Here is a 70965-nt window from a genome sequence, read left to right as displayed (position 1 = left end):
GCATTTTTTTACTTAGTCGTCACCTTTTGACAATGTCTTCTTTCTTTTTTTAATGGTAAAGGAGTTGTAAAACATCATTTAATTATTTCTTTGGTGCATCATTTTTATTACTTCTTAACCATCCATGTTTGGGATTTATTAGTACTTCGAAAAAAAAGTAGCAAAAATGTGATGAACCAACGGGAAGCAGAAAAAACTTTATCGATTGTTTAACCTAAACTTTAACAATGCATTTCATTTGTATGCATTTGAATCGATAGATATTAGAAGATGTGGTATTAGTGCCAATGAGGTAACTCTTCATTCAAGTTACAATTTGTAAAAAGGTAATCATTATCAGTAAAAGAATGTCCTTAAACATGGAGGATTGACTCACACCGAACAGCAAGCTATAAAGGGACCTTGGTCTATGTGCATATTCAACAAATGACACTCTCCAACATTGTAGACAAGAATAGAATTAAAAAAAAACAGAAATATGTCTTGTCGATCTTGTATTGCTGATTATTTACCGTTTAGTTTCCCCCCATTTCGTACCCTTGCAAAATCCATTTCGTACACTCACCAGTTCGTACGCTCACCATTTCGTACCTTGACCATTTCGTAATTCAGTGTTTTTCGTTTGCTAATGTGTTACCTAATCGTGTTTTATTCATTTGTTTGTACATAAATTAGGCCGTTAGATTTGTCATTTTGTACCTTATTGAATATTAACATGTATGCCATTTCGTACTTCATGGAAGGTTTATATATGTAATACCATTTCGTACTTCATAGAAGATTTATATTAAATTGAGAATGGAATTGGGGAATGTGTCAAAAAGACAACAACCCGACCATAGAAAAAACAACAGCAGAAGGTTACCATTTCGTACCTCATGGAAGATTAATATGTAAGACATCCTTAGTGTTTACCCAAAACACAAAACAGGGTAAAAAAATTCTTATTTAAGGGGCTTGACAATCGCTCCAATAAAGAAGGACAGCAAAAACATAAAACCAGAAGATGTGGTATGATTGCAAATGAGATAACTCTTCAAAAGAGAACAAATTTATTCGTATTGATTCAACTTTAAAAGGCTCCAAAATGACAAATGTAAAACAGATCAAACGAAAAATCTAACGGCCTAATTTATGTACAAACAAAAGAACAAAAAAACAAATAGGTAACACATTAGCCAACGAAAAAAACTGAATTACAAGCTCTGACTTGAGACAGGCACATATAATGTACATACAGAATGTGGCGGGGTTAAACATGTTAGCGGGGTAGCAACCCTGCCCCTAACATAAAACAGTTGTGTAACGTTACAACATATGAACCTTCTATAAAAATCAGATCAAAAATATCAGATCAATACATAAAGAAATAAGTTAACAAAAAAACAGAGAAGACGTGGCCAAGTACTTGTAAATCTCAGCAACAAAAAGACACAAAATACAGAGAGTACTCGCAGTTACTGACAGCTAGTTCAAAGCCATTTTATTAATTATTACATATCTAACATCCTAAGGACTTAGTGTAAATACCTCATAAACAGTTACAGAAAAAAACATGACCTTTTATTACTAATAAAACAATCTTTAAAGAACTAATTACTGTATCAACGAAATAACATTTTTGAAGAAGTTTATTTAAGGATCGATAAGCTTACCAGGACAGTTTCTAGATTTCTAGGCAAGGTAAACAACATTATATAAATGAGGATGTACTATGCCGTTGAAAATTGGTTTTCTACAGGAACAACCTAACTTCAAAATCACAAACTTACAAATCTTCATATCTTTGGAAGAATTTAGTAATGATTTTAAATAATTTGTGGTAACGAACTCCCTGAGCTTTTGATTTTGCCTTTTAATAAGGAACTTTCCGTTTGAATTTTCCTCGGAGTTCAGTATTTTTGTGATGCTAATGTTTAATACTTTACCAGTTATACATAGATTATGTTCATTGAACTACATAACGTCACTACAGACATGGGCATAGGGACGACCTTTAATATATAAAAACGGTAAATTGGTACCAAAGGAGTATATCATCATCATCATCATCCAAAAATGAAAAATTAACAATAGGGACCGAAAAATTGTCCCTTTTGTCGTAAATTTTAGCGTGGAGGTGTCCGTGTAGAACTGAAATATATATGAATCTAGGAAATGACAGTTATAACCGTTTACATTTAATCTATAAAAAGTAAATTACTTTGGATAAATTTTGGCATAATATTTAGACAAGAGTGCACACGCTGAAATGTCTCGCCTTCTTTACTAATCATTGCTATTATATTGATAGTCCTAAATCTTATTTTTAATGGGTCAAAGAGATAACAATAGCAATCCGACCAAAGAGCAGAATTTTTTTACACTCCCAAAAATAGTTAATTCTATTATTTTCATATATTTTTTAACAAAAGTTAATGATAAGTTATTTGGTATATGTTAAGGAACCATGTTAAAGCACTGAAAATTTTGTTTCAGAACACTAGAGAACGAGATGAAACGATATTAAATGACAATAACGCCTATTAGACGTTGTCTAACAATTTTGTCGTAAATGGACAATTGGTAGAGCTCAACATTCTGAAAATGTTCTCTTTATTCATTATGGTTTTTAAAGTAATAGACACAACTTGAATTTTTACCTGTGTTCCGTTTTTATCCACCGGACATATATTTTAAACTAGATATTAAAATTATGAGGGTTGCCAAATTCCAAATGTGTTTACATTTTGCCTAGTAGTTTCACAGAAGATTTTTGTTAAAGTTAACAGATGCCGACGGACGTGAGACGCCAAGTGATGAGAAAGCTCACTTGGCTAAATGGGCCAGGTGATGAGCAGAGATCACTTGGCTAATCGGGCCAGGTGATGAGCAAAGATCACTTGGCTAATCGGGCCAGGTGAGCTAAAAAGGGGGAGATGTGAAACATTATCAAAAAGCCAACTATTACCCTGAACAAAATGATGTTTGATAAATTAAAGTACACAGGTTTTTGTATTTTGTTGTTAGGAATACATGGAGTCAATGCATTTGGGAGTGTCGGTTTGGATATATATTTTGTACTAACTAGTTCCTCGGTATTGCCTTAGACAGATTTTTCCAAGGCATTTGTTGGGCATCCTGGATGACCTTGTCCCATTTTATTTATATAGTTGTGCAGGTTTTAGACTTTGAGGACTGTGCGAAGTGCAAAACTGTACATAAAATGGAACTAGGTCACCCCCGATGCCCAACAAATGCCTTGGCAAAATACGTATGAGGTAATAACGAGGAATCGGTCAGGACAAAATACTGTAATATTTCACAACCGACACTTCCAAATGCCTTGCTGTATCAATGTGGAGGAAAAGGGTCTCGGATAGAAACTACCAATCCATTAGGAGAACAGCTCTTAGACTCCAAAAGATAGTTCTGATAGTTGTTGATAAAATGCATCCAAGACAACCATAAAGACAACTAACTTGGATGATGTTGAGGGATTCGTCCATTCTCATCGACATCCGCAAACGAAACATACAAATTAAATAAATTTGTTGTTCATATATATAATATTTGATGCGTTTCCCTCATATTTAGTTTGTAGCCCGGATTTGGCTTTTTTCAATCGATTTATAAATTTATGAACAGGGGTATACTACTGTTGCCTTTATTCATAATACAAGAACAGATTGGAATGAAAATTTATCGTCATGCTAAAAAGAATATTTTCTGTATTTATTATTTGAATAACATTCCGCTAAACTGCTTAAATGTAAATTACAACATTATACAAACATGCGTAAAAAAAAAGAAGGAACATCACAAAAATACTGAGCTCAGAGGGTAATCCAATCGGAAAGTCCATAATCACATGGCAAAATCAAACGACAAAACACATCAAATGTAACCATTGATACAGTACCATTTCTTCTTTCAGTCCTGCAGGACTGAAAGAAGAAAAAGCTTAATTAGATTTTCCATGGAAATTTAAATATTCAAATATAAGAAATGTATGCAAGTTGTTAAGCAATCTCCAGCTGATTGTTTCAAATGTCACATAATCATCATTGGTAATGTTGGAAAAATTAATTTCCAACAGTATATTGTGTCCTCACGTTTTAACTGATTCCAGTAGTGTAGGATAGAAATATATGATTAATAAGCCCTCTAAATAAGCATAGTTAATGGTAGAAGTTGAAATATTGAAGGAGGTATAAAAATCAAAATAAAGTACAATGGCTCTGCAGAAATTCTTTCAAGAGAATACATTATGCTTTATAGAGTAGCTTAAAATTAACTAATAAAACTAGAGGCTCTCAAGAGCCTGTGTCGCTCACCTTGGTCTATGTGCATATGAGACAATGGACACAGATAAGTTCATGACAAAATTGTGTTTTGGTGATGGTGATGTGTTTGTAGATCTTGTTTTACTGAACGGTCTTGTTGCTACAATTATCTCTATCTATAATGAACTTGGCCCAGTAATTACAGTCGAAAATATTTTGTAAAAATTTACAAAAATTTATTAAAACTGTTAACACTTAACTATAAAGGGTAATAACTCCTTAAGGGGTCAATTGACAATTTTGGTAATGATAACTTATTTGTATATCTCACTTTTCTGAACATAATTGCTGTTTACAGTTTATCTCTATCTATAATAATAATCAAGATAATAACCAAAATCTGCAAAATTTCCTTAAAACTTCTTATTCGGGGTAGCAACCGAACAACAGGTTGTCCGATTTGTCTGAAAATTTCTGGGCAGATTGATTTAAACATTTTAAACAATTTTACCTTTTCAGATTTGCTCTAAATGCTTGGGTTTCAGAGATATAAGCCAAAATCTATATTTCACCCCTATGTACTATTTTTAGCCATGACGGCCGACTTGGTTGGTTGGCCGGGTCATCGGACACATTTTTAAAACTAGATACATAAAGGCAACAGTAGTATACCGCTGTTCAAAACTCATAAATCCATGGACAAAAAACAAAATCGGGGTAACAAACTAAAACCGAGGGAAACGCATTAAATATAAGAGGAGAACAACGACACAACACCGAAACGCAACACACACAGAAACGGACCAAGCAACAGACAAAACACCACGAGAATAACAAATATAACATCAAAACCAAATACATGAATTTGGGATAGACAAGTACCGTGCCACGTCTTATCTCAAAAATAAGAGAAAACACAAACGACTCAACGTTAAAATGCAACACACACAGAAACGAACAATATTATAACAATGGCCATCTTCCTGACTTGGTACAGGACACTTTTAAAGGGGAATAAAAGTGGTGGGTTGAACCTGGTTTTATGGCATGCCAAACCTCGCACTTTAATGGCAAAGTTAAATATAACATTGAAATGACAACATAATATTACAGGACTACAATACAAATAAAAAGGAGACCATATTAGACAAAGAAAAGCATGATTAATAGATAACAAAAAGCATCAGGTTTAAAATTCAATACGCCAAAAACGCGTCTTGTCCACACAAGACTCACTAGTGACGCCCAGATATAAAAGATCGAAAGTGAAAAAAGTACAAAGTTGTACAGCACTGAAGATCAAAAGTTGAAAAGGTTTTGCCAAATACGGCATTGTTTGTATGCCCGGGATAAGAACATTCTTATTTTATAGAACAATTCATGCTATTGCAAACAGTAAATTTTAACAAATGAATATGAAAGAGATATACATAATGAAACTGAAGTATTAACTAATTACAGAAAACTAAACCCGAATACATAACGCCCAGATATAAAAGATCGAAAGTGAAAAAAGTACAAAGTTGTACAGCACTGAAGATCAAAAGTTGAAAAGGTTTTGCCAAGTACGGCATTATTTTTATGCCCGGGATAAGAACACTTTTATATAGAACGATTCATGCTATTGCAAACAGTAAATTTTAACAAATGAATGTGAAAGATATATTCATAATGAAACTGAAGTATTAACTTATTACAGAAAACTAAACCCGAATACATGATGCCAAGTTCAATACAGCATAGACACACCCGAATCAGTCCAGGCGTCAACGCAATTAAAAAAATTTTTTATGACGTCACATACGATGGCGAAAAGGCAAACGTTATGCCACATTTGAATTTATGAAATTTAGAAACAGCATGACGTCACACATGAAAAACTATAATTCAAAAGTGAGATAGAATTAGGATTGCTCTAAGATTATATTAGAACTAAATACTGATAATTTATTAAAACAAAATGCATATTGCAATACTTATTAATAGCAATTAACTGTAATATATATATGTCCAGTTTGTTATGAATCCAACTTCAAACGTAATTAATCGTACAAAATTAAATATAATAAATAAAGGCGGTGATTAATTTTTCCATCCGTAACACCTAAATATAATAAAAAGACGTCAACACATTTGACAAAATGAGAATTACAAATATAACATTAAACATGTAAACTAAATACATGAATTTGGGATAAACAAGTACAGAAACACGTCTTATAGTAATACGAATTCACATTCAGCAAAACAGTCACAATCGGGAATAAGTCACGTTTGGTAATTAAAAGATTAGACGACATAATGACAAACCACAATCTACCATGTGGTAAAAATGTCCTTAGCTAGTTTGGTTAAAGAGACATCATATGGATCCACCAATTCGTGATGGTGTCCATAAAATTTACGGAGTGTCAATTTTAATCTGTCCTCCTCATAACTTTGTTGGAGCAGTTTCTGCGTAAGGAGCACACTCCTGTATATGAAGTCCGTATAGTGTGAACAAGCACGTGAATAACGTATCAATTGTGATATGTAAACACCATACGAAGGGGCAGAGGGTATGTTACTGCTAAGAAATGGAAAATTGATAATTGGGAAGTTGAAATCGTCCCGTTTATCATAGATTTTCGTGTGAAGTCGTCCATCTACGTCAATATTGAGGAAAGGATCAAGGTATGAAGCAGTCCTTCTAGTATCAGTAGTATCCTTAATTTCAAGTTCACTAGGATATATGAGATGTAAGTATTGGCTGAAGTATGGGTTGTTCAATGATAAAACATCATCAATATATCGGAAAGTAAAATTAAAGAATTTCGCAAGGTGCTTTTTCTTTTTGTCTTTTAGAAGGTTCTGAATAAATTCTGCTTCATACGAATACAAAAACAAATCAGCCAGCAGGGGTGCACAATTAGTACCCATTGGAATACCGACTGTCTGTTGAAATATAAATCCTCCAAACTCAACAAATATATTGTCGATCAAAAAGTCCAGCATTTTAATAATATCATCTTCAGTATATTTTCTGGAAGAAATCTATATTTCACCCCTATGTACTATTTTTAGCCATGACGGCCGACTTGGTTGGTTGGCCGGGTCATCGGACACATTTTTAAAACTAGATACCCTTATGATGAGTGTGGCCAAGTTTAGTTAAATTTGGCCCAGAAGTTTCAGAGGAGAAGACTTTTGTAAAAGCCGGACGACGACGGACGACGGACGCCAAGTAATGAGAAAAGTTCACTTGACCTTTCAGGTCAGGTTAGCTAAAAAAATTTGAAGAGAAGCTTTTTTGGCAAACTTACTTCAACTATTCATAAAAATAGTGTAAAAAAGGGACGAAAGATACCAAAGGGACAGTCAAACTCATAAATCTAAAACAAACTGACAACGCCATGGCTAAAAATAAAAAAGACAAACAGAAAAACAATAGTACACATGACACAACATAGAAAACTAAAGAATAAACAACACGAACCCCACCAAAAACTAGGGGTGATCTCAGGTGCTCCGGAAGGGTAAGCAGATCCTGCTCCACATGTGGCACCCGTCGTGTTGCTTATGTGATTACAAATCCGGTAAATAGTCTAATTCGGTAGGTCACATTCATGAAAGGGAAGGGGATTGTAGTTACGACGTAAGGAACATATCCGATATCATTTCTGAAACGGTTTTTCCATAACGGTCAACCAACTCGTGATGGCGTCCGTAAAATTTACGAAGGAATGATTACAACTTCACCATTTGGAACTCTTGGTTTAATAGCTTCCTTGTGAGCAGTAACCCTCTATCAAGAAAATCATGATAGGAAATGCAAGCACGGGAATATCGTATCAATTGGGAGATATATACCCCGTATGCAGGTGCTGCTGGAATGTTGCTACATAGAAATGGAAAGTTCACAATTGGAAAGCTGAAATCATCTCTTTTGTCGTAAAGTTTTGTTTTCAACCGACCATCAATGTCAATTTCTAGATGTAAGTCAAGATATGAAGCCGACTTAACTGTATCCGTAGTATCCTTTATCTCCAATTCGATGGGATAGATGCGTTCCACATAGTCACCAAATTTTGAATTGTTTAGTGTAAATATTCAAGCAAATAGATCACCGATTCATTGAATTTTGGCCTCAGGTAAATATGTAAAAGTTTTAACAATCTGATATCTTTAAGGTGTTAAAATTCTTAAACAACAAATGGAAACATTGTCAAAATAGATTCAATTGCATGTATACTATGCAAATTTCATACAATTTAATCCCTCCATTTTCAATGTTTAGAAGGTGACTGAAGGACAGACAGTAGTATACCACAACTGTTGACTGGAATTGTCCTATGTTAAAGGAGTCAAAGTGCATAGAAAAACATATAAAAATTATCATTTATGATCAGTTAGAATAACCCTTGCAGTGAACATTTTGAGCATTGCAGAATAGGAAAATTCCATAGTTTTCCTTTTAAAAATTAAAGTATTCAATGAAAAGAAAGCTTTACGAATAGCCAAGCGATTCAAACCAAAGCTGACAAGTAAAATGCTGCTGTTACTCAAGGTCACAACCAGAATTGTTGCTACGTTACCACATTGTAACGCTCAGACTGCCTGAAGTGCTACTGAATCAACTTTTCATTATCGAATTTATACATTTATTTGAAAAATAAAAAGCAAAAATATACAAACCAATATATGATTAAAAGTATTAACGCGTTCAGTCATTGTTACATCAGCTCTTCAGAGAGTCCATGAACATTAAAATATGTTGTCTGTGACTTTTTGTATCAATATGACAAGTAGCATCTTATGGAGATATTTATTACACGCTGTGTGCTTTGAAATTAATCTCAAACTTGTATATATAGTTTTAAGAATTATATTATATTATAATCAAGGATTTTTTATTTGTAATAAGACAGAACACAAAGTAAAACAAAAAAATCTTTAAAATTAATTTTTTTTATATAAATATTACTGTAAATTCAGAAATAATTGTGTGCATTTATTATTGGGATTTTGTCATTTTAGACTAAAATGCGATTTTAATGTTTGCTATATTGAGGGAAATCCTGTTAAATTCATATAAAAAATTTCGAAATGCGAGTTCAAATTATTGCAAATACAACCCTGTCTCATTTTTCCCCAATAATAACCAGATGCTCCGCAGGGCGCAGCTTTATACGACCGCAGAGGTCGAACCCTGAATGGTTGGGGCAAGTATGGACACAACATTCAAGCTGAATACAGCTCTGAATTTTTATTGTGATTAAATAGTTGACACAGCATAGGTTTCTGACACTGTTTCTGGTCTAATAAACTTTTAAAAAATGGTTTTTGCTTTTGAGCAGTTCACTATGCTGTTGAATATTAATCCTCTCAACAACAAAAAATATTTGAAGAAATTTTCTTTTTTAATTTCTGAAATCTGAAATGAGAAAAATTGACCCCCCCCCCCCCCCCCAATTTTTATTTCACCTCCCCCTTTCTGTTATTCGAAAAGTGATCTAAATTCAAATAACTAATGGAGTTTGCAACAATAACTACTCATTTAAATACATCATAAAATATTTCAGTCATGGTTAAAACTAATGGGGAATGTGTCCAAAGGGACACAGATGATGCCCCCGCAAGCATATAACGTTATAAAGGGACATAACTCAAGAACTGTAAATGTGAAGCTGCCAAAAATTGAACTTAAACTGAGTTTAGAGGTAATAAGCATTATATACACATTTCATTAAATTAAGTTGAGACAAACTTAAGTTAAGAGAACAGAAACTATAAAAATCTTCAATTTGTCCACTTGTCAAGGGGCATTACCCTAGAATGGTAATCTAAGTGCTTGTAATCACTGAATAGTAAAGATTGCTTTAATTTATCAGTTGGTAGTTAAGTGAATATTGCATTGTATATTGTATATAGCATTGATTTAAGTTGATTCAACTACTATTCTGGACAAAGAAAGATAACTCCAATTTTCAAAGAAGATTTCATAAAGCATTGGTTTGTGATTCAACACAAAATATTTCCCAACCTTCTACTTATGGTATTAAACATTGTGGTACAATTTCAGAACAATTACAATACTTATACACAACTTTTTGTCCTGACACTAGATAAATGCTTGTTTTGAACCCCTTTGGGCTCCTAATTCCTAAACCTTACAGACCATAACCCCCAAAATCAATCCTTCCTTTTGTGGTTAAAACATGATGTTAAAATTTTATTGAATTCTATTTACTTATACTAAAGTTATTTTCCAGAAACCATCGGTCTTCGGATGACGTTGAGGACGACAACAATGACGACTTGATACCAATACAACCGAGAAAAAAAATTGCGGTCGTATAAAAACATTCTTATAATTTTTGAATTAATAGTACTCAGAACTTGAGAAATTTGAAACTCTGGGAATGTATTATACAATCTGTCAATACCTATAGTTTTGCATTGCACAAGGTCATGTTTTTTCACTTAATTCATTGGATGTTGGATGTGTGATGATTGATATTTTAGTCTTAGATACATGATTTTTTTAGTTGTTATTGGCTTTGAACTAGATGTCAGTATCTGCAAGTAATCTCAGATCTATATTTTTTTTTTGTATAAATATCCTACAACGTCCTGTCGTGTTATTAAGATGTTTTTCTGCATTGTTTTGATCTTATGAGTTAAGCCATTATTTTACAGTTTGTTATGTTGTACTGTTACACCACTACTGCCATGCCAAATTCTTCATAGTTTCTGTCCTTAGTCAGGACCATCTAATTCAGAAGATATGTTTCCTGTCTGCCATATTTGTTTTTCTGTTTAATGTTGTGTTATAAATTAAACTGCTCAATTGAGTTATTATTATTATTATATTATTAATTATATGGGCCTTTTATAGCCGACTATATATTGTTCAAACCATACAGTCATTACAATGGCCTATAATTGCTTAAATCTACTTCATTTGTATGGAAAGCCAATGGGGTCAAAATTCTTAATTCTTAACTTGTCAATTCATAACTTGTAGTTGTGTAATTTCATAATTCGTTATGCGTAAATTGTCAGTTTGTAACTTGTATTTGTAGTTAGAAATTAAGAATTTTGACTCTGTTTGCTTTCCACACAATTGAACTTTGGTGGATAATTTTTTCATTGGCAATCATCTTCTTATTCAATTTTGTATAACGGTCACAGTACCCGAATTGCAATGAAAACCCTAAGTACACCTATTCAACAAATATAGCTGTGGAAATCTTATAAGTTTTCTTTGAGTCTTAACCATTCGTAATTTCATTATTGGAAACTATACACGTCTTTCAACACAGGTAAACATATCTAGATATACACAAAATGTTTACAGTTACATCAATTGATGAACCGTTCACTGAAACAGTAAAATCCCCAGAAATATGTTCACAAAAAGTCATTGTTTAAAAATGAGCAAATATAATATGTAACTTCGTACTTTATTTTGGCCTTTTAAATATTTTTTGATTTGAGCGTCACTGATGAATCTTTTGTAGATGAAACACGCGTCTGGGTAAATGTAAACTTTTAATCCTGGCATCTATTTATGATAAGTTTATTTACAAGTATCCATTTCCAAAAAAATGAATATTCAGCATGGACTAATGACAATTTTTTCTAAATATTTGAAGAAATAGAACAAAACATCTGTTATTCAATTTTTAAGAAAGCGAGTTAAAGCCTGGATGCAATTTGGGTACTCCTCATTACAGAATCATGGATTGTTTGGAAGTCTGTTCAAGTCAATTTTTCTATGATTCAATAAGGATTAACAATTATATTGGTGTAATGGTGTAACTAAAAAGTATACAAGCATTATGTGATTATTGCATGGCAATACATTGTCCCCTCCCAGATAAACATTCATTGCTTTCATTGCAACAATTTTATTATAACTTGATCTATAACTTGTCATGGTGTAAATTATTTAACAAATATCAATTCAATATCCTTAAGTATGATGAAAAGTGTTGAAAACTGATTATTTAAGATAATTTTTTTAAGTTCAAGGACCATAACTCTGTACAAAATCTTCAGACTAAAACAAAATTAATAAACAGCTGCGCCATGAGCGCATGATACGCCCGACGTCTTGTGTGGAAGTTTTATGCAATAATCATAAATTGTTTCTGAGGAAGATTTAAGCAATAACTATTTATAGTTTTTGAGACACAGTGGGACATGTGAAACCCCCCCCCCCCCCATCCTGTTTTTTTTTACAAATATCACTGAAATAAAATTTTGAATCAAACCAAAAAGTATACAGATCTTTAAATTAGTATAACAAAGAAGTGTGTACAGTTTCAAGCAATAATCATAAATTGTTTTTGAGATACGGCGGGACATGTAACAAAAAACCTCCCCTTTTTTACAAAATACTCAATAACTCAAAAACAAAATTTCGAGTCATCACCAAAAAGTATACAGATCTTTAGATTAATATAACAAAGAAGTGTGTAAAGTTTTAAGCAATAAATCATAAATTGTTTTTGAGATACGGCACGACATGTAAAAAAACCCTCCCCCTTTTTTACAAAATACTCAATAACTCAAAAATGAAATTTTGAATCATCACCAAAAAGTATACAGATCTTTAGGGTGCTATAAACAGTTTCGTACTAAAAACTAGGGGTTATTCCCCGACTAAAAATAACCATGGAGGGAAACCCCTGTTTATTTACTTACTTGGTGAAAAAGTATCATGTTTTTTGTATTTGATTGTAAAAATTAGTTAATTAGCTTTCAATTAAAACAGGTTGAATGATTGAAATCATTTTAAAAATTATATTAAATATACATGTTTCGAGCGGAGACAACACTGTAAACAGTCTGTTTTTTTAGCAGTGAAAATTGAAAACCTATTTGCAGCCACTGTAGCTCTTTTCGGAGCAGGCGACCGTACCCTGAAACAAGATTTTTTTGAAAGGCCAGGTAAAAACCTACAAAATTCATACAGTTTTGATTATGAAAAATGTGCATGGATCATGTCTTCATGGGTGTGCACATGACATGATTTCAAGTTTTTTATGTTAAAATTATACCTTTTTTCCTCCATGTTCATTGGATGAAATTTTTATAATAAATTAAAAGTACACATTATTTTTATTTCATTATAAACTAGAGAACATTCTGATTCCAGTGATATCTAGTTTTATACAAGTATCTTTATTAATCAGTCCACCAGTAAGGGTCACATATGCATGGTCCCTCAAAACATGACGTCATAGAAAAAAACTGTTGATTGCACCCTTAGAATAATATAACAAAGAAGTGTGTTAAGTTTTAAGCAATAATCATAAATCGTTTTTGAGATACGGCACAACATGTAAAAAAAACTCTCCCCCTTTTTTACAAAATACTCAAAAACACAAAAATGAAATTTTGAATCATCACCAAAAAGTATACAGATCTTTAGATTAATATAACAAAGACATGTGTAAAGTTTTAAGCAATAACCATAAATCGTTTTTGAGATATGGTGCGACATGTAAAAAAAACCTCCCCCTTTTTTACAAAATACTCAATAACTCAAAAATAAAATTTTGAATCATCACCAAAAAGTATACAGATATTAAGATTAATATAACTAAGAAGTGTTTAAAGTTTTAAGCCATAATCAAGAATCATTTTTGAGATACGGTGTGACATGTGAAATCAAAGCGCGAAAGCGCTGTAAAGGCAGTTAATTACAGGTTGTGTGTATTTCTAGTCCAGTTATATCATTATCTTCCATAGAACAGAGGTGGTTTGTAGTATTTAAGATTTAGAGTTCTCTTGTACCTAGTTCACCTATATCTATAGTCTACTGTTTACAGTATATTTTCTGTACCTCGCCATGAAATGCATTTTTAAGACATAAGAACTTTTCCTTTTTAATGTAATTAAAACTATTTTTAATTATTGATTATATACACATATTCAATTACTCCTATCCTATGAAAAATAATTCACAAAGATTGACTAGTCTCCGTTCTGTGTGTATTGCTAGAACATCAAGTAACATAATGGTTAATGTACATAGTAACATGTCAACTCTTTTGAAGACAGAACTTTTTTAAAATTCTCCCTCCAAGCAAAATTATTTTTCAGTATAAACATGATAAAGTTATCTACCTGTATTAATGACCTAGAGACTCTCAAGAGCCTGTGTCGCTCACCTTGGACGGTCTATGTGCATATTAAACAACGGACACATATAAAATGACAAAATTGTGTTTTTGATGATGGGGATGTGTTTGTAGATCTTTCTTTACTGAACATTCTTGGTGCTACTATTATCTCTATCTATAATAAACATGGCCCAGTATTTACAGTTGAAAATATTTTTTAAAAATTAACAAAAAATACAAAAATTTATGAAAATTGTTAAAAATTGACTATAAAGGGCAATAACTCTTTAAGGGGTCAACTTAAAATTTTGGTCATATTGACTTATTTGTAGATCTTACTTTGCAGAACATTATTGCTGTTTACAGTTTATCTCTATCTATAATAATATTTAAGATACATTTTTTTAATAACCAAACTCTGCAAAATTTCCTTCAAATTACTAATTTGGGGGCAGCAATCCATCAACGGGTTGTCAGATTTGTCTGAAAATTCCTGGGCAGATAGATCTTCACTGAAGAGACAATTTCAACCTATGTCAGATTTGCTCTAAATGCTTTGGTTTCAGAGTTATAAGCCAAAATCTACATTTTACCTGTATGTTCTATTTTTGGCCATAGTGGTCATCTCGGTTGGTTGACCAGGTCTAACCACACATTTTTTAAATTAGATACCGCAATGATGATTTTGGCTAAGTTTGGTTAAATTTGGCACAGTAGTTTCAGAGAGGATTTTTTGTAAAAGTTTATGGACGACGAAACCAAGTGATGAGTCAGGTCAGGTGAGCTAAAAAGGAGTTTTTAATCAAGGTAACAATAACATCTGGTGGCCATAAAAGCTGTCTCATTAGCATTTTAACCACTTCCCATATTTGCTTTTAAGACAATAGAAGAAAATTATTCAATGCAAAAACAAAACTTACTTGTATATATGAAATTCTCTTTACAGTATAAGTTTTTCTCATTGTTGGAAATTGTACAGTAGTACAGTCCTGTAACTGCTTATACCCATTTCTTATCCCCTTTAGTTTGATAAACTCACAGAATATCATATATTTACATTGTGCCACATCTCCTTATTTTTATATGCATTACAATAACATGAACAATTGTAATTCAAATCTATATATCAAAGCAAAATGAATTTCACTACTTTCATTCATGCATCCTTTGGAAAAATATAAGTTCTAAAATGACACAATATATGTTTATTTATATAAAAATAATATTTAGTTTTCGACTCTTAACAGGTATAAACAAGAATGTGTCCCCAGTACACGAATGCCCCACTCGCACTATCATTTTCCATGTTCAGTGGACCGTGACATTGGGGTAAAAACTCTAATTTGGCATTAAAATTAAAACGATCATATCATAGGGAACATGTGTACCAAGTTTGAAGCTTGACCAAAAACTTTAACCTGAAGAGGGACAGACGGATGGACGAACGGACGAACGGACACACAGACCAGAAAACATAATGCCCCCCTAATATCGTAGGTGGGGCATAAAAATGCACAGCTGTGTCATGATTTGTGAAATCTGTGCTGAAAACATAGGCATTTATGGTGTTTGAGTAATTCCATCTGTGAAGCTCAACATTAGCTCGTCAGTTGGTGGTGGACAGTTATAAATCTTTCCTGCAGGATGAATGTACATCTGTTCAGGAAAACCAATTTCACAAATCAAAACTTTCCTCTAGATTTCTCCTACAATATTCATCCAGTTTAGTTCTTTTGGTTTAACAGGACACCGTCCTGATTTTTAATTTTGTAAACCATTCAGTCTCTTGCTTACAAATGGTGCATGAAAATAGGATGGGAATGCATGGCAGTAGACAAGTCTCTATAAAGTGGGTATGTGCCCTGAAAAAAGTTTTATAACATTAGCTTTTTTGAAACTTGTGAAAGACTTGTGCAACACACATACCTAAATAACTTTAACATAGGTGGAGAGCATCATTCATGTCAATGTTTTGTTCCTGTTTACATTGTCATTGATATTTTTCAAGAAAGCCCGAGGCATAGCTCATGAATTCTTGTCATTAGACATTACAACCGAAATTTACATAATTACTGCTAAAAAAGTATAATATATCTCTTGTAGAAAAACCATACAATTGTAGTATTAACCAAAAAATGTCAAACAGATGATATTGAATCGTAATCCTAAAAGTTATGACGTCTTGAATTCACCCCCCTTTTTATTCTAAAACGATAATTGCGGTTGCAAACAGACTTTGGTTTACTTGCATGGCGATTATATAAATAACAGTATATATTTCTTAAAGAAAATAAAGTTTTACCATGAATAGTTTCCTGAACGTAGTCGTTTTCAGTAAAATGTGCCTTGCAAACATCAGCTGATTGATATGGGTTCTACGATTGCATCGCACATGACAATCTACGTTTTCCTTCTTATTAAGTCATTTAGAAATGCAAGTCCTCCTCTTAAATGACACTCAGGTACACACCAACAAGGACTAGGCATCGTTAATTGTGTGATTGTTTTGCAGTGCAAAAACGGAAGTTAAGGACGGAACTGACTGGTCTCATTAATAAGAGACAAGAAGAATTTTAGAGACAAACAGCGACAAGAAGTTTAATTTAGTGACGAAGCGACAATAACTAACAAGGGACAAGCGAATCGTAATTCTCTCACGAGGCTATTCTCATTTGATGTGATAGGGTGAAGCTACACCTATCAAATATGTCCCTATGAAAAAGAAGAATTTCACTGTTAGAAAGGAAATGATATTGCATGGTTTTGATTCAATAAATTCTTTAAAAGGAAATTGATTTTTTTTTGTTTTGATGGCCATTTTTTAGCGTGTGCATAAAATATATTTTTTTTTATATCTAATAAAAACTTATCCCTTTCTTCTTAATAAAAACATATTTTTATCTATCAATGTACAGTAATATAAAAAATGTTTTATAACCGCCCCTATAATAAAAAATAATGCATGTTTTTTTTAATATCTATGGGGAATAAGTTGTTGCACTTTATTTATGTATAGTCGCTATATAGTCTTCTTGACGCTTCTTCTCGCTAAATTAATTATATTGTCGCTTCTTATCGCTATTTTAATTTTATTGTCGCTTCTTATCACTTTTTGACGCTTCTTGTCTTTAATTAGTGGAACCCTATTCAGGAACGATAATTTCATATTTTACATAACTGAGACCGAAATAACTATAACGTCATACGGCTTCACGTACAGAAATACTTTAAATTGTATATTATGCAATATAATTCACGGTCAGTCGACTTTTAATTATAATATCATGTTATATCAACGAGTGAAATGATTTTAAAATATCTTTAGATCGCAAATAGTACTCGAAATTGAACGGACCTCTTTCCACACGGAATTCGAATAATGATAGTTTGTAATCAGATTGACTGCTTATAATGCAAAAGACACATTAATAAACAAATTTTTAAAACGAACAATACACACTGATCGTTTCTTTATTTCCCAATGTAAATGAAAGGAACAAAAACCAATACATACCACAAAAAGTAGAGGAGAAATTTAAACATTTCCGGATCTATTTCTTGCAAAATGACCCCCAGCAAAGATCTGCGTAAGGAAAGATGAACCTCATGACTTGAAAGTCAGGCCTTAATGCACTGCCTTTAAAAAACCACACCCCTTTTTTAGTTACAAAGTGCCGTAACTCAAAAAGTTTTAATCTTATTTTCACCAAAAAGTATACAGATCATTTGACCATCATAAGAAACAACTATATTAAGTTTCATGAAATTTGGATAAGTCATTCTCAAGTTACGGTGCGACATGTTTACGCTGGACAGACAGACGGACAGACGGACGGACGGACGGACGGACACCGGATATTTGTATACCATAATACGTCCTGTCAAAATTTTGACGGGCGTATAAAAATGATGTGTAAAGTGAACAAAAATCTTAATCTGAAACTTGTCATGATAAAACAATACACCATATATCAAATCGATTTTTTTAAGCATGACGAAAAAGGATGTGGGAAAACTGATTTGCCAGACTGACAGATGGACAGACAGACAGCACACCTGAAGTCCACTTTGGGCTTCGACTTTGTCAGTAGGGGACTAACTAGAGGCTCTAAAGAGCCTGTGTCGCTCACCTTGGTCTATGTGCATATTAAACAAAGGACACAAATGGATTCATGACAAAATTGTATTTTGGTGATGGTGATGTGTTTGAAGTTCTTTCTTTACTGAACGATTTTGCTTCTTACAATTATATCTATAATGAACTTTGCCCATTAGTAACAGAGAACTATATTTGGTAAAAATTTACATAAATTTACCAAATTAATGAAAATTGTTAAAAATTGACTATAAAGGGCAATAACTCCTAAACGGGTCAACTGACCATTTTGGTCATGTTGACTTATTTGTAGATCTTACTTTGCTGAACATTATTGCTGTTTACAGTTTATCTCTATCTATAATAATATTCAAGATAATAACCAAAAACAGCAAAATTTCCTCAAAATTACCAATTCAGGGGCAGCAACCCAACAACCGATTGACCGATTCATCTGAAAATTTCAGGGCAGATAGATCTTGACCTGATAAACATTTTTATCCCATGTCAGATTTCCTCAAAATGCTTTGGTTTTTGAGTTATAAGCCAAAAACTGCATTTTACCCCTTTGTTCTATTTTTAGCCGTGGCGGCCATCTTGGTTGGTTGACCAATTCATGCCACACATTTTTTAAACTAGATACCCCAAAGATGATTGTGGACAAGTTTGGATTAATTTGGCCCAGTAGTTTCAGAGGAGAAGATTTTTGTAAAAGATTACTTTAATTAACGAAAAATGGTTAAAAATTGACTATAAAGGGCAATAACTCCTAAACGGGTCAACTGACCATTTTGGTCATGTTGACTTATTTGTAGATCTTACTTTGCTGAACATTATTGCTGTTTACAGTTTACCTCTATCTATAATAATATTCAAGATAATAACCAAAAACAGCAAAATTTCCTCAAAATTACCAATTCAGGGGCAGCAACCCAACAACCGATTGACCGATTCATCTGAAAATTTCAGGGCAGATAGATCTTGACCTGATAAACATTTTTACCCCATGTCAGATTTGCTCTAAATGCTTTGGTTTTTGAGTTATAAGCCAAAAACTGCATTTTACCCCTATGTTCTATTTTTAGCCGTGGCGGCCATCTTGGTTGGTTGACCGGGTCACGCCACACATTTTTTAAACTAGATACCCCAATGATGATTGTGGCCAAGTTTGGTTTGATTTGGCCCAGTAGTTTCAGAGGAGAAGATTTTTGTAAAAGTTAACGACGACGGACGACGGACGACGACGGACGACGACGACGGACGCCGGACGCAAAGTGATGGGAATAGCTCACTTGGCCCTTCGGGCCAGGTGAGCTAATAAGGATACGTCTACAAAATAAACACAGAACGGAAACTTTTGTCAGGATCATAAAAAATGTTGGTGAAAAAACTGTCAAAAAAGGTGCAATTTGGGTACTCTCACATAAGTATAAATTGAATACTATACAGTTATTATATAGTCAGACTCCACTTTTAATCATCCTGGCATGTGTCTTAAACTTGCTAGTTGATCACCAGGTAATTGCCAATATCCTTTTATTGCTGTATATATGTTGTGTACAAGATGTAAGTTTGTACAAATTATAATTTGTACAGGGTTTTTGTACAAATTATAAGTTTTTTGACATCTACCTTATTGCAACAGGTGATACAGGTTTATCTTATAAAATGTACTAGTGTAATGTTTTAAATTCAAAAAAAAATACTTCAACCTAACATTTAGTGCTATTCTCCTTGTCTTCAAACTGGAAATGAGGATACCTGAATGGTTTAAATTCTAATTTTATTTTTTTCCTTATACAATATTCATATAAATATGCGAACCAAAAGACTGTGTGCTCGCATCATCCATCTTTGTTCAGCAGGTTATTAAACACTGATAACTTGTACAAAAATTCTGTACAAATTATAATTTGTACAACATTACAACTTGTACACAACATATACAGTCTAATCCTAAACACCTTCATTGATTACTCCAGACTAATTACCTGTTTACCTTTCGACACAAAATCAATAACAGGAAATGATGACTTCCCTTTTCTCTGACTTTTTTAATATCAATTTCGAATTTCTCAGACTTTTTCTCTATCGATCTGTATCAATTTTGTAAAATGTCTACTGAAAAATTTTGGGTTGACATTTTCAAAAGCGGAAGATTTCAAATTTGAACAGAAGGGACAGAAGAGGGTCTGAAAAGTGGAAGATTTTGACTCCCACCGGAAGAATCAGATGTATGTAGTCTGAAAAATTAAGCAGAGTCATGTTATTATTTAAAACTTATAAGTGACTACAGCACAAACTTGCATTCCCTAAAAAAGAGGGAACTCAGAAGCAGTGTGCATATTCAATTTGCAAGCTTGGCTTTAACTTAAGTTATTACAAAAATTGATTTTCTAAAACATCAATTTATATATAATTGTATAAACCGTTACACTAATTCAGTGTAATTAAAAAAAAATGTCTTTTGACTTCAGATTTGCGATCAGAAGACATGGGTATTTGAATAATAGCACTATTTTTATTACTATAAAATAAATAATTACATTCAAAAACAATGAAAATGAAAGACGTAATTAAAAATGTTGGCAATTATATGCACATTTGAATATAAAACATTGATATTAAGTAGCTATGGCACTGAACAGAAAGAAAAAACATATAATTGGTAGAATAACGTGATGCTGTTCTCACAATGATCTAAAAATAGCAACATATTCATAAGTTTACTTGAATTTCATTGCATTAGTTTAAAATCTTAATTTGTATACTGTAGTTACCATACTAACAACAATGAATGCATTTAACTTATAGTTATAATAAAACATTATACAACAGGAGTGTCATCAGTATTTTCTGTCGACATATCAACCTGTATAGAACCTGTCTGGTCTGTATCTATTGTTCTATCGTTTATACCGCTATGAACTTCTACTTCAATTAACCCTTCTGTTTGTTTATTATCACTTTTGTTACTTTCTTCCCGATTGGATGATACACTAACTACATTTGTTTTACAACTGTCTATTGGTCCATTAATTTCCTTTTTATCACTAGTCACATGATCTTTGTGTCTTACCCTTACATCTGTCTGAGTATCATTGCTATAATTAGTTTCTGAACTGGAACCAAACACAATGTAATTATTCATTGATTCAGAAGGAACTGATCTTTTATGAGTTATCTCCCTTTGTTCTAGTGAAGCTGTATCCCAGTCACTGGGACCCCCATCAGAAGTATAGTTACTCTGACTGTCTTTTATTAATGGTGTCCGTTCTGTATCATTGGTTTTTATTCTTGGTTTACTCACTGTTTTCTTTACTGCTTTACCTGAAATGTCAAAGAAAATATTATATCACACTGGAGACAAATTATAAAACAACATTGGACACAACAAAAGACTGTTACTTTCAACGACAATCATCTTGTAAAACCTGGGAACAATATATCTAAAGGGAAATGAATCTGACAGGCTTTTCAGAATAAAATTGATAAAATCTCGAACTTCTTGAGACTTTGCGAGATTAATGGATTTTGGTAGCTAGCGTCTGACTGAAAAATGATTGGAAACTGTTCAATAAATTAACCAAATTATTCTAATCGTAAATAAATATAAGTTTTATCATAAAGAAGACATATTTTGTCATACAAAACGACCATAATAAGTGTGATATATTTGATGTGAAGTGTTTTATAATGGTCTTCAAATTTGGGATACAATCGACGCCATCTTTTATTACCCTGTTTGCATTCTGTACAATTCTGTGATGAAATGATTGCTATTATAACAATTTTAAAGTAACAGATTACAAGTTCCATAAACTGGCATTTCTGTAAAAGATGTTTGAATGACATTTTATATATATTATCAGAAATAGGGATAAAAGTGAGTACGTTTAAACACGTGTCCGTATCCCTTTTGCTGTTTTGATTACCTATGACCACGACGATAAAATCGCAAACAATTATGTAGTGTCAAGTCCTGTCTATATATATGTTCCTGGTAAAATCCACAGCAAATCATACAAACAAACAAGGTTATATTTTAATGGTGTTCAAACTAAAATTTAAATTGTCTGCAATCTTTCTGTTAAGCCTGCATTAATTTAAGATATTTGGTAGCCCTTTGACAAAGAAAAGTGCTAGAAAGTATTCATTTTCCTTGCATTTCTGCAATGCCTGATCATGCTGATACAGATGAATAAATATTGTTGACATGTCATTAAAAGTTAAAGACAATTGCTAAGCTTTCTTTATTTTTAGTTTAAGGGAACTTTATCCTCTTGGACATAAAACACTGCTAGAACATATCATTTATCAAACTTTTGTTTTCCAACCCTGAATCTATTTATTAGATCATACAGGTTATTTTAAAAAATTACAAATAAATTGATATCATAGACAATTACATTTTCTAAATAAAAGCTGCACAACTCATTTTTTTTTCTTGCTCTAATTTCAAACTCAAGATGATACAAAGATGTAAAATTGACACAAACTGTATAAACGCAATGAAATGAAGAGAAAAATGGATTCACAGAATAAGACAAAAGTACTTGTTAACTATATCATTAGCAAATATTAATAATGATCTCTGATGCGGACATATGCATTCTGGTATTAGGTAGACTTATACAGTCTTGTCAAGACTTACTTATTATTTTCGCATGTTCCAGTACATCATCCCTCATGTCTGAGACATCCCACATGGACAGGAAGGCTTCACAGCAGTTAGACTGGTGTACATTCTCCTCCGTCACGATGAATGGTTTGTGGGAAAATGAGTAGTAATGGGCAATGGCCGCTATAAACATTTCTACACAGATAATAAAATCCTGTAAAGAAAATCAAAGTACTGACAATACTGTTATCAACATTTCTACACAGATAATAAAATCCTGGAAAATAAAATCAAAGTACTGACAATACTGTTATCAACACTTCTACAAATCAAGGATCGAAAATGAAAGTACTGACAAAACTGTTCTAATCCTTTCATTATGATGCAATGAATTCATTTATCATGTTTATATTTTCATTGGTTATATATTTTGTTGATTTAATGGGTATAGGTAAACCAAGAATTTGGATGTTCATCAAAGCACAAATTATCTAAAAGTTTGTATGCAGATTTGGGAAAAAAACACAAAATCAAATATCCACAAAAATATTCCCTCAATCCACCAAAAAATGGTCTGCACAAAAATAAATGAATCCACAGTATATAAATGGCATAGTAATCCACAACCATCAAAAGAATAGTCTTATATTGAAGACTTTCATTTGACACATAAAGTGTTTTCTAATGTTAAAGCAGTCTTAGGTTGCTATCTCAATGACATATATATCTCTATATCTCCTTTTTTCAGATATATTAAAAGTCCTAGCTATCTCACTATCATTTCTACATTGAGTTCATTATAAATATTTGAACCAAATCTGTGGAAATAATTTTTGTATTTTTCCTTCGATACTTTCGTATGTTCATTTTTGAACTGACCCCACTGCATGGTTATGTATTTTACTCAATTGAGAGTGCCATATCATCAAAAAACAAGAATGTGTCCCAAGTACAGGGATGCACCACTCACACTATCATTTTCTATGTTCAGTGGACCTTGAAATTGGGGTAAAATCTCTAATTTGGCATTAAAATTAGAAAGATCATATCATAGGGAACATGTGTACTTCAACTTCATCAAAAACTACCTCAACCAAAAACTTCAACCTGAAGCGGGACAGATAGACAAAAGAATAGAGGGATGAAGGAATGGACAGATGAAGGGAGGGACGAATGGATGAATGGAGACACAAACCAGAAAACACGATGCCCATAAATGGGGCATAAAAAACAAGAATGTGTCCCCAGTACACGGATGCCCCATCCGCACTATAATTTTCTATGTTCAGTGGACCGTGAAAATGGGGTTAAATCTCTAATTTGGAATTAAAATTAGAAAGATCATATCATAGGGCACATGTATACTAAGTTTCAAGTTGATTGGACTTCAACTTCATCAAAAACTACCTTGACCAAAAACTTTAACCTGAAGCCAAAAACTTTAACCTGAAATTTGCACTATCATTTTCTATGTTCAGTGAACCGTAAAATTGGGGTCAAAACTCTAATTTGGCATTTAAATTAGAAAGATCATATCATAGGGCACATGTATACTAAGTTTCAAGTTGATTGGACTTCAACTTCATCAAAAACTACCTTGACCAAAAACTTTAACCTGAAGCCAAAAACTTTAACCTGAAATTTGCACTATCATTTTCTATGTTCAGTGAACCGTAAAATTGGGGTCAAAACTCTAATTTGGCATTTTAATTAGAAAGATCATATCATAGGGCACATGTATACTAAGTTTCAAGTTGATTGGACTTCAACTTCATCAAAAACTACCTCGACCAAAAACTTTAACCTGAAGCGGGACAGACGGACGAACGGACGAACGAACGGACGAACGAACAGACGGACGAACGGACGCACAGACCAGAAAACATAATGCCCATAAATGGGGCATAAAAATACAAACAGGCAAACAATAGTACACAAAACACAATAGAAAACTTAAGACTAAGCAACACAAAACCAACCAAAAACTTGGGGTATCCTAAGGTGCTCTGGAGGGGTAAACAGATCCTGCTCCACCTGTGGCACCTGTCGTGTTGTTCATGTTAAATGTCTTATTTTGTAGGTTACTTTACTGATAGGGGACTGGATTGTTGTAACAACATGAGGAACATTTCTGCTATCATCTGTGTAACAGATCCTTTATCTGTTGATAATTTCCATCAGGCAGTGTATCCAGCAGTTTTCTATACTTGCAATTGAATTGATATTTTCAATATTGTAACAAGAATGTGTTAATAGTACACAGATGCCCAACTCGCACTATCATTTTCCATGTTCAGTGGACAATGAAATTAGACTTGGAAATAAAATAAGAAAGATCCTATCATAGGGAACATGTGTTCTAAATTTCAAATTAATTGGACTTTCACTTCATCACAAACTACCTTGACCAAATTTTTTAACCTGAAGTGTGCATTATCATTTTCTATGTTCAGTGGACTGTGCAATTGGGGTCAAAACTTTAATTTGGCATACAAATTAGAAAGATCATATAAAAGGGAACATGTGTACTTAATTTTAAGTTGATTGGACATCAACTTCATCAAAAACTACCTTGACCAAAAACTTCAACCTGAAGTGAGACAGACGAAAAGACAAATGAAGGAACGGATGAAGGGTCACCATACAGCCTTTAACAATGAGCATAGTCATCTATAAAAAGTCCCAGAATGACAAATTTATGTAAAACAAGAAAACTTGCAGCCTGATTTATGTACAAAACAGAGAATAGAAAACTATTTAATGTCTGTTTTGTTTTTATCCTGAATATTCCTGAAGTTTTTGCCACTAAACTGAAGAAAACAAAAACAAATTTTGGTGTAATAGTATAGTTATCTCAATGGCCATCCTACCACATCTCCTTATTTTCATATCAAAGCAAACATCAGTTACTCAATCAATTGATTTTGTTTACTTGTGAACTAATAGGCTGTTCTTTCACTGACTTTCCCCACCATTATTAAATTACTAAATATACCTGTAAGCCTGTAGCTACATCGGTGATACTGTGATAGAAATCCCAGGTCCCTCCACTTGGTATAACATCAAGTTTGACTAGTATTGCAATAGCTAGGGATTGCCTGAAAAAGATTAATAAACAAAATTCTCAAATATAGTTCTTCATTTGCAATCAGTGAAATGTCTATTATATAAAAGCAAAAGAAATCCACAGATTTCTCAGTTTTTACTTTTTGTCCTTTTTGGTTTACAAGCTCAAAATTTGTATGCCCCATTTATCAGGTCGGGACCACTACCTTATATGGAAATGCATAAATTAGCATACTTATGTTCTCGCACATGTAATTGTTTATTTACATGTGACGCAATTTATTTTTACCTAGGTTTTTGACCAATCCACCATATGAGTCACAATGCATGATGGACTACTACGTGTTTACAATCAACCAAGAACACGTGTTATTTACTGAAATACAACACATTTTTTCGTGCAATGAGGGATTCACAATTTCGCTTAGTTTTTCATTTTGTGTATCCTCATTTATAGTTCGTGATATAAAGTATTACTTCCATGCTCAGATTAACGAGGAGTTGTTTCTATGCGAAGAAAAAAGAGTTTGAATTACCCGATATATAGCCATTAACATGTTTGATGATGGCACAGAGATTTCATGTATTTGTCCACCAGAAGCAACGAAACAACAGCGAAAAAAACACAATTACCCATGAGACAAACTTACTGGTGTAAAGTAAGCCGTCGATAAAATGCAGCCGGTGCTGATATTCAAGAGTACAGCAATTTTCGTATAGATAGTTAAAGGCAAATGTGGGATCCTTGAATTTTGTGTTCGTAAAAATGGCGAATAAATATTTACATACATGGCAGTGTTAACAAAATCTATAAGTATTTTTGTTGGTCACATTTCAGTATATGGGACTTCTAAACTGTTCCTTTTTTTTAAGGTAGTGAAGCCAGCAACTGTAGTTTCAGTTTGTTCTTTTTTTAACGGGCTCGGACATTTGCCAAACTGAATAAAATCATTACAGCTGATTTCTTAAACCTGCAAAGAAAAACTTTGGTTGGCTTGCTTGCTTTGTTTGTATAGTACCTGTTGTTTATACAAGCTTTGAAAATAAGATTGACATCTTTAAACAATATATATATATAGGCATAGTTTAACTTGTATATTTTATATTTTGTACAATATACAAACAAAGCAAGCAAGCTAACCAAAGTTTTGCTCCACATGCATTAGGAAATAAGCTGTAATGATTTTATCCATATGTATGTGCGACAAGGTGGAAAATTTGATATGTTTTGTGAAAATTGCAGCGTTGGATCTATAATAAAAAAGAAGATGTGGTATGATTGCCAATGAGACAGCTGTCCACAAGAGACCAAAATGACACAGAAATTAACATTTATAGATCACCGTACGGCCTTCAACAATGAGAAAAGCCATAACCGCATAGTCAGCTGTAAAAGTCCCCGATATGACAATGTAAAACAATTCAAACGAGAAAACTAACGGCCTTAATTATATAAAAACAAATGAACGAAAAACAAATATATAACACATAAACAAACGACAACCACTAAAATACAGGCTCCTATACAATATTTTGTTTTTGATGGGATAGATTTCTTGTCCTTTTATATATTTAATTGGGCCTTCTTTTTTTTTTTTTTGGATTGTTTTACACAAGTAATTTTTGGGTCATTAATAGCTTACTTTTCAGCATTGGACCTATGACTGCTTACTTTACTAAATTATGTCTTTGTTGGAAAGATGTCTCATTTGGCACTCATACCTCACCTTCTTATTTCTATATACAAAGCTTAAGCATAGGTAATATGGCACCTACTATGATCCAGAGACTTTTAATATTGGAGATATTTTACATATGTCAACAGGACAGCAGCCGAACGATAAAAAACCTCTGAGGTATATTTTGTGATAAAATTAGCAACAAACGGATATTATCGATGGATGAAACTATAAAAAAATGTATTGAGCTATATACCGTACCCGCTCAGTGGCGGATCCAGGGGGCGGGTGTTCCGGGGGATGGACTTTCTTTTTTTGGACGATCAGTGCATTTGGATGGGGACATGTAGTTGGAACCCCCTCCGCTTTTGTCCAGGGTTAGGACCCCCTTTTAAAATGGCTGGACCCGCCCCTGCCGCTTTCATAGCACTTCTTTTTAGAATACTGAATATTATGATGTTCTTACTATTAGTTCAAGTCCTGATAAAAAAATAAATACACATTCAGTACAGAAAGAAGTGTTTCAATGAAAGTTTCGTGTTTTTCTAGGCAGAAATGATTTTGCAATGACATTATACAGGTTTAAAAGAGCTCAAATGATTTTCTTACTGGACAGTGGTCACTTCATTGGATATTTCACTGTGTAATGTCGTGAAATTAATGCAGGTTCAATTCATAACAATGCACAAAACCGGACTTCAACTACTTTTGCAAGGCGAAAAAGAAAGTCGAATCGTGAAGCCAATAAACAATATTTTTTTAATCTGAGCATGCAAATTGAAGATTACGTTATACATTTTACATTAAATATATTTGCAGAATAAAAACTTTGGTAATGAGAGTCCCAGACAATATATTAATTGACTGTTTTCCCACTAATTCCACGTGTTTTAAGTAGTAGTTTACTCGTAGTAGCCCACAATGCATTGTAGTTCATTGAGTCGATTGGTCAGTTTTTCAAGGCCATATTGGCTTTGTGTTTTGGAAATTACTATGCAAATATATTCTGACGTCAGAAAATCTAGAGTTCTCGACCTGTTTATGGGCATTATGTTTTCTGGTCTGTGTGTCCCTTTGTCTGCCTGTTCTTTTGTCAATCCCTCTGTCCCGCTTCTGTTTAAAGTTTTTGGTCAATCAGTTTTAGATGAAGTTGAAGTTCTATCAACTTGAAACTTAATACACATGTTCCTTATGATATGATCTTTCTAATTTTAATGCCAAATTAGAGTTTTGACCACAATTTCACAGTCCACTAAACATAGAAAGTGATAGTGCGATTGGGGCATCTGTGTACTATTGTCACATTCTTGTTTTTTAATAACTTTCAAATTCTCAAATATTTTGACCTCAATCATCACTGAAGAGAAATTCATTGTCAGATGCGCATCTGATGCAGTAACCATGGTACTGCTTATGTTATAAAGGTTTTGAAATTCATATTAATCCTGTATGAGTTATGAATTAGACTGCAACAAACAATTGCCATAACTAAGTATGATCCTAGCTATTCCAATAATTTGTACAGTCTCTATTGTTTCTTATCCTGTATGCTTTACTTGATACTTTACTGGAATCAGTACAAGTTTTTTGCATGATTTGAAAACATATTTTTCTAGTCTGGAACTAGAGGCTCCATTAAACTTATACTGCATACCTGAAATATATTACATATCTACTTTTTTATTCTATTTCAAATATGTATTTAGTTTTAAATGCATTAACCTACTTTGAAAAAATAAGTTGCATTACAGAAAACAAAGTTGAACACAAATGTTCTCAGTTTGTTGATAACACATCACATCTAAGATGATGATACATGCATTATTCTGTTAAAAGATTTGTTGGTGTTCTGTTGTTTTAATAGGTTATGTTTTGGAAAATATCTATCTCTTCTCTTTACTTACCAAAAACAGAAGAAGACAACAAATTTAACACACAGGAATTTAGGAACTGGATTTATTGGTGCTAGTTCTGTTTTCATTGCTTTATAAAATAAGACCAAACTATACATCGCTATCTGAAAGATAAAATCTAACTATAATACATAGCAATCTGATTTTGTTTTTATACTTTACTACATTTATATAGAAACCGCTATTTAAATATTCAAAAGAATTAATTTGGCAGATAACTAGTATACTATACAGGTAAAATAGCTACGGACGTTTTACGAATGTGGTAATAAATGTCCATAAAACATCCGTATTAAATACGGATGTATTACGGATGAAACGGGTACGTCCGTAAAACGTCTGTAAAAATACATCCGTAAAAAGTACATATAAAAACTGATGTAAAACGGATTGTCTGTTTCACGGACGTATCTTAAACAAACGTATTACGGACATTTCTGCAACATTTGTATTACGGACGTGGTACTAAACGTCCGTATTACGGACATGGTACTAAACATCTGTATTACGGACGTGGTACTTAACATTCGTATTACGTATGTTTTACGGATGAGAAGCAATGGACGCAAAACGTCTGTGGTACTATTCGTCCATAGACGTGCCATATAATATGAACGTATTACGGATTTTTAACGGACGTAAAACATCCGTAGCTATTTTACCTGTGTATACTGTATATGAAAATGCAAATAGTAGAAATAATCCTGTGATTAAGCAGGAAAATGGTTTTGGAATATGCACATAGTAAAAATCCATGTTAAAATTTGGCTAGTACGGGAACATAAATAGAAATAATTTGTTATTTTCAGTTGCAGTGCAGAAGACCCGAAAAACAATAAAACAACAAAAACATCATAACCTCATTATTGTACATTTTATGGCCTTCATCAAAATTCAATACTGGTATTAAAATTATTAAAAGTTGAAAATGTAATATTCCATCAGTTCCTTGATTAGATATTTTTGGATAATAACTTTAAATGAAGGCCATAATTTAATAACCCCCAAATTAAAGATCAGTCAGGCGTCCTTTATAAAAACCCTTTTTTGTAAGTACTGCAGAAATTCTAGGCCAATATATATTGTATTTATATCAAGTCAGGTTAAAGGATTGCTGTCTCATTGGTATTAACCATACAATTTGGATAATTATGTGATCTTCTGACTGACAGGACCATTCTCTTTTCTTAATTTTGTTTTGTTTAAATTCATTAAGGGGTATTGTGGATTTGTTATTATATATGGAATACCAATATTCATGGATTTGTTTGGTACAGATGAACCACAAATATAAATGTTCAAGGAAGTATAAATTGTCAAGAGGCTTGTATACAGACTTTTTATAAAACCAAGAAATCAAATATCCATCACGTACAAGTTACAACATTTTTTCTTAAATCCACAAAAAATGGTACCCATGAAAATTATTGAATCCACAGTAATTGAAATATGTCAATGTTGTTAAAGAAGATAACCTCTGAATGATAAAGATTTATGACAAAAATTTAAGTGCACTGGAAACATGTTTCCTGAATAACCAGATAAACAGTTTAACTGTCATGCTGATTATCATACCACACCTACCTATTTATTGATTCAATTTTTTTTTTATTTCTAAGCCATGATCTGCAAAAAAAAATGATGTTGTTCTCTCACATGTCTATGTTTTCAACTTGAAAGAAAATCATCAATGAAAATAAAACTTTGTTGAATTTATGTGTAGGAAGAGCTTTCTTTAAACTTAATCAGCAATGGTCCAATCCAAACAAGGATGTATAAATACCTGAATATATAAGGAACTATATAATGAAAGGGACCTATAAATAGGTACTGCAGTAATTCTAATAGTAGATTTTTGTAAGTCAGGTATTTCTTTAGATTATACACACTAGAAAATCCTACTTATATGCCACTCAATTTATATATAATGTGTTGTTACTTACGATCTGTGATATATTATTAATGATGACAAGATAAGACCAGGCAGATTTAAAATCAAAGTCTCCCTCGTGATATTTACCTCCCATCTCACAGGCTCTACAAACAAAAAACATTTACCGGTAAAAGCAAAGTCTCCCTAGTGATATTTACCTCCCATCTCACAGGCTCTACAAATAAAACACATATTTTTCCATATTTAAGTAAATGGCATTCATGCCATTGCAAATTTAAAAACCTTAGTAAGTGTGTTCACATACCCCACGCCCACACATTGTCACTGGAAAAATATATTAAATTCTAAGAAGAAAAAAATTAAATCATAATTTCCTGTCGATATGCACATCTACATAGTATTTCCTTATTATCTACAAAGTTCCAAGAAATTCTGTTGGGTGGTTTCAGAGGAGTTGGGATGACATACTGTTGCAGAAGTATACCATGTGTATACTGAGGCAAATAATTTTAAAAGGGCTTAACTCCTAAAACTATTTTGTTTCATAATTTCCTGTCGATATGTACATCTATGGAATGCCACAGCTGTCTTATATAGAACTCTGATATATATCTTTATGTTATTTTATTATTACTTGATGATATTTTGTCTTTACTTAGTATGGTTTTTATTTAACTCAATATGGAATAGTCATTACTTAATGATATTTTGATATTACACGATATGGTTTTGTCTTGACTTGATATAGTTTTGTCATTACTTAATATGGTTTTGACATAACTTAATGATGTTTTTATTTAACTCAATATAGAATAGTCATTACTTAATGATATTTCGATATTACCAGATATGGTTTTGTCTTGACTTGATATGGTTATGTCATTACTAGATGGGGTTTCACCATTATTTAATGTGGTTGTATCATTAGTCAATGTGGTTTTAACATTACTTGATGTGTATGTGACATAACGTAATGTGGTTCTTTTATTACATGATGTGGTTTTGTTATTTAGTAATGATGATTTGCCAATTCTTTATATAGAGATTAATACATGGCCTTTTCCATATCAGCCTGGGTATCATCCCGAGACCCCCATATCAGCCCGAGACGGAGTCGAGGTGCTGATATGGGTCGAGGGATGATACCCAGGCTGATATGGAAAAGGCCATGTATTAATCGCTTTATCATATACTTCCGAAAATAGTTTTATGTAAGGCAAATAAACTAATGCAATAACTAAAACAGTCAAACACTTTATAAAGAAAATTAAAATTATGAATCAAATATACTATAGTTGTCCAACAACAGCATTATACTCCTTATATATTTATGGTAACATTTCCTATAGAGGCATTTTGAAACATTGAAAATTTGGAAGAGTTTTACGATCATTACTACTCCATGTTTGTTGTACTATAAAATGGTTCATAATTGTCAATGGCATTTGTTAGCAAGTATTAAACTATCCCCACAAAAGTTCCCGTAAATTTTGACGTCGTCATAAAAAACATCTGACGTCACATTGGAAAAGTAAACAACCGATACCGGAAACACCGGAAGTAACTTGCACGAGAGGCACTGATATGGGTTTTTTGCACGAGAGGCACTTGATATGGGTTATCAGCCCGGGTGGGAAGATATGGCTTGTGCACTTCCGCCCATTACACATATGCAAAAGCTATCATATTAATGCTAAGTAATGATGTTTCAAAATTTGACGATTTTATACTACATGATGTGTTTGTTTCTGTATTTTATGTGGTCCTGTAATTTTTTGATATGGTTATCCATTACTTAATGACACTTAAACAACATCTTTTTATATTTGAATTTATTTAAATGTTATATCCATCTGTTTCAGTATTATAACTTAACTTACAAGGCAACAACTGTAGTTAGAGGTCTAACAATGGTATATTGTAGGGCTCCATGTTTACATCTTTGAATAAAATTTCTGAAAAAGAGAGGTCAAAGATCAGTGGTCAGATATCATTATAGAAGTAAGATGTTTTCTTAAGTAAGATAAAGCAATCATACTTTGCATACCTTCCATAAATTTTCAGAAACAAAAAAAGTCAAAGTTTAAAGGTTATAAAAGATCTTTCCATTCATTACCTCATGGATCCATGTGACCTCTGTTGGATATACAGGTTTAGGTTTTATCTATAGTCAGATATTCATATCAATATAAGTATTCATCCAATCTCCTTTACACATTGCTTCATTTATTTTATGCACTTCTGTAGAAAAAGCTTTTTGGAAAAAATCTATGCATTTATTTAATTTTATTATAATACTAGCCTCTATGTTGAAAGCTATACTTTGAGTCAATAACCTTTTATACATTGTGACTTGGATGGTGAATTGTCTCATTGACACTCATAACTCATCTTCTCAATACTATACAATATTTTGAATTAATGAAGATGTTGGATTTAGAGAACAAATATGTTTAACTGGACCTTTATATCTTTACAATGATCTAACCATACCTGTTTATTCTCCATGGCCGTATACAGCACAGAGGACAGATATGTGTGACTGGATCTTTCTGTTCAAAGTGTTGTAGTTGATGTTGATTATTGAGATACTGTAAGAGGTATGCCATGAAGTTATAGATCACATAGGCTTCATAACATTCTCTGATTGTGTCTAAATATATGGCAGCATGTGGGAAACGAAGGGCAAACCACTGTAATAAAAGTGAAATAAATGTTATTACATTCCTCTTTGTTCATCTAAGTATATGGCAGCATGATAGAAATGAAGGGCAAACCACTGTAATAAAAGGGAAATTGGTGTTATTGTATTCCTCATTGTTTGTCTAAATATAAACGTGGTAAAGCAAGATGCATGTATAAAGAGAAAAATAACCATTTTAAAAGTCAAATTAAATTATCAAATGTCTCTTTTGAAGTCTTATTATATGGAAATGAGGAAAAAAACATTTTGATAAAAGTGTTATTTTTGTTTTCTTTTAGCAATGTTTAGTGTCTATATCATACAGTCTTGACAGTATATCTGGTTAATAATAACATATCACAATTGGTGGCATGTTAAAATAACAACATTAATAAAAATAGAGCACTAGCACTGCAATGCTATAAATTATTAATATTATTTGTATATTTAATGAGGTTTTGTAAACAACTGGCATCATGTACATTATTACATATGATGTATGACATTTGATTTGAACAGACCACCAAGGTGATTTAGACGTTAGCATCCTTTACACATGTTACACTTGTCTATCTCAACCTCATCTTTTGGGTTTTTTTGTATCGTAGGGTTTCTGTCTCATTGATAAAAACATCGGTTTTTCCATATTTCATAAGCTCATCTAACATACATATATTTCTCTTTTTTTATATCTTTTTAAACATGTTAAATTGCCAAATTAAAATCTGAACTTACTGCATTTACTCCATAAATTGGCACCATCCACAAGATTCTGAAAAAGAAAATATAAAACGTTAATGACAGACAGAGACAGAGACAGACAGACAGACAGACAGACAGACAGACAGACAGACAGACTGAGACTGAGACTGAGACTGAGACAGAGACAGACAGACAGACAGAGACAGATACACAGACAGACAGACAGACAGACAGAGACACAGACAGACAGACAGACAGACAGACAGAGACAGACAGACAGAGACAGACAGACAGACAGACAGAATCTGTGCAGAAATCTACTTCTGTTTCCTGTCTTGGTTGCATGAGACTTTGAATAAAATGCATATTTATCAGTCTAACAAAGGAACTTAATACTAATTCATTTTTAAAAATTGTTTGTTAAAAAAAAAAGTTACTAGATGACAGCGTTTCTTTGTTTACATTTAAAATGACGTCATTAAACTTAACGTCACAACTAAAATCCCTAACAATAGAACCAAAATCGGAAACGTTACAGTATTTCCGTTTCTCTTTTTAACATGTTTGATTTTTTTTTTAAATCATAGACTTCGTGCCCATTCACAGGTAATGCCTGCCTCATATTCAGGACTAAATGTGTATTTATTTGATGTATCTAGATCTGATGTTAGTCCAAATAATTATGACGTCTGAATTTGGACTAGATCTGATGTATAAATTAATTAATTACAGTACTTGTGACATAAAAAAAAGGTTACCTAATGATGTGACGCTGAAGATTTGGCTGTGTATAGTTTACAAGATGTTGTAACATTCCAAATAATGAAATAGGTAACGCACAGAGTACAAAGATACCCGAGGCAAACCAGGCTTGTACATGGGTTGGTTTGTCAGCTCTGTTCAGTTCTATGATACACAAGGGAAGTGCAACAAACAGAGCCAAGATAAAATAGAGGAGGATAATAAAAGGCCGTATCCAAAGCCTCCAGTCCCTTCGCAAGTCCATCTTTCTCACGGACACTGCTGATACTGTGGGAGTGTTTCCTTGTGGTTTGTTGATAAATCATAATGTAGTGAAAGAAAACACAAGAAACCTTCCAAATATACTAATCATGGTTAGAAAAATGCTTCGTAAGTTTTATCCTGTAACTCAAACGTTTAGAAGATTATGTTTTTTCGGGCACCTTGTTCTAGGGATGCGGATACAACACCGCTAATACATTAACGTTAATTGTGTGTGTGGGGGGGGGGGGGGGGGGGGGGGGGGGGTCATAAATACTTATTTTCGTTGCTCTTCACTGCTCATCAGATTATAAATGTAGGCAAACTGTAGATCGATGGCTAATTTGTTCACCAGCGGGCTCACTTAATTAAAGACATGATTGATGAGTTGATTGATTGCTTTTCAAACCACTTTCAACACTAAATAACTTCTTCTTTCTTCTTTAATTACGGAATATCAACTTTTTTAGGAATGCTATTGTCGAATCCGGCACATGAGGTTGCTATGAGTTGATTTATTTTTTTCTTTTATTTATGGTATCCGGTCGTTCCGGCCCCAAACCGATCCGGCCCCAAGTCAATCCGGCCCAAGTCGATCCGTCCCCAAGTCGATCCGGCCCCATAATAATATATGAATTAACTATATTGATTTTGGAGGAATTTGTCACAAATTTTAACAGACTGAGTATAAATGGAATCGGTGTCCGATGATGGATGACAACAGGTCAGTGAAGTATTGGAGTACCAGTTAAAGAACCATTTTTAAATCGATACGAAAATGAGTGTTATAGTGTCTGCATTTTTATACGCCCGGGACGGGACGTATTATGGTATACCGTTTTCCGTCCGTCTGTCCGTCCGTCCGTCGTCCACACTTCGGACAATAACTCAAAAACACCTACACCAATTTCCATGAAACTTAAGTGAATTGTTTATATCTATTGACGTAAGCTCCCTTTCGTTTTTTTTTTTAATTTCAGATTTTAAGTTTTGGATTTATGGGGCTTTATTCATAAAAAAGGGGGGATTTTCAACACTTTGGACCATTACTCAAAAAGGCTTTCACCAATGTTCATGAAACTTTGGTGAATTGTTTATATCTATTGATGTAAGCTCCCTTTCGTTTTTTTTTAATTTCAGATTTTAAGTTTTGGATTTATGGGGCTTTATTCATAAAAAAGGGGGGATTTTCAACACTTCGGACAATAACTCAAAAAGGCTTTCACCAATGTCCATGAAACTTTGGTGAATTGTTTATATCTATAAATGTAAGCTCCCTTTCGTTTTTTTTTAATTTCAGATTTTAAGTTTTGGATTTATGGGGCTTTATTCATAAAAAAAAGGGGAATTTTTAACACTTCGGACAATAACTCAAAAAGTCTTTCACCAATGTCCATGAAACTTTGGTGAATTGTTTATATCTATTGATGTAAGCTCCCTTTCAATTTTTATAAATTTCAGATTTTAAGTTTTGGATTTATGGGGCTTTATTCATAAAAAAAAAGGGTGATTTTTAACACTTCGGACAATAACTCAAAAAGGCTTTCACCAATGTCCATGAAACTTTGGTGAATTATTTATATCTATTGATGTAAGCTCCCTATAAATTTCAGATTTTTATGTATGGATGAAAAATTAAAGACAACAAACTTAGTTAAATTTGAGGTAGCCTTAATAGTGCCAATTTTTTTGTGCATTTTTATTTATTATTTTGGGGGGGGGGGGGGGGTATTTGACAGGGCTCACACTATTTCTAGTTGATCATATAACTTCATTTAAAGCATAAAAGACAAGTTAAAAGGGGGGGGGGGGGGTCATAAATACTTATTTTCGTTGCTCTTCACTGCTCATCAGATTATAAATGTAGGCAAACTGTAGATCGATGGCTAATTTGTTCTGCCCAAGAATCACCAGCGGGCTCACTTAATTAAAGACATGATTGATGAGTTGATTGATTGCTTTTCAAACCACTTTCAACACTAAATAACTTCTTCTTTCTTCTTTAATTACAGAATATCATCAACTTTTTTAGGAATGCTATTGTCGAATCTGGCACATGAGGTTGCTATGAGTTGATTTATTTTTTTCTTTTATTTATGGTATCCGGTCGTTCCGGCCCCAAACCGATCCGGCCCCAAGTCAATCCGGCCCAAGTCGATCCGTCCCCAAGTCGATCCGGCCCCATAATAATATATGAATTAACTATATTGATTTTGGAGGAATTTGTCACAAATTTTAACAGACTGAGTATAAATGGAATCGGTGTCCGATGATGGATGACAACAGGTCAGTGAAGTATTGGAGTACCAGTTAAAGAACCATTTTTAAATCGATACGAAAATGAGTGTTATAGTGTCTGTTTGCATTTTTATACGCCCGGGACGGGACGTATTATGGTATACCGTTGTCCGTCCGTCTGTCCGTCCGTCCGTCGTCCACACTTCGGACAATAACTCAAAAACACCTACACCAATTTCCATGAAACTTACGTGAATTGTTTATATCTATTGACGTAAGCTCCCTTTCGTTTTTTTTTAATTTCAGATTTTAAGTTTTGGATTTATGGGGCTTTATTCATAAAAAAGGGGGGATTTTCAACACTTCGGACCATTACTCAAAAAGGCTTTCACCAATGTCCATGAAACTTTGGTGAATTGTTTATATCTATTGATGTAAGCTCCCTTTCGTTTTTTTTTAATTTCAGATTTTAAGTTTTGGATTTATGGGGCTTTATTCATAAAAAAGGGGGGATTTTCAACACTTCGGACAATAACTCAAAAAGGCTTTCACCAATGTCCATGAAACTTTGGTGAATTGTTTATATCTATTGATGTAAGCTCCCTTTCGTTTTTTTTTTAATTTCAGATTTTAAGTTTTGGATTTATGGGGCTTTATTCATAAAAAAAGGGGGGATTTTTAACACTTCGGACAATAACTCAAAAAGGCTTTCACCAATGTCCATGAAACTTTGGTGAATTGTTTATATCTATTGATGTAAGCTCCCTTTCAATTTTTATAAATTTCAGATTTTAAGTTTTGGATTTATGGGGCTTTATTCATAAAAAAAAGGGTGATTTTTAACACTTCGGACAATAACTCAAAAAGGCTTTCACCAATGTCCATGAAACTTTGGTGAATTGTTTATATCTATTGATGTAAGCTCCCTATAAATTTCAGATTTTACATTTCCGTGTTATGAATTTTTATGCTTAAAAAAGGGGGGATTTTTCCAATTTTGGGACAATAACTAACACTTTCACAAAATTTTATGTATGGATGAAAAATTAAAGACAACAACTTAGTTAAATTTGAGGTAGCCTTAATAGTGCCAATTTTTTTGTGCATTTTTATTTATTATTTGGGGGGGGGGGGGGTATTTGACAGGGCTCACACTATTTCTAGTTGATCATATAACTTCATTTAAAGCATAAAAGACAAGTTAAAAGAGCAACAGGCGTATCATGCGCTAAAGCGCAGCCCTTTATTAAATTATAAAGTTATTTTCCATGATAACTTTTACTTTGAATTTCATGGCGATTTTTATTTGATTCAGTTCACACACAGAATAGCTAAATAAATATTTACAGTCCAATGGACCACCTATAAAATTTAACGCATCATAATGACTTATTTAATCAAATCATTATTCTATAATTGGTTTGTTTATTCAACTTGTCTGGTGATTGTGAACTAAGGTAATGCCACTCGTAATCACTTAATTCAATCCAATGCTGATTTATTAAAGTTACGTTATCTGTTTTTCAACGTGACAAGGTCTTTATAGTTTGATCTTCTGGTTGGTGTATATAATAATAATTATTTGTATTTTTTTTTCAGGTTACATCATAGGCTTCTATAACATATATAATGTTACAAATATAATATTCTATTCTATTCTAATGTATAACACTTGGGTTTTTTTTGTAACATCAAATATATAGTCAATATATTTTTCTTATTTTGACAATATTTTGAATAGTTGTTCGTAGATTAAAAAAAGTCATATGAGTTATTGCAAGAAAATAACAAAACAATGACACTGAATGCATGTTTTCACTCTCTCAAACTACTAAATAGAATTTAATGGCGACTACCCTTGCGGGTATTGCGCCAGGTTACCTTATATAAAAACATTTCAAGTAAATGTTTTAAATTTTTTATTATTTAGGTGTAACAGCCTATATTATATATTCATATTATAGAAATTTTGTGAGGTTTTTTTTCCCCCCTTAAATTTAATTAATCTTGTTATTTAAATCTGACCTATAGTGTGTATTTTAATTATCTTGATTATCTATTGGTTAATTTATATTACGAAGAAAAATATATGTGAGCTTATTATTCCGTTATTTGTAACTTACCTGTACGAAAAAATCCAGGCGTATTTTAGTCGGATTCCAGGCGGATATTTTAGAGGGAATCCGTTTTAAGTCCACTTTTACACGAAGAATCTTTCTTACATGGATTCCAGGCGGGTTACGGGCGGAATAGAGCCGAAATATGCAAATTTATCCGCCTGTCTTAGGAGGAAAAATTTCCGTCTAATTAAAAGGAAAAATGTTCTTCTCAAAAATATATCTGCCTAAAGAGACGGAAAATATATCCGCCTAAAAAGACGAAAATATATCCACCTAATGAAACGGAAAATATATCCGCCTTCGAAAAAAAATCCGCCTTAGAATATGAAAAAAAATCCGCCTTAAGAATATGAAAAAATTCTGTCTTCAATGAAAGAATTTTTTCATTCCAAAGATTCAGGTTTTTACCACTGCCATGCCTTCTTGCGAAGAAAAACTAGGCCTTCATACAATAAAATGCAAAAAATGTTATCATACTTGATCGAATTTATTTAAGCAACTACAAATTACTATACATGTATGTATAATTTTGACTTTTTTAGTTCTTCACAATTTCTTCATTTTCAGTTAAATTGAATATAAATTATTATCACAAGTTCCTGAATTTATTTCGTGCATAACTGATTTGCTCTGTAACAGCATAATTGATATGACCATCTTGCATGGATCTGTTGTGTTTTGTGCACCAAGCAGTAACATAACCTGAAAAAAAGAGAACATAAATTAAAATTACCATGCATTATTGTTTAACTAAAAGGAATTTGACAAATTTCTCTATGTTATACAGGTAAATTGTGAGCTGCCTAAGTAGGTGGGGTTTTCCTTCATTTTGACATATTGACTTGAATTTACTATTTTTACCATATATCATTCAATATACATTGTACAACAGAAACATCTAAAACTTGAAATTATAAGATTAAACTATGAAAAATAAGATGTTAAGCATGTTTTAAAGAGTAATTATATTTTAAGAAAAAAATCCTTGTAAAATCAAGGGCAGATAATTATAATGAATTTACTATGACCTGTTTTGGGGATTTTCTCAATAAAATAAGACCTGTGGGCTGTAACCCCTGTTTTCAATTTGCTAATTTTAAAGATATATACCATGTTTATATCAAAAAAATATTACAGATGGTTTTACAACTTTTGATTTTTTTCAAAATGTAAGTCCAATATGTGCAAAAGTTACTTAAAAAGCATTCATAAGTATTTCTTTCATATAAAACTACTTACTCCAAGTCTGATTGAATGTGTCCATTCTTCAGTCCTATCAGAAAACAATTTTCTTTTGTTTCACCAGTTCTGAAATATAAAAAAAAATTGTCTCATTACAATTAAACAAAATAATTATTGCATATACTGTGCATGAAGTGTATAGGTTATTCTTTACTTTGATTAGTACATGTAGTATTGGTCTTTTATTTTACTTAAACATCATCGGCCCGCATTTACATGTACAAAATGTTTGTCTTGCCATTTTAAAAATCTTAAATTTGATCCATAATCATGATAATTGAGTACATATGTACTAAATTTAAAAGATAACACTTTTTGATTTTTCGGAATAGATGTCTATTATACATATTTAATTATTACAGTCATACAACAGATCTCCAATTTTGCCAAAACTTAACTACATGTATTAAGGGGGTTCGTGGGTCTAAATCATTTATATAGGATTTCTCTATATTTTTCTATAAATGAACTTTATCTTATAGTTAATAGAAAAATAAAATAAAAAAGTGGGGTCACCGTTCATTTGCGCTCACAATCTGCCTTCGAAAGAAGCATACATTTTTGTAAAGGTGTTTTTTTTCTGTTGAAGTAATAGGAGAAATAAAGGTAAATATCGAAATAAAAAAAGAAATTTATTACAGAAATCGCTCAAATTTTACAATAATTTAGTTGAAGTACAGCTTATATGGAAATTATATTAAAAAAGATAGGTCACCGATGAGTTGAAAAAGATATTCAATTTTAAAGCCAAAAAAATGGCATTTTTCCACCAAAGGGAGATAATTTGAAACTTTTTCAATGATGTATTCATTTTAAAAGTCATCTGGGGCCAACACGAATTGATTGTTTTGAAAGATTTTTGTACCATGTGATAAAGTAACAATTACAAAAGGAAATAAATAAAATTTGTAATGAAAAACAAATGTTTGATTTTTTTCTGAAATTTTTATACCCTCGAGCCTCCTTAAATAATATCATATAAAAGAGATTGTAAGTCTTGTGTCATACACAATACCACAGTAAGTATTACCTCTACTCCATGACTAAATATAACTAAAACACAAATATAAATTTGCCGACAGCCCGTCGAACGTGATAGACGCCGTATTTAATTTGTATCTCAAATAATTTCCAGCAGTACACATTTTAACAAATATTAAAACATATATACAATATTTCAAATATCAATGTATCCACAGTGTATTCGCTTAAATTTCTGAATGTTACCCTTCATAGATAGTCAAGGCCGTCCAGGAAAAACCAACAATCGTTCACATGATATATGAATATGAATGGAAACCTGTATCCGTGCCAATGCTCGAGCCTATCTCCGGATAAAAGTGGCGGACCACACCTTTAATTAGCAAATACATATACAAATAGAAAATCAGAAAAAAAAAAACTTTAATTGCAATCAGCAATTAAAAATAAAGGAGCTTACTATGTTGAACGACGGCTAGAAAGTGAAGCGCTTGAAAAACACCAATATATCGAAAGACAAAATTCAACTTCTGATTGGTCAATTTTGTCATGCCTTATGAATATTTATGAAAACGTAACGACAATACAATATTTTCCCGCTTTACTATACGAACCGCGGGAAAATACAAGTATTACCTCTACTCCATGACTAAATATAACTAAAACACAAATATAAATTTGCCGACAGCCCGTCGAACGTGATAGAAATATACAAAGAAAGGGTACACGATCCCAAATATGAAACTATAAACCTAAAACTTGAGAAATTTTCAAACGTTTTTCTATGGAGTCTACGATATAACCATCTTTACTCGAGTCAGATTTCCATCTGCCGTGTTTTTTCAAACACCTGTCGCTAACGTCTGCGTTAGCAGCCACTGTGGCACCACCTGATCTGAACGAGTGCAGACCTATGTTACAACCAGGACGAATAATTCTAATTCTCTTAAGAAGACACTCCCTAGCCGCCGTGTAACTGAGTTTCTTATCCTTATTTATCAATTTACACAACTCTCCTGACCTGTAGATAGGACGAAATAAAAATTTATTCTCATGACTACTAAAACCAGCCAAACGTGTGTATTTAACTAACATATTATAGGGACATGCGATTGTAGAACCTTTTGCTATTATAACCTCATTGCTTTGCCTGTATTGGTCAGTTTTGCTCTTAGTTATATGTAAAATCAGAAAAGAATCTTGTATATCAATGTCAAGGAAACGCAAAGATCTAAGTTCATCGTATCTAAGGAAACCTGCAAAACAAAGTAGCATCATAGTCAAATCTCTTAACACAAGTAGATCAGAACAATCTTTAAAATTATCACAAAGTTCTATCAAAACGTCTGTAGTTACTGGATCTTTCTTGTTAGTCTTCTTTGGCGCAACTCTTTTAGACGCTTCTAGTATTGAAGTAACAAAAGTGTTTGTGGTAGGATCTTTTAAACTGTTGATTTCGTGTGCCCATTTTATACCATATATTGCATTATACACCGGATGATATTAAGTGGAACCGTTGTTAACTAAGTCTGTAAGGTAAAGTGCGACGTGCACTGGTTGAGCTGGTAAAGCAACATGTCCATGGAGAGATATGAAACGTTCCCATCTTTTAAAAGCATTAAAATAAGATTTGACTGTGTTGTCACTTCTGCTGTTTATTAAAAGTTCGCACATTTTTGGATAAAGCCCATAAAGATAACTGTCACCATCGATGCCGCTATTTCTAATGGCCTCCTTTACTGTACGATCTAATTTTGTCCCTGTTAAAAAAAGAATAATCATAAATATTTTGATCTAAAATTGTAATCTTAAACCAATCAATCTAAATTTCAGAAATTGTTGTCCAAATATTCCGCTTTGACCGCGGCCTTCCTTGGTCAAGTTTTCTCCCTGAAAGAAAATGTGTGCAACTATGAAAACTTTCATGTTCCCTTTCTCATCTATTAACATAGGCCAGTACGGTGCAGAGGTCCACTCTGGTATAACTAAAGTAGCATTGCATTTTTCTTGTTTTAATTTGTTTAACACTTTAGGAATCAAATTTGGTGGTGGTACAAGCCAATTATTTTTACCTTTCCAATCAACCGTGAAAGCGTCAATACCTGATGTTCCTGGACACCAATATTTTGAATTGAAATGCTTACACTTGGTGTTGTAGTCATGTGCAAACCTATCGGCGTTGTGCGGACCCCACAAGTGATCTAGATATGTAAATATTTCGTCCTGTACCTCCCAATCATCACAATCTGACCGTCTACTTAACATGTCAGCGTGTGTGTTTTGTTCACGTGGAATCCAAACAGAACTTAATTTAATTGATTGATTCTTACAAATTTCATGTATTTGCATCACATTTTCATGTAGTGATGCTTTTCGACTTCCGACTCTGAGTATGTGCGTTACGTTTTTGTTATCTGTGTATACCCTAATGATTTTATCCTTTATTAAATTTGTAAAATTGTGTAATACTCTCTTTACTGCTACTAGCTCTCGCCAAGTTGAGCTTTTGTTTTGTTCATTTACTGACCAACTTCCAAACATTTCCAACGGTTCGTCCTTTGAACCTGCGGTCAAATGACCGCCAAAACCCTTGCCAGATGCATCACAGAACAAGTGATAATCTTGATCTTCATTAAATGTCAACTGACACAATTGAGATCCTGTCTCGTTTAAACTACATATATTTTGTAGCCAAAATGTGCACTCTTTAAGTGCTTCTGTACTAACTAGTACTTTAGCATTCCAACTTGCTCTATACAATATAGATTCATATAAATATCTAGTTCTTAATCGTGCCTGATCACCTAATACTGCCTGCATAGATATGATTTGGCATACAATACTGGCCACAAATTTTACTCTGAATAGCCTAATACCACTTCTAAACTGGTAAATGAAAATAACCAAAGTGCCTTTCAATTTTAAGCCTTCTTTGTTTATAAATATTAAATGATTTGGTAGGTAGGTGTGTTTGTTTTTTAAACATGAAAACTGTAAGTATCATATACTTTTGGATAGACATATCTGACTTCTACAAATATGCAAATCGTAGAAGGGGTCTGACATATTCCCGTACATGGTATACACATTAATATTTATTAATGTTATTTACATTTTTTTTAATTTTAATTTTTACATATTTTTTTTTTTTAATTTATAATAATATGAAAACAATAGGAACATTAAGTTTAGGTGAAAGAATGTTTTATTTCGTAAGGTCAGTGTTTATTGGTGGAGGAAGAAGGCCCGACCTTTTGTAGGAAAACTAACGATCCTAGTCATATTAGATTTTGAGTCGAGCGCGCCTTCCACGTGCGCCGGTATTTGAGCTCACAACCTTAACGGATCCAGGGGTGTTCTGGGGGTTGGACCCCCCTTTTTTTTTTACCTATCAATGCATTTGAAAGGGGTCATATAGTTAGACCCCCCCCTTTTGTCCTGGGTTGGGACCCCCCAACCCCTTATTAAAATGTCTGGATCCGCCCCTGCACAATCTCAATGTTAACTGGCTAGTGATACTGTAGTCAGACATCTTAGTCCACAGAGGTCTCCTCCAGGACAACAAAAAGAAATAACCGAAAATGATAAGCGACAAGAAAGTTTATAACTTTTGCTTGTTTACTTTTGTTTGTCTGTTAGGGAGCTACCATTTGATTTTTATGGGGGAGGGGGGGGCTAGGATGAAATTTGAAAAAAATAGGCAGGACAGGAGTTTTGAGTAAAAAAAAAAAAGGCAGGATGAGACACTTTGCCAAAAAAAAAGGCAGGATGACAATTTAGGTAAAAAGAGTCAGGATAAACTAATAAAAAAAAAGGCAGGACCGAATAGAGTGAAAAATAAAAAGGCAGGACAGAGATTACAACTAAAAAAAATGCAGGACAAAATTTTTCATCCTAGCCCCCACATAAAAATCAAATGGTAGCTCCCTTACTGTTTTTTTTCTTTCTTTTTTAACCTACGGGGTTGTCAGTTTATTTTTGAATTGTGAGTTTTAATGTTCCTATGGTATCTATCTTTCACCTCTTTTTTATATTCTATAAAATGATTTTAGGTTCCCAATATGTGAACTTTCCATTTCAGCTTCCCAATTGTGAACTTTCCATTTCTATGTAGCAACATCCTGGATTTTCAGCATGCAGCTTCTCCATACAATGTAAATATCTCCAAGATGCTACGATATTCCTGGGTTGTATTTCCTATCATGATTCTCTTGATAGAGTGTAGCTGCTGCTACTAACAAGGAAGCTAATAAATCAAGGGTTTCTCCTTTATCACTAATGACACCATACTCGCTCTTCTCAATTGATGTTGATCTTCCGGCGTTTTTGATTCCTTATTATGTTTACTAGAAATATCAAATGTAGTCTCTTCAAGACATTCTAAAAATGAATACGTTCTTTCTAACACCAATATGTTGCATGGACTAAGTCTACTTGAAAAAATTGAATAATTACTAGTGTCTATGCTAAATATAAATATTTGTTTAGCTCAGCATGCACGGGCTAAGTTGTGTATGTCCACGTATATTGGTCTTTATTTATGTTTTGTATTTGTATTAGTTGTAAATAACAGCTGTAAACTTATTTGATTTGATGAGATGTGATTTAATTTGTTCTTTGAGGTATTTAATTTTAAATATTTTTATATAAATCTTTAGTTGTATTTCAAATGGTTCCCACGGTTAACAATCTGAACAGGATCTTGTTTTCTTCTTAGGGAGCTACCATTTGATTTTTATGGGGGGGCTAGGATGAAATTTGAAAAAAATAGGCAGGACTGGAGTTTTGAGTAAAAAAAAAAGGCAGGATGAGACACTTGCAAAAAAAAAAAGTCAGGATGACAATTTATGTAAAAAAAGTCAGGATAAACTAAAAAAAAAAAGAAGAAGGACCGAAAAGAGTGAAAAATAAAAAGGCAGGACAGAGATTACAACTAAAAAAAAATGCAGGACAAAATTTTTCATCCTAGCCCCCCCATAAAAATCAAATGGTAGCTCCCTTATGTTTTATGCACCATGCAGAATCCTGTTCTTTTGGTTATCTAGCCCAAAATTGGGAAAAGGGGTTTTCCAACTTTTGTTGACATCACATTAGAGGTCTCCTGACTTTTACACATTTTATTTACATTCACGTCATATCACAAGACAGTAGTTTGATAGTGAGACATTCTTCAGTGTGTCAAGAACATTGTTATCTTGTAAGTCAAATACCATCTTCAGTCTATAAATGATTAAAATAATGTTTGTTGAAAAGGTTTACCTGCCAAGAGTTTCATATAAATTCAGGTTCATGTGGCTAATTTAATGACCGTATTTTCACCTCAAAATTTACTCCAAGTACAGACAAACCTGCACATCTGTAAAAAATTTCAGACATAGCATGCCCTAGATAATGAATTTCAAATATGTTTACTTTTATGTGTAAGAAAAATGAAAACTTACCAGGATTTTGCAGTACACTTTTTTTCATTCCTCCAGAAGGTGCCAAAATAAACTAAGTTGGGAAACAGGTTTGAGAACTTCCCCACAGGTAATAATTGAAGTGAGCGTTTTTAATTGACAACCCCCCAATGGCAAATGAGGGATATACCTTAACGAGAAACTGTCCCTCAGACCAGAGATATGAATTTATACATATATATTATATGTCTCTACTCAGACCAGCGGTCATTTTACTGTTGTATTTCAAAGAAGAATGAACAGACTTTTTTTTATCTTAAAAGGGGAGAAATACATTATATTTGGAACAATACTTCTTTTGAGTTCTAAAAGAGGGGTCCAACTATTTTTATTATAAAGAAGATATAAGCCTATGAGGCCACACCAATTTGATCCCTTGTTCGACGGACCCGCCCGCACCTATTTTTTTTCAAAACAGATTTTTTTTATATTCCTGCTTCCCGCATCCGGAATTGTAATCATGTCCATTTCCCGCACCGTTTTTTTTTTTGTAAATATTATAAAAAGATATCAACATTTGTTAAATCACAGTCTAACCTGTATATAACGATTTTAAACATAAAAGCACCCCACCACACTGTGTAAATATCTGTGAGAATATTTGTTTCAGCATGAAACCTGGAATGCTCCGATAAAAAGTTATAACAGCGGGTATTTCCGTGAAGAACAAAAATTTTTTTCTTTCCCCCTTACTTATATTCCCCATCAAAAAATGTTCGTTGTTAGAATAAAGTACAAAGAACTTCTGTAGGATTTGCCTTCAACTGCAATTATATTGTATGCTGGCGAAACAAAACTATCCATAGCCGCTGCATGTTTATGAACCTGTCCTGATTGATTCAGGAGCATGTCGTTCAGCAGTTATCGTTTGTTGATGTTGTTCATTGGTATTTTCCCGTTTGGATATATAAATTAGATCGTTGGTTTTCCTGTTCCAATTGTGTACGCTAATAATTTTAGGGTCCTTTATAGCTTGCTGTTTGGTCTGTATCAAGCCCTGTGTAAAAGGCCGTACTTTGACCTGTGTTTGTTATTATCAGGTTGAGAACAACCCTCCCTCAGACAAGGGGTCATTTTACTGATGTAGAAAAGAAAATAGAAATACCAAGGATTTGTATAGTTCTTCTATGCAAAACCTTTGAACACTTAGAATTTTGTACTCAAAAAGAGGAGAGTTACATCATATTTTTAAAAAAAAATTCTAAAAGAGGGGTCCACTTATTTTGAATAATATTAAACTGTTAAAGTAAATGTGTTAACATGGTTAAAGTCCAGGAATATTGCTAAATTCTTGGACATGTTTTGACGATTTAATACCAGATAGATATATAGTTCTATGAGAAAATATGAGCCCTTTTGTACAAACAAATATATTATAACTTATATTGATCCCTCATAAAACATGTGAAAGGGATATTTATAACATTAAGGTGTTGCCCCCAAACTGATTATGATTTGGATGGAGAATTGTCTCATTGTCCGTCACACATACATAGACCAGATTTAATTATTTCTTGGTGAACAGGGAAAAAATACTTCAGAAATCAAAGTACAAGTGATAAATCAAGTTTTAATATTGTCAAAACCTATTATTTTATATTTACAAAAAAAAAATTATAATCGCTCGCCTTTACTTTTCAAGCTTCGCCTTAAAAATTTGCAAATTGAATATTTTTTTATTAAAATTTTCAAATCGCTCGCTCGCACCAAATTTTGGAGTCCAAAAATCCGTAGAACAAGAAATTAAATTGGTGTGGCCTGAATATTACAAAATTCTTGGACATGTTTAAATTCAGTTTTGACCATATAATACTAGATAGTCTAGATGTATGGTTCAGTGGGAAAAGTTTCTTCAAATAATATAAATATGTGCTCACTTTTACTAATAAGTCAAAGATACATTTTATCACTTGATATGTACCCTTCATAAACATGATAAAAGGGAATAATTTGTGCTATATAGCATCATAGTTTTCCAACCACTTGCTCAACATTGGAACGGAAGTGACGATACCCCTTAAAACCCATGAATGATGTTCACTAAAACCCCAGTTTTTGACAGAAATGCATCAAACTCGAAAGTTGTCTAATTTTTATTAGCTCACCTGGCCAAAAGGGCCAAGTGAGCTTTTCCCATCACTTGGCGTCCGTCGTCGTTAAATTTTACAAAAATCTTCTCCTCTGAAACTACTGGGTCAAATTAAACTAAACTTGGCCACAATCATCATTGGTGTATCTAGTTTAAAAAATATGTGGCGTGACCTGGCCAACCAACCAAGATGGCCATTATGACCCAGCCATCTAACCAAAATGGCCACCATGGCTAAAAATAGAACATAGGGCTAAAATGCAGTTTTTGGCTTATAACTCAAAAACCGAAGCATTTAGAGCAAATCTGACAAGGGGTAAAAGTGTTTATCAGGTCAAGATCTATCTGCCCTGAAATTTTCAGATGAATCGGACAACTCTTTGTTGGGTTGCTGCCCCTGAATTGGTAATTTTAAGGAAATTTTGCTGTTTTTGGTTATTATCTTGAAAAATATTATTATAGATAGAGATAAACTGTAAACAGGAATAATGTTCAGCAAAGTAAGATTTACAAATAAGTCAACATGACCGAAATGGTCAATCGACCCCCTAAGGAGTTATTGTCCTTAATAGTAAATTTTTAACAATTTTCATAAAATTTGTAAATTTTTACTAACATTTTCCACTGAAACTACTAGGCCAAGTTCATTTAAGATAGAGATAATTGTAAGCAGCAAGAATGTTCAGTAAAGTAAGATGTACAAACACATCACCATCGCCAAAACACGTTTTGCTCATGAATCCATATGCTTCCTTTGTTAAATATTCACATAGATCAAGGTGAGCGACACAGGCTCTTTAAAGCCTCTATTGTATAAAATGTTAATTTTAACTTTAGTTTGATTTGATTTAGATAAAGTAAGATAAAAATAAGGATTGTTAATTTTTGTTTTAGTATTTAACTTTTTGATGTTTATATTATGTTTTAAGAATATTCATTTATTCCACTTTTCTTCAGTACCTATTCAGTTAAAGTTATCGTGAGACATGAAAAGATTAGGAATTTAATTGATATTCAGTCAGAGTCTGACTTGCATCAGCCTCCAACATGTCCAAACCTCACCCTGGTGAAATTCATCCCACTCAAGAACAGATTTAGCCATCACTTCAGGTGCAGTCATGGAAGTGCGCCACAGTTAGTCACTGATTTTTTGGTGCAAGTTAATTATTTTACTTCTTTAAAAACAAAGTGCATTTAATACTTTATTTAAGACTAACTCTGGAAATACATGTACTTTTTTTATACGACCGCAAATTTTGAAAAAATTTTCGTCGTATATTGCTATCACGTTGGCGTCGGCGTCGTCGTCGTCGTCGTCGTCCGGCGTCCGAATACTTTTAGTTTTCGCACTCTAACTTTAGTAAAAGTGAATGGAAATCTATGAAATTTTAACACAAGGTTTATGACCACAAAAGGAAGGTTGGTATTGATTTTGGGAGTTTTGGTCCCAACATTTTAGGAATTAGGGGCCAAAAAGGGCCCAAATAAGCATTTTCTTGGTTTTCGCACTATAACTTTAGTTTAAGTTAATAGAAATCTATGAAATTTTGACACAAGGTTTATGACCACAAAAGAACGGTTGGGATTGATTTTGGGAGTTTTGGTCTCAACAGTTTAGGAATTAGGGGCCAAAAAAGGGCCCAAATAAGCATTATTCTTGGTTTTCGCACAATAACATTAGTTTAAGTAAATAGAAATCAATGAAATTTAAACACAATGTTAATGACTACAAAAGGAAGGTTGGTATTGATTTTGGGAGTTTAGGTCCCAACAGTTTAGGAATTAGGGGCCAAAAAGGGACCCAAATAAGCATTTTTCTTGGTTTGCGCACCATAACGTTAGTATAAGTAAATAGAAATCTATGAAATTTAAACACAAGGTTTATGACCATAAAAGGAAGGTTGGGTTTGATTTTGGGAGTTTTGGTCCCAACAGAATAAGGGGCCCAAAGGGTCCAAAATTAAACTTTGTTTGATTTCATCAAAATTGAATAATTGGGGTTCTTTGATATGCCGAATCTAACTGTCATGACTGTGTATGTAGATTCTTAACTTTTGGTCTGTTTTCAAATTGGTCTACATTAAGGTCCAAAGGGTCCAAAATTAAACTTAGTTTGATTTTGACAAAAAATCAATCAGTTAGGTTCTTTGATATGCTGAATCTAAAAATGTACTTAGATTCTTGATTATTGGCCCAGTTTTCAAGTTGGTCCAAATCGGGGTCCAAAATTAAACTTTGTTTGATTTCATCAAAAATTGAATAAATGGGGTTCTTTGATATACCAAATCTAACTGTGTATGTAGATTCTTCATTTTTGGTACTGTTTTCAAATTGGTCTACACTAAAGTCCAAAGGGTCCAAAATTAAACTTAGTCTGATTTTAACAAAAATTGAAATCTTGGGGTTCTTTGATATGCTGAATCCAAAAATGTACTTAGATTTTTTATTATGGGCCCAGTTTTCAAGTTGGTCCAAATCAGGATCTAAAATTATTATATTAAGTATTGTGCAATAGCAAGTCTTTTCAATTGCACAGTATTGCGCAATGGCAAGAAATATCCAATTGCACAATATTGTGAAATAGCAATTTTTTTTTTAATTAGAGTTATCTTTCTTTGTCCAGAATAGTAAGCAAGAAATATCTAATTGCAAAATATTGTGCAATAGCAAGATTTTTTTTTAATTGGAGTTATCTTTCTTTGTCCAGAATCAACTTAAATCTTTGTTATATACAATATACAATGTATATTCACTTTTTACTACCAACTGATAAATTAAAATAATCTTTACCATTCAGTGATAACAAGCAGTTTTTTTACATCTTATTTCCTTATCTTATCTAAAATGTTTTTAGATAATGTATGTTGGACATTTGCCAGACATGACTATGATGTCATTTTCTATTTTTATTTGCCCATTACTTTATGTAAATAACTTCATTGGAAATTTGCCAATATAAAATGTTGCTGATGAAGTTTTTTTTATTGTTTTATACAATAAACAATGTATATTCACTTTTACTACCAACCAATCTTTACCATTCAGTGATAACAAGCACTTTATTTTACATTTTAATATTTTATGATGTATTTAAAAGAGTAGTTATTGCTGCAAACTCCATTAGAAATTTGAATTGATAATATCAGTTTTGGAAAAAAGGAAACGGGGATGTGAAAAAAAGGGGGGGGGGGGTTAAATTTTTCTCATTTCAGATTTCATAAATAAAAAGAAAATTTCTTCAAACATTTTTTTGAGAGGATTAATATTCAACAGCATAGTGAATTGCTAAAAGGCAAAAACAAACTTTTAAGTTCATTAGACCACATTCATTCTGTGTCAGAAACCTATGCTGTGCCAACTATTTAATTTTAGATTTAAAAAGTTTGAAGAAGAAATCTTTTATTGTAAAATTTGTAAAATCTTGACATTTGTTTTGTGTAAAAAAAACCCATGTAATGTCAAAAATTTGATCACAATCCAAATTCAGAGCTGTATCACGCTAGAATGTTTTGTCCATACTTGCCCCAACTGTTCAGGGTTCGACCTCTGCGGTCGTATAAAGCTGCGCCCTGCGGAGCACCTGGTTTCATTTTACATTTAAATTACTTTAGTTTTTAACTTCATCATATTCATTTTAGAAAGTTTATACTCTTGTTTCATCCAACCTTGTAAAATACATCATTTTGTACATGCAATTATTGTACATTTGTAAATACATGTAATATATAGTTTTCATTTGATTTATTGTCTGTCATTGTCTGTTGCCATAATCGGATATCAGGTATCCAGATGGTCAAATAGTGATACTCCACGTCCCTGGAGGTGTCGTCACTGACCCCCTCCCGCTACACAATAAAGGGGAAGTAATTCAAATTGTTTGTAAAACAACTTTGAAATACATAGTCTCATAGATCATATATATATGACCTAAAGCTAGTAAAGGTAATTGGTGTTATTTAACACTAGTGTATTTGACACCAAAGATGTCAAGTGATGTCATTCACTTAATGGGTCATTTAATTTAACAGCTAGATGAACAGCCTGTCCAGCATTCCAGGAAGAATTACAAATTTTTTGGTATTGCAAAGGAAATCACTTATGAAATTGGTCTGAGGCTCCAGAATTAGGGTGAAAAGTAAAGTAAAAACATTGCAAAGGAGTACAAATGTAGGTCCAGTAAGACCCCTTTTTGGTCTCAAAATAAAGCAGTTTTACAAAATTATTTAAAATGTCAACCTTTAATCATGTTAACTATTTATTGGAAAGAGTAGAAAACTTCTGTTACATAAATATGGGCTTTTTTGACAATACAATGCACATTTTTAGGGTACTAGCATCATAAAGTCATGCTAAATTACTTCAATTTTCACAATTTTAAAATTTTAGTTAAATTTTAGACAGTTTCCATCTTAAATGGAAGTGACCACATTTGTGCTTATAAATTCTTTTAAATATATATTTAAATGTGAGTTGTATTTGATGATAATACATAACATATATAAAGGTTAAGCATTTAAGAGTGAACAAGGATGTGGCCTAGCTCTTTCATTTTTGACAAAGGCCATCTGAAAAGTGACATTTTATCATGTTTATGGCATATTTGATAGATTTTTAATATTTAATTTGAGCGTCTTAAGGTGGTACCCAACACTTTCACTAAAATTAATTTGGCTCGTTTAATTTTCATAAATTTTTGTCAAACCTTTGACAATTATATAAAAATTTCAAAATATTTGAACCAACCAATTTATCAGAAAAATTACACTGGTTATATAGCAGTTTGACAAAAACTAATTTTGATCATTGAGAAGCTTAATATGGTACATGTAATATTCATGATATTCCCTTAACAACACAACGTAATTAAAACGTTTAGCTGATTTAACAGAGTTATCTCCCTGTAGTGTTAGGTACCACCTTAATGACCACATCCAATTACATCAGTTCAAATCTTTCACATAAACTAATTGACTCTACTAAAGTAGCCATTTTAGTGTTTTAAAAATGCCCAAAATCGTTCAACCGATGAATCTGAAATTTTAGGCAAAAATCAGCCCTTACCATCTTACCTGCCTAGCTACTACTTTTACTGAAATTTTGTGTTTGGTAAAAAACAGCCCATACATTTATTCATTGCCCTTGTCCTTTACTATTTGAAAATAATATATTTAATATATTGAACTTGGCTGGATATTATACATTTTGTTAACTTATATATTACTACATTTTGTAATTAGATTTACAGAAAGATTTACTCAGATAAAGCTGAATTTCAAAGAAAACAAACTAAACAAAAAATTATATAATCATGATTATTAACAAACATGAATGAAGGGTCTTATCATGCTTATATCATGTATGTATACAATATATTTTTTTTCATTTTGCATCTAAGCCTTTTGCATTTGACTATTACAGAATTAATTTGAATTGATATTCATACAGTGTTTAAAGTTTAATGCCAGCAACACTGACTAGATGAAAATTATTCATAATTTGCCATTCTTTTTTTTTTCCAGGATCGAAAAACCATCAACATGGCCACTTGTGCTGATGCACGACCTCGTGATAGAGTTCCCCCACCTAGACCACCATCCCTCCATCAGGCAGATCAAACTGACTATAAAACAATACAATCTTACCATGATAATGCTTACAAACATATAGAGAAAGGTCTGTCGGCAGACGAGAGTGAAAACTTTGATGAAGCAGTTAATCAATACAGAGCTGGATTACAGTTCTTAGACAAAGGTCTGGCAATAGATTGTGAGAAACTTAAAGCTACAGAAGAGAAAAAAGACTCTGCCAAATTATTACAACAAAAAATGACAAAAACCAAACTTCAGATAGAATATAGGCTTCAGAGTATAGAAGTCCAAAGAAACGTACATTCTAGACATCCCACTACACCTATGGATTTAAATCAACCTCCGTCATACGAGGACGTGATGTCAGAATCTGGGTCGTCAATCAGTGACACAACGTTTCAGTCCCTTGGAGATTCTATAATGAGTGATGAATCATCAGAAGTTTTTGATGCTGATGCTACAGAGATATATAATATTCCAGATGGTGTCCAGATTTTCTTTATAACACCAGAAGGATACGTTAGTGCTCCGTCATATCCAAGTTCACTGAAAATATTCAAATTTATAAGTGAACCTACTGTTAGAACTGGTCAGCGCCCTCCAGCCTTTTTACAAGTCAATAGTTGGGTGTACCCCTTACAACCAGGGGCCTCTCCAGCTTTAAAAGCTACTAATGGGGCTTATGTCTTCCCTGATACAACAGACAGACCAGGTAAATATCAATTATATTATTTAGAAAATGAAAACAAGACAAGTTAGCACTCAACTCTTTTGGTACACTTTGAAAAATAATAAGATTTGTGAAAAGAATTATTTGTAATCAATGGTAATAAAAGAGACCACATGATGTAGAATTTAACAACTATAGGTCCTTCAACAATGAGCAAAACATATACCGCATAGTAAGACATAAATGACATTCATAACATTTCAGAGGCTGAGTGGTCTAAGTAGTTGTACACTATCACTAGCCAGTCAACAATGTGATTGTGAGTTTGAATCCCACACATGGACTGTGAGTGCTAAAATTTAGCAATGACGCTTTTTTGTTTTCCAGTAGTTGATATAACCATAGATGTAATACATCTATGATATCACGTAGTCTGTGGATCAACTGTGCCATTACATCATGTACTGTTATTTTACAAAGAGAATCTAAGATTAGCCGATACCTTATTTCAAACAAAGGTTAACCTGAAATTCTCATAAGATGAATAACACACTTTATGATGTTTATGTTATAATTTCATATTTTTTATTCTTTAAAAACCACTTTCTATTTATAGGATCAGCCGTAGGTTTAATGTTACCAGACACAATGTCATTAACAGACAAAGATGTTTTTGAGTCAGTTTTATCTTCTATGACCATGATGCAAGACCAAGAGGTTGTAGCAGAAATAAGAGAACCCACAGCACCCCCTGAAGAAAGGGAGGTAATACCGTCAGAAGGAGAAACTAAAGAAGACGAATCTACCAGTGCTAAAATATCAAAAGGGATCGCAGTGGGTGAGCTATTTTATAACAGTTCAAACCAGTCATGCCAGTAGAAGGAAATTAAATATTTCCCAATTTTATTTCAAAACTTTGAGGTTCTGACAATACAATGTTACTTTGATCAAATCTGAAATATAAAAGAATTTACCCACATGGTAATCAATGCCTCCTAAATCTGTCGCTAAAATAGACTCCTCAAATTATATTCAATTGTTACCTCAGCATGTTTAGTGTGTTTAATTTCTTCAACTTTAAATTGACTAATTTACTGATTTTTTTTCACTGATGGAATTAATCTAAAAACTTAAATTTACCTTTGTGTTATCTTTTGGTTGGTGTTATCTTTTGGTTGGTGGTATCTTTTTAGGAACGAACACTTTGTTTATAGAGACAATTATTGAGGAGTTTTGTCAGTCTGTAGACAAGTGTTATTTTATTTGTTTCAGCATCAAGTTGGATAACATGGGGTATTGAAAAAGGAGCAGAAAAAGCTGGCCATTATATAAAAGTTGGATCTGAAAAAATCAAAGAAAAATTAAAACCTGAGGAAAGAGCTAAAGAAATTGATCCAAGAGTTATACAAGGAGTCCAGTATGCTAGGAGAGGGACACACACGGCTGTCAAAGTCAGTTCTTATGTGGGTATGTATATGTACATTTGCTAAGAGGAGAACCAAGTTATTTTAAAGCAGCAAGTATGGTTCAATATGCAAATTTGTCAAATTAAGCTAAGAAACATTGATGATGAATTATTCAGTTTATATTGCTTAATGACCATTGGAGGTCTTCAGAAGTCAACTGATGCTTTACTCAATAGTTATTGATATATTATCAAGCCCATGCCTTGTAAATTGTTTATTTTAAACATTTTATGATTTGAATAAATGTTTTACATTGTTTTAAATCAAATATGAGAATTTGAGTCAAATCAGAGAAAATGAATTTGACAGCTAGTGCCCCTTTAAGATGAAAATCTGCAAATGTTCTTGCAGTGCTGAATAACCTAATGAACCTGATATTAATATAAGAAAATACTTGAAGGTTGAATCATATTTTAAAAGAGATTATTTCTTTATCAAAGAAATAAAATTTAGGAACAAAAATTGACAAAATTAAAGATTTATGGAAAACTTAATACTCATATATACAAATTGGATGGTTCAGAATAAAATGATATACACATGTATATGTGAATCTTAAATGATAAGCAATGGTAGAGGCCATGAAAGGCATTGGTTATGATTGAACACCATTAATTGTAAAAAAATGTTGTTTTGATTTTTTTATTGCCCCTGCCATACTCTACACAGGCATTAAGTATTATCCTTGACCTTCTGTGTTTCTGTATGTCCATCTATCTGTTTGCCCCACGTTTTGTTTCTGCTCTCTAACTTAAGTTTGCCTCATGCAAAAGTATGAAACTCATACACAATGCTTTATAGAACCACAACACACAGACAGAGTTCTAATTTTGGCAGTGAGTTGCCTTTTGTTCTAGAGTTATGCCCCTTTATAACTTAGAAAATTGCAATCTTGATTAGGGGAATTTGTTTCCTCAGACTTTCTTATTTTATTTTTTGTCTGGTGTTTGTATAAACGAGTCAATTTATTCTGTTTCTGTTTCAGTGAAGAAGCTTGGAGAAGCTACAATGGCAGTTGGGAGGGAGTTAGCACCACACATAAAGAAACATGGTGAAAAACTACTTCCTGATTCAGTCAAGGGAAAATCTTCAGATGGAAAATCTAAAGTAGATGGTGTTCTTGATGTTGCTGGGGCAGGTCTCATAGGTAATTATTGTTTGTATCTAAAGTTAAGCTGGGGCAAGTCTCAAAGGTAAATATTGAGGTTGATACATGTATCTGGGTACCGTTAGAGAGGTAGATTTTTATCCTCATAGTTTTTATACAACCTTAAAAAATTGTGGTCGTATCTTGGTATCACTAAGACATTTGGATTCTGGACAATAACTTTAGTATAAGTAAATAGAAATCTATGAAATTGAAACACAAGGTTTATAACCACAAAACGAAAGTTGGGATTAATTTTGGGGGTTATGGTTTTAACTGTTAATGAATTAGCGGCTAAAATGGTGCCCAAATAAGCATTTTTCTAGGTTTCAGACAATATCTTGTGGATAGGTGTATGGATCTATCTGAAATTATACCACAAGGTTCCATACCAGAAAGGAATGGTTAGGATTGGCTTTGGGGGATTATGGCTCAAACCGTTTAGAAATTGGGAGCAAAAAAGTGTGTAAAACAAGGGTGCTTAATGAACAATTACTTTTAAGTAAAATGTTAAGTTTGGATAACCTCCCTCACACTGCTTTTAAATTATTAAATGGGTTATTATGGTTACAAAGTCTATTGGAAATTTGAATTGAGATTTTGACCATATCTTGAAGGAAAGAATTATTTTTTGTAAAAAGATGGGAGGACAATTTTTTCTTAAGATTTGAAAAATCATAAAGAAAAATTCTTTAAAAAGGGGGGGGGGTTCAATTCTCAACAGCATAGTGTATTACACAAAAGTAAAAAATTAAAGGGGGTTTAGTTCTTTGACTACAGTTATTCTGTGTCAGAAACCTATTATGTATCAAATATTTAATTACAATAAAAATTCAGACCTTTATCAAGCATGAGGTTAGGTATAGATTGGACTTGGGAGAACAATTTGGGTTGATATCTTTAAAAGGTTAACTAGAACAAGAATGAAGTGAATAATTGTGGTTAGTTAACCTTTGAAAGGTCAGAAACTTGTTATCAGGTGTAACTCGAGCAGATCTCAATGATTCTAATGGTGAATGATGCATTAAAGTTTATATCTTAAATGTTGGTTTTCTCATCGTTATTTTGTTTAATTGATTTCCGTAATCACACATTTCTTTTCAGTCATGAAATGATCCAAATTCAAACCACATTTTAAATCTCAAAAAAGAGTCTTATACAGCTAAAGTGTACATGCAATGTAATCTGAATATTTTATTATGTACATGTAGGTTTCAGTGCAGTGTACCTAACATTAGAAGCAGCAGCCAAGGCTCTGGGTAGAAACCTCGCCAATGAAACAGTGACTCTGGTGGATTACAAGTAAGTTATACTATGGACTTTGTAAATAGTTCTTTATATCATATTCCACAAAGACTTGATACAACAACTAGGAGCTTTATCAGTAAGAATTTGAGGCCTTTATTCTATGAAGGAATTTTTGTGGTGAAGGCATCTCTTCTACATATAAAAATAAAGATGTGGTAAGATTGCCAAGGGGTCAACTCTCAACAAGAGACCAAATGACACAAGTACTAACAGCTATACATGCTATAGGCCTTCAACAATGAGCAAAGACCATACCACATAGTCAGCTATAAAAGGCCCCAAAAACACAAATGTAAAACAATTTAAACAAGAAAACTAATGGCCTAATTAATGTACAAAAAAATTAACGAAAACCAAATATACATATATGTTTATAGCCTTTGTTCAATTGATTTTTAAAGCAATTGCTTTTATGCCGTCGCGTATGGCCATCTTTGTGACCCAGATCAGAGACTCCGCCCAGATCAAGCCATAGTATTTTGTTAAACAGGCTCCTGGTCAGTCATTCTTTAACACCTATGTATGTTTTCTAATGCAATACATAGCTTGAAACTTTAAAAAAAAGTTAGTGGATTTAAGAAGTTTCAGAATATGTTCTTGTAGATGTATTTTTGTATTTAAAGGGTCAACCGTTTGACTATCAAATAACATAGAAGTCCGAGTGAAAAAAAGTACATTTTTATAAATGCGATTCCGTTTTCCGCCGTTCGTACGATGTTTCAACAAAATATGGATTAATTTCAGTTGTTGATTTAGTATTGAAAATTTAACTGAATTATCTCCTAATAAATACGGTTTTTTATGTTTAATTTGTGTTTCTTTAAGAGGTCAGGTGCTCTTGTTCATTCATAAAATTATCGTTCATTCATACATTTATCGTAAAATCAAAATCACTACACAGGTTAATGCGTAGTGTCAAATTATTACCTGTAATCTAAAAATAGACAAACTTTATTTGCGCAAATAATTTAGCGGAACGAAACCCTTGTTGAAAACACATAACAATAAGTTCGTTTTCCTTTTCTGTCAAAACTCCGTAATATTTATCGATCACCTTACTAATGAAATGGACTCGTCCAAACGTAGTAGATGCCAAGTCGGTCCAGATGAAGAGATATTTACAATTTGGAATTTTCTAGTATATCATAGATTGAAAAAAAGTACGTCTTTTTAAATATCATGATCAAAACTGGGTTTGCATAACAAATGTCAGATGAAACCATTATCCTCGTCTTTTCAGTGAACAAGTCTACTACGTTTGTTGACACTCGACGGTCCACCGTGTAAGCAATTTTATTTCACATGTTTTCGAAATATTGAAGATCATTTTTCGCAATGTTTCCTGAAAATTGATAAATATCAAAGCAACGTAGAGCTGTTTGTTCTTGTTCGTATAATAAAATTGAGAAATGAAATGGGGAATTTGTCAAAGAGACAACAACCCGACCATAGAAAAACATACAACAGCAGAATTAAGGTCACCAACAGGTCTTCAATGCAGCGAAAAATTCCCGCACCCGGAGGCGTCCTTCAGCTGGCCCCTATACAATATATTTTACTAGTTCAGTGATAACGATTTAATGTCATGTTTGTCTGTGATGACCCCCCTTTTCGGGATTGCATGAGAATTGTAGTTATCTCGTACCCACATGCACTTGTTTCTATCCATAGGAAGGTCGACTATCCATATAAAACTATTTATATGGATAATCGACCTTCCTATGGATAGAAAGAAGTGCCTGTGCTCGTACCGCATCAGAAGGACATATCAACTCAGCAATAATGTTTGGAACTTAGTTTTAAAAATGATGACAAAGTAACATTATGAAAATATTTTTATTAAGCTGAAATATACATTTATTCTTTACATGTTTATGTCTTGTAAGATATTTTATTTCTTTCCCGTTTTTTAACATTTGCGTCTGGAAAGTTGAAATGTTTTAACTTAATCATTTGTGTTAATGGTTAAATATAAATTATTATGAAAATTGTTAAAATTAAATCAATAAAGGAAATTATTGCCAAGGAAGTTACAAACACTACCAGGGGATAATCCATGGTGATTTCTTTTTGAGTTATATGTTTCAGCACATGTATATTTGACCCCAACTTTAGCCTGGTAAACGTGTTGTCTCCTTGTGAAATATAAAACATATTAAAAATGACTTTCTGCTAAAGTCTTTTATTTATATAAAGTTAAAACCTTCTTACTTTTAACTAGACAACACTCATGTCAGGTTTAATTCTTGTATATATGTGGATGAAAAATAAAAGTCCCCAAACATTAACATGGCAGCAATTGCTTTTACAGCCTTTAAGGCTTTGATTCCCAGCAAAAAACTGACAAAATTCAAATATTATTAACTAAGTAGAACACGTGAAAAAACCCATGTCATATTCCTAACTTGATACATCTTTGTTTGCCCATTGTTACAGGTCATATGTTGTCTAATTATTTTGTTTGTAGTGTTGGATTAAAGCTACAACTCAGTTCATCCATGTCTTAAAGTTAAATTGCTATAATTAGTGTCTTCCCTTTTCTTATTCTAATTATAACATACTGTTATTTAAGATATGGTAGTCAGGCAGGATTGTTAGCAGAGCACGGGATGTATGCTGTTGGTAACACTGTGTTGACTGTTAATAATGTGGACAATTTAGGAATCAAGGCCGTGGCAAAGAGGACAGCAAAAGAAACAGGCAAGGCCCTGATAATGGACATAAACGAAGGAAGGAAAACTAAACCAACAGACTCTACAGTTATCACACAAACTAAAAAGTCTTGAAACATGTATCAGTGAAAATATAAAGACAGTCAAATAGCTATTGACATAATTAAGTCAAGTTCCTCCATTACAGCTTAAGGAATAGGCTGAAGCAGTGAGAAATAAACTTGATGTAGTCAAATCTATCTGCATGTTACCTCTTATACACAAAAGATTTTGGTACAGGTTTCTCAGATGAAATAATTGAAGAATATTCATTGTATTTCCTTGTACATGAATCCACTTTAGACAGACATGTTGCTTTAAGACAAGTTACGCTGTACTTTGATAATCATGTTTGTTATATAATAACATAAACTCATTTCAAAGAATCGTTGTCAAAACTACATATTATTATAATATATGTATTATTAACTTGACGAATTAGCTTCCATTTTAACTTTCTTTTATTGAAAACTATTTTGTTGTTCAAGACAGAGATATATGAAATCAAAGATAGTACAAAACAAATTAATAATAATACAGAAATTCAGTGAGTACTTAAGCTGTTTTCAAATCAAGTAGTGACTATTTACAATTTCTTAGATTGTTTTATACACTGCTAATGACACATAAATAGACATGTAATATAGCCTATATTTACTATTGCAGTGTAAAGCAAACATCAATCAATCAATCATTTTATTATTGTTATTTACAATTGAGAATACTAAGCCCCTGTCAGCTGCTCTGAGTCCGCCAAATATTAAGAAATCTATAATTAGATCCCACCTACTTACTTCTGTGATTATTTTTTTGTTGTGGAATTTTTAGATTTTAATATATTTTCCTTGAGTAATGCCTTAAGGAACACATTTCTTAAATGTTCAACCTATTTTTTTCATCATGAAAATGATACATATATATAACCATTTACTGATAAAAATACTCAGCCCCTGTTAGGATCATAGAGTAATCCAAAAGTACAGAAATCCACATTTTAACCCACCAACCTTTCTTTCTGTGATACATATTTTGTTTAGTAATTTATAGAATCTTTAATAACATTATTTCCCGTTTCAATTGTTCAATCGAAATAAAGTTTAACTTACTTCAACATGTAAAACAAAATTTCCAACTTTAACATGTCGTGTTTCTTTGGTAAAATTTAATTTTTCTCAGCAAAGTGTTAAAGGTGAGTACTTGAATCAGAATTGTCATATTTCATTGATGTAAACATTGTTGTCTTTTTCTGACATTATCATAATTACCACAGGTAGAAATCAAAAAGATGTTTTGAATTGAATGAATATATATTAACATATATAAACCAGACCTCCTGTGGAACTTTTGTTATATTGAAACAGGTGTTCTGATTACTCAGGTTTAATATTTCTTAATTTTGTCCTGAGGTTACAAGAGTCTTGTTTGAATAGCTATAGGTATAGGTATACATTGGGTTCTGTTTGACAGGTTTCACTGTAACATATTTATTGATGTTTTTCAAAAGAATGAAAATGGTTTATAAGACATAAGAAGTATTGTTAACATATTGTGATGCAGTATGTAATTCTTTGTGTATTGAATATATTTATCTGTGATATATATGCATTTATTAAACTGTTACAATAAATGTTGTTTATTAAAATTATTTGTCTAGAGTACTAGTATTTTAATTTTTACCATGATCAATTGTCAATCTAAATATTCTTAATGTAGCTGAAATACAAAAAAAAGTAAATGTTATATTCAAAAAATATTGTTGAAAACTATGAAAAAAGTACCCACTACATACTACAATGTTCTAAAAGATAAATTTCTATAAAGTTATATGTTTTGAACTAGCTTAGACGACAGTTGGAAGATACCAAATGGACCTAACAAATTAACAACAACCTGACAACACTAGAGCAAAAACATAAAACAAAAAGACAAAAATGTCTGCAAGTTAAAAAAAACTACATAAAAAGCTAGAATGAAAAACCATTGATAATATCTATACAACACAATCCCAACCAAAAACCTGGATGATCTCTATACAAAACGATCTCCACCAAAACCCTGAATGATCTCTATACAACACGATCTCCACCAAAAACCTGGATGATCTCTATAGAACAGGATCTCCACCAAAAACCTAGATGATCTCTATAGAACACGATCTCCACCAAAAACCTGGATGATCTCTCTACAACACAATCCCTACCAAAAACCTGGATGATCCTCAGGCTATACAACACGATCTCCACCAAAAACCTGGATGATCTCTATACAACACAATCTCCACCAAAAACCTGGATCATCTCAGTACAACACAATCCCCACCAAAAACCTGGATGATCCTCAGGCTATACAACACGATCTTCACCAAAAAACCTGGATGATCTCTATACAACACAATCTCCGCCCAAAACCTGGATGATCTCTATACAACACAATCCCAACCAAAAACCTGGATCATCCTCAGGTTATACAACACGATCTCTATACAACACAATCTCCGCCAAAAACCTGGATGTTCTCTAAACAACACAATCCTCACCAAAACCTGGATTATCTCTATACAACACGATCTCCACCAAAACCCTGGATGATCTCTATACAACACAATCCCCACCATAAACCTGGATTATCTCTATACAACACGATCTCAACCAAAAACCTGGATTATCTCTATACAACACGATCTCCACCAAAAACCTGGATGATGTCTATACAACACAATCCCCACCATAAACCTGGATTATCTCTATACAACACGATCTCAACCAAAAACCTGGATTATCTCTATACAACACGATCTCCACCAAAACCCTGGATGATCTCTATACAACACAATCCCCACCATAAACCTGGATTATCTCTATACAACACGATCTCAACCAAAAACCTGGATTATCTCTATACAACACAATCTCCACCAAAAACCTGGATTATCTCTATACAACACAATCCCTACCAAAAACTTGGATGATCTCTATACAACACGATCTCAACCAAAAACCTGAATGATCTCTATACAACACGATCTCCACCAAAAACCTGGATGATCTCTATACAACACAATCTCCACCAAAAACCTGGATTATCTCAGTACAACACAATCCCCACCAAAAACCTGGATGATCCTCAGGCTATACAACACGATCTCCACCAAAAACCTGGATGATCTCTATACAACACAATCTCCACCAAAAACCTGGATTATCTCAGTACAACACAACCCCCACCAAAAACCTGGATGATTCTCAGGTTATACAACACGATCTCCACCAAAAACCTGGATGATCTCTATACAACACAATCTCCGTCAAAAACCTGTATGATCTCTATACAACACAATCCCAACCAAAAACCTGGATTATCTCTATACAACACAATCTCTACCAAAAACCTGGATTATCTCTATACAACACAACCCCCACCAAAAACCCGGATCATCTTTATACAACACAATCCCTAACAAAAACCTGGATCATCTCTATACAACACAATCCTCACCAAAACCTAAATTATCTCTATACAACACAATCCTCACCAAAACCTGGATAATCTCTATACAACACAACCCCCACCAAAAACCTGGATGATCTCTAAACAACACACTCACCACCAAAAACCTGGATGATCTCTAAACAACACAATCACCACCAAAAACCTGGATGATCTCTATACAACACAATCCCCACCAAAAACCTGGATTATCTCTATACAACACAATCCCCACAATAAAGCTGGATGATCTCTATACAACACCATCCCCACCAAAAACCTGGATGATGTCTATACAACACAATCCCAACCAAAAACCAGAATAATCTATACAACACGACCCCCACAATTAACCTGGATGATCTCTATACAACACAATCTCCACCAAAAACCTGGATTATCTCTATACAACACAATCCCCACCAAAAACCTGGATAATCTCTATACAACACGATCTCCACCAAAAACCTGTATGATCTCTATACAACACAATCTCCACCAAAAACCTGGATTATCTCTATACAACACAATCCCCACCAAAAACCTGCATCATCTCTATACAACACAATCCTCACCAAAACCTGGAAGATCTCTATTCAACACAATCCTCACCAAAACCTGAATGATCTCTAAACAACACAATCCCCACCAAAAACCTGGATAATCTCTAAACAACACAATCACCACCAAAAACCTGGATGTTCTCTAAACAACACAATCCTCACCAAAACCTGGATGATCTCTTAACAACACGATCTCCACCAAAAACCTGGATGATCTCTAAACAACACAATCCCCACCAAAAACCTGGATGATCTCTATACAACCCAATCCCCACCAAAAACCTGGATTATCTCTATACAACACAATCACCACCAAAAACCTGGATAATCTCTATACAACACAATCCCCACCAAAAACTGGATTATCTCTATACAACACCATCCCCACAATAAAGCTGGATGATCTCTGTACAACACAATCCCCACCAAAAACCTGGATTATCTCTATACAACACAATCCCCAACAAAAACCTGGATGATGTCTATACAACACAATCCCAACCAAAAACCAGAATAATCTCTATACAACACAATCCCCACAATTAACTTGGATGATCTCTATACAACACAATCCCCACCAAAAACCTGAATTATCTCTATACAACACAATAACCACCAAAAACCTGGATGATCTCTATACAACACAATCCCCACCAAAAACTGGATTATCTCTATACAACATCATCCCCACAATAAAGCTGGATGATCTCTATACAACACAATCCCTACCAAAAACCAGGATTATCTCTATACAACACAATCCCCAACAAAAACCTGGATGATGTCTATACAACACAATCCAACCAAAAACCAGAATAATCTCTATACAACACAATCCCCACAATTAACCTGGATGATCTCTATACAACACAATCCCCACCAAAAACCTGAATAATCTCTATACAACACAATCCCCGCAATAAACCTGGATGATCTCTAAACAACACCAACCCCACCAAAAACCTGGATGATCTCTATACACCACAATCCCCACCAAAAACCTGGATGATCTCTATACAACACCATCCCCACCAAAAACCTATATTATCTTTATACAACACAATCCCAACAAAGACCTGAATAATCTCTATACAACACCATCCCCACCAAATCCTGGATTATCTCTATACAACACAACACAATCCCCACAAAAAACCTTGTTGATCTCTATACAATACAATCCCCACCCAAAACCTGAATAATCTCTATACAACACTATCCCCACCAAAAACCTGGATGATCTCTATACAACACAATCTCCACCAAAAACTTGAATAATCTCTTTACAACAACAATCCCCTCAGAAACCTAAATAATCTCTATACAACACCATCCCCACCAAAAATCTGGATGACCTCTGTACAACACCATCCCCTTCAAAACCTGGATGAGCTCTATACAACACAATCACCACCAAAAACCTGGATAATCTCTATACAACACAATCCCCACCAAAAACTGGATTATCTCTATACAACACCATCCCCACAATAAAGCTGGATGATCTCTGTACAACACAATCCCCACCAAAAACCTGGATTATCTCTATACAACACAATCCCCAACAAAAACCTGGATGATGTCTATACAACACAATCCCAACCAAAAACCAGAATAATCTCTATACAACACAATCCCCACAATTAACTTGGATGATCTCTGTACAACACAATCCCCACCAAAAACCTGAATTATCTCTATACAACACAATCACCACCAAAAACCTGGATGATCTCTATACAACACAATCCCCACCAAAAACTGGATTATCTCTATACAACATCATCCCCACAATAAAGCTGGATGATCTCTATACAACACAATCCCCACCAAAAACCAGGATTATCTCTATACAACACAATCCCCAACAAAAACCTGGATGATGTCTATACAACACAATCCAACCAAAAACCAGAATAATCTCTATACAACACAATCCCCACAATTAACCTGGATGATCTCTATACAACACAATCCCCACCAAAAACCTGAATAATCTCTATACAACACAATCCCCGCAATAAACCTGGATGATCTCTAAACAACACCAACCCCACCAAAAACCTGGATGATCTCTATACACCACAATCCCCACCAAAAACCTGGATGATCTCTATACAACACCATCCCCACCAAAAACCTGAATTATCTTTATACAACACAATCCCAACAAAGACCTGAATAATCTCTATACAACACCATCCCCACCAAATCCTGGATTATCTCTATACAACACAACACAATCCCCACAAAAAACCTTGTTGATCTCTATACAATACAATCCCCACCCAAAACCTGAATAATCTCTATACAACACTATCTCCACCAAAAACCTGGATGATCTCTATACAACACAATCTCCACCAAAAACTTGAATAATCTCTTTACAACACAATCCCCTCAGAAACCTAAATAATCTCTATACAACACCATCCCCACCAAAAATCTGGATGACCTCTGTACAACACCATCCCCTTCAAAACCTGGATGATCTCTATACAATACAATCCTCACCAAAAACCTGGATGGTTTCTATACAACACAATCCCTACCAAAAACCTGGATGGTCTCTATACAATACAATCCCCACCAAAAAACCTGAAAAATCTCTGTACAACACAATCAACACCAAAAAGCTGGATGATCTCTATAGAACACGATCCCCACCAAAAACCTTGATGATCTTTATACAACGCAATCCCCACCCTAAATCTGGATGATCTCTATACAACACAACACAATCTCCACCCAAAACCTGAATAATCTCTTTACAACACAATCCCCACCAAAAACCTGCAATAATCTCTATACAACACAATCCCCACTAAAACATGAATAATCTCTATAAAACACCATCCCCACCAAAATCCTGGATGAACTCTATACAACACCAACCCCTTCAAAACCTGGATGATACAACACCAACCCCTTCAAAATCTGGATGATCTCTATACAACGCAACACAATCCTCACCAAAAACCTGAATAATCTCTATACAACACAATCCCCACCAAAAACCTGGATGATCTCTATACAACACAATCCCCCACCAAATACCTGGATGATCTCTATACAACACAACACAATCCCCACCAAAAACCTGAATAATCTCTATACAACACAATCCCCACAAAAACCTGAATAATCTCTATACAACACCATCCCCACCAAAAACCTGGATGAAATCTATACAACACTATCCCCTTCAAAACCTAGATGATCTCTATACAACACCATTCCCTCAAAAACCTGAATGATCTCTATACAACACCATCCCCTCAAAAACCTGGATGATCTCTCTACAACAAAATCCCCACCAAAAACCTGAATAATCTCCATATAGAACACAATCCCCACCAAAAACCTGATTAATCTCTATACAACACATTCCCCTCAAAAAACCTTGATGATCTCCATACAACACAATCCCCACCAAAAACCTGGATGATCTCTATACATCACAACACAAACCCCACCAAAAACTTGAATAATCTCTATACAACACAATCCCCACCCAAAACCTTGATGATCTCTATACAACACAATCCCCACCCACAATCTGGATGATCTCTATACAACGCAACACAATCCTCACCAAAAACCTGAATAATCTCTATACAACACAATCCCCACCAAAAACCTGGATGATCTCTATACAACACAATCCCCACCCAAAACCTGGATGATCTCTATACAACACAACACAATCCTCACCAAAAACCTGAAAAATCTCTATAGAACGCGGTCCTCTTCCAAACCTGGAGGATCTCTATACAACACAATCACCATATTTGTAGACACCCATAGCACATCTGAAAAAGAAAAAACAATGGCTTCATGAATGGGGATATGTGTGGAAAT

General features: G+C 33.2%; 2 protein-coding genes, 1 long non-coding RNA gene and 1 pseudogene across 5 annotated transcripts; 1 reads left to right on the top strand and 3 right to left on the bottom strand.

Moving 5' to 3' along the window:
• Positions 1-15570: 15570 nt before the first annotated feature.
• LOC139484570 (uncharacterized) lies at positions 15571-17374 on the bottom strand. The gene is made up of 2 exons (XR_011655121.1): positions 16683-17374; positions 15571-16242 (listed from the first exon to the last, which is right to left on the bottom strand). It is a non-coding gene; the product is annotated as an uncharacterized lncRNA (long non-coding RNA).
• A 3603-nt stretch (positions 17375-20977) lies between these two features.
• Positions 20978-36160, bottom strand: LOC139484569 (transmembrane protein 184C-like). Of its 2 annotated transcripts, XM_071268340.1 has the most exons (9): positions 35793-36160; positions 35068-35104; positions 34143-34342; positions 33530-33604; positions 31699-31792; positions 29747-29859; positions 26093-26195; positions 23131-23311; positions 20978-21806 (listed from the first exon to the last, which is right to left on the bottom strand). In XM_071268340.1, the coding sequence occupies exons 1-9, from the start codon at positions 36038-36040 to the stop codon at positions 21304-21306; spliced, it is 1554 nt and encodes a 517-aa protein (XP_071124441.1). In that variant the 5' UTR covers positions 36041-36160; the 3' UTR covers positions 20978-21303. The 2 variants fall into 2 exon arrangements, with proteins under 2 accessions (XP_071124441.1, XP_071124442.1); XM_071268341.1 differs by lacking the exons at positions 35068-35104; positions 35793-36160 and adding an exon at positions 34656-34762.
• A 6545-nt stretch (positions 36161-42705) lies between these two features.
• LOC139484568 (integrase/recombinase xerD homolog) lies at positions 42706-44399 on the bottom strand (annotated as a pseudogene).
• A 3272-nt stretch (positions 44400-47671) lies between these two features.
• Positions 47672-64713, top strand: LOC139484567 (spartin-like). 2 transcript variants are annotated; one of them, XR_011655120.1, is made up of 8 exons: positions 47672-47814; positions 55685-56465; positions 57040-57261; positions 57696-57890; positions 58875-59036; positions 60248-60338; positions 62917-63474; positions 64103-64713. XR_011655120.1 is itself a non-coding variant. In XM_071268338.1 (7 exons), the coding sequence occupies exons 2-7, from the start codon at positions 55703-55705 to the stop codon at positions 63128-63130; spliced, it is 1647 nt and encodes a 548-aa protein (XP_071124439.1). In that variant the 5' UTR covers positions 47672-47814; positions 55685-55702; the 3' UTR covers positions 63131-64713. The 2 variants fall into 2 exon arrangements, 1 of the variants encoding a protein (XP_071124439.1); XM_071268338.1 differs by having other exon boundaries at positions 62917-64713.
• Positions 64714-70965: the final 6252 nt, after the last annotated feature.

This window comes from Mytilus edulis, chromosome 8, assembly GCF_963676685.1.
Source record: "Mytilus edulis chromosome 8, xbMytEdul2.2, whole genome shotgun sequence".
Lineage (NCBI taxonomy): Eukaryota > Metazoa > Mollusca > Bivalvia > Mytilida > Mytilidae > Mytilus > Mytilus edulis.
The sequence above is the reverse complement of the archived record's forward strand: the minus strand, read 5'-3'. Positions and strand labels throughout refer to the sequence as shown.

Bases quoted from the DNA above. Each gene is read 5' to 3' on its own strand.
- LOC139484569 (XM_071268340.1), bottom strand. From the start codon at position 36,040: ATGGACTTGCGAAGGGACTGGAGGCTTTGGATACGGCCTTTTATTATC. The intron at 34,343-35,067 runs GTAAGTTCAGAT...CTTTTATTACAG, and splicing joins CAATTTATGGAGTAAATGCA to TGGTTTGCCCTTCGTTTCCC. The intron at 33,605-34,142 runs GTATGGTTAGAT...TCTCTTTTTCAG, and splicing joins CGGCCATGGAGAATAAACAG to AAATTTTATTCAAAGATGTA.
- LOC139484567 (XM_071268338.1), top strand. From the start codon at position 55,703: ATGGCCACTTGTGCTGATGCACGACCTCGTGATAGAGTTCCCCCACCT. The intron at 57,262-57,695 runs GTGAGCTATTTT...TATTTGTTTCAG, and splicing joins ATCAAAAGGGATCGCAGTGG to CATCAAGTTGGATAACATGG. The intron at 60,339-62,916 runs GTAAGTTATACT...CTGTTATTTAAG, and splicing joins GTGACTCTGGTGGATTACAA to ATATGGTAGTCAGGCAGGAT.